This window comes from Solea senegalensis, linkage group LG14, assembly GCF_019176455.1.
Source record: "Solea senegalensis isolate Sse05_10M linkage group LG14, IFAPA_SoseM_1, whole genome shotgun sequence".
Taxonomy (NCBI): Eukaryota; Metazoa; Chordata; class Actinopteri; order Pleuronectiformes; family Soleidae; genus Solea; species Solea senegalensis.
The window spans coordinates 24,931,169-25,003,257 of NC_058034.1; the positions used below are offsets into that span (position 1 = coordinate 24,931,169).

The 72,089-nt window shown below is 41.8% G+C and overlaps 2 long non-coding RNA genes and 1 other non-coding gene across 3 annotated transcripts; 2 read left to right on the forward strand and 1 right to left on the reverse strand.

Annotated features, from left to right (window-relative positions):
• The first annotated feature begins 22,374 nt into the window (after positions 1-22,374).
• Positions 22,375-22,446, forward strand: trnag-ucc. Its single transcript has one exon. It is a non-coding gene; the product is annotated as a tRNA-Gly (tRNA).
• A 959-nt stretch (positions 22,447-23,405) lies between these two features.
• On the forward strand, positions 23,406-23,897 carry LOC122780579. The gene is made up of 3 exons (XR_006361710.1): positions 23,406-23,468; positions 23,580-23,678; positions 23,825-23,897. It is a non-coding gene; the product is annotated as an uncharacterized LOC122780579 (long non-coding RNA).
• A 28,648-nt stretch (positions 23,898-52,545) lies between these two features.
• LOC122780578 lies at positions 52,546-54,855 on the reverse strand. Its single transcript, XR_006361709.1, has 4 exons — positions 54,555-54,855; positions 53,451-53,482; positions 53,159-53,251; positions 52,546-52,929 (listed from the first exon to the last, which is right to left on the reverse strand). It is a non-coding gene; the product is annotated as an uncharacterized LOC122780578 (long non-coding RNA).
• Positions 54,856-72,089: the final 17,234 nt, after the last annotated feature.

Sequence of the window (72,089 nt, forward strand, 5' to 3'; positions counted from 1 at the left end):
ATTGATGTAGTTTTTATAGAAACAAAGCAGTGGGCTGTGGCTCTGCTCCTCTGCTCCTCTGCTCCTCCTGCTCCTCCTGCTCCTCCTGCTCAGATGCCATTCTTTCTTCAGATGGTTCATCCGTTCACAGCTTCAGTATGAAATGGTCAGTTCAGGGCGACGCTGGCAGGCAGAGCCGGGGGTTAACGACTACAGGGGGACCTGCACACTCTGCAAACAGTAATGACAGACGTGTTTATGCACTTGGAACTTGTCAAAAGCAGCAGAGCCGCACTCAAAGAAACCAGGAACCTTTGAAACTTGTTTACACAGAAGCAGAGTCACAGAGACGAGGGGCTGCTGAGCAGAGGGTGTTGTCTTTGGAGCTAACGGACTGTCTGTGTGTCATCAGGCCTTCAGGGGCGGTGCAGGCATGCAAGAGAGACAGAAGTGTTTGTTATTATTATCATTATTATTATTGTTAGTAGTACAGATTACTTTTTTATTATCAATAGAATATGAGCTGAAATTCATACATGTATTTATTTATTCACTGTACTCTTCCACATGTAAAAGTACAATTGGCATTGGTGTTAAATTTAACTCAAATTTAACTTAAACATTAATATTGTTTTGAAATGTAATATTTTACCTTTAAATTAAATCGGTTGCTGCAGACGGTGAAGTTCTGAAAAGCTTCGAGGTTTATCAGTAAATTATTCTCCCAAATCATCAAGACTGGCCTTTAGTTTCAACATTATCAAACTGATCCATCGCATGAACAATCCTGAGGCCAAGTAACTGACGCTTTGCTGGAAAGAACTAGAGTTTACAGCTGCTTCTGTTTCTGCTCTGGAAGTTTCTCCAGAAGCTCCTCTAGGAAAAAGGTGGATAACAGAAATCCTTGCTGTTCATTTTCATCCATGCTTCTACTTTTACTCAAAACCCGAGCCTGGCAAACCAGACCTACATCGAGATGTTAGGTCTGGGCACACAATTGGCAGGGCTCAATCTGAGGGGCGGGATAAACGGTTGTCTCTCAAATTCCCTTTGCACGCAAAAGGACAGCGCTACAACCAATCAGAGCGCTGAAGAAGGCGATGTAGTCAGAGTGACGGGAAAGTGTTCCGCGTAGGGTGTGTTGTGGAAAAGTTGGTTGGAGGGTTCCTGTAAGCCAACAAATACTTTTTAATGACTGCATGTTGGAGTGTGGCACTGGTGGAGGAAACTCCGGCAAACGTCAAACAGAATTTGTCAGCGGTGTCTCACCCTTTTATCGAGACTTGAACGCGACTTTGCCGGTGTACCGGAGACGGGTGCAGGATGAAAAGAACGAGGAAGCCTCCACAGTAGAAACCGCCACAGGTCGTGCAGATAAACGAGACTCCGCCGAAGACATCCAAGGCCATCCAAGGCCTTGAAAAAGTTCTGCAAGTCCTGGAAGATGGCTATCAGAACCCTGTTTTCAAATGACAATGCAGTCTACGTCGACAAAGACATGGATTAACATGAGGTTAAGGCACAAAAAGCACCCGGTTAGAGCAAAGAAGACGGCACATTGCAATACACCAGCAACAACCTCTTTGGTGAAATGTAGAAATTTCAAACATTTCTGTACACACTGTACAAATGCATTGTTTCTCAGAAACTGCTTGATCATGTAAATGAGTAGAAACTACAGTATTTATTTTACAGTTTTCCTTTATCTAAGGAGCTCCTGCATCTGAATACTTATTTTTCTCTTTCATGCACCTTTGGGGACAGAGCCGTGGCCTCTGTGCAGGATCAGAGACAGCGATCACAAACAGGCCTCATGCCTCAGACCCAAAAATAAGGCCAGCGGTGAGTGAGACACGTCTGCATGTACCTGCAGATTTACTGTAACCAGTTTACGCCTGTGCTCGGGAAACACACCCAAACTAATGGTTTATTCTCAGAGGAAAATGTGTTGGTTCAGTCCGGTGCAAAAAATAAAAGACTCCTGTGTCAGCAGTCATGTGTCGGGCAGCAGTGACGCGTCCTTTTTCCTCTGCATCATCCTCTGGAAAAACCCATGTGAAATCTTTCAGCATGAACTTGTCACAGTCTTCACAAAAAAAATGATTAAAGGGATAGTTCAGTTTTTTTAAAAAGTAGTTGTATGACACTTGGAAACAACCTGAGGAGTTGTTGGTTCCCTGCTCTATCCAATATTACATTTAAATGTGTATTTTTTGAGTTAAAAAGTGTTTTGTCTTCTGTTAAAATGATGTGTAACTGCATCATTTAAATATAAACACATGTCTGTTACATTCAGCTCCACATGACCCTCTGTGTTTCTATAGTATGACACAGGAAGTGAATCCTTTTAAATCAATCGTTATTACATTAGTGATAATTGTTTGTGTTTAGAAAAGCTGATGAAGCACGGAACACTTACTGTGTGTGTGTGTGTGTGTGTGTGTGTGTGTTACGTTCAGTCATTACTGCAGATGAACCAAAAACATCAGATCTCATGTAAGAATAACAGTGTAATGCTAAAATCAGCCTTGGCCTGTAATTATGTCATGGCTTACAGTAGACTATGTTGTATCAGCAGTTGCTATTTTAAGCCTCTGTACACACATGTGTATTACGTGTGTGTGTGTGTGTGTGTGTGTGTGTGATATTTGACTAAGGCGAGTGTGTAAGCAAACGACAGGACGTGCGGTCAGTCATGTTCACAGAATCTGCTTAGTAATGATGATAAAGATAGAGTGAACCTCATGGTCACCGTCGATGGCCTCCCTGTTAACCACTGTGAGGGACATTACGCAGAATCACCGCGTGTAATCACTACAATAATTATTACACACAGTAGTGATATATACATATATATGTGTATATAAAAGCATTTCACTTGTACAAAGGAAAGTGTTTTTTAGTTGTGTATGGAAGCACATGTATAGAACATGTGTGTAGTGTGAATGATCCTGGGTTATAAATCAGAATGTAGTAATGTCTCTACATTCTGCTCAGAAACCACCGTCTGTGTGTCTCTCACACACACACACTCACACACACACACACACACACACTTTAACACATCTGAATGAAGACCAGTGTGCTGCAGGGTTGGGGGCGGGGCTGTTGTACCAGAGTAAGCACTTTTAAATGTACCAGTCATTTAGGGTTTTTCACCACAGTCTGATTATCATACGCTGACACACAGTGTTTAAATGGAAACCATGTCCTGGTGGAATCTTTATCTATCAGGTTGTATTTCTGACATTAACACCTCGCTCTGAGAACCTGTGATATACAGAAATAAACTATCCTGAGCACGCACCCAGACAGGATTAGAACTCTTGAACATCAACATGAGTCGATGTTTAAGCTTCTTACAGCTCTCTGTGCTTCTCAGTACAGCAGTGATGTGGTTTGTGTTTCTGTGTCTGTGCTGACATTCAATTTACGTAGTAAGGCAGAAGGTTTACAATATTATAGAGAGAGAAGAAGAAAAGGGACCCAACACAATGAGCAAGATGGACCTGGATCCTGCAGCTCTTTTTTTCAGGTTTGTGGTGGAGAGAGAAAGACGATTAAGCGACACCTGCGGTGTTTATAAAAGGGGGAGGAGTCTGGGACAATGACCCGCATGCTGATTAGACAAGAGGGGGATGAAAGCTTGTACCAGTGAATCAAAAGTGGACTAAGATCACTGACAACATTTTTAATGCAGTAGCTGGTGTTTGACCATGAGGGGGCAGTAGATACACTGATTTTTATCAACATGTATCATTTTAATACTAAACAGTGAAGATTTACACCGAGATCAACAAATAACATTAACTAGATACACATAGACACTGGTTTACACCTGAAAACCAGTGGTTTAGAGGTTTGGTTTCACCTTCAGTCATATACCGTGTATACTTTGATATAAAAAGTTGTTCTAGTTTATCAGATGAAGGGAAAAAAAATGTCCATTCAAAATTCAGCACCAATTTCTAAAGATTTCCAGCCATAGAAAATCCCCATCACTTGACCTGTAATTTTAATAAAACACCTGAACAATGAAACTGAACATATTGACATTCCACTGTTGTGGAAGAGTTGAATCTCACTGCTAAAAATGTACTTAAGTGGATTATTTTCAGGGTCAACCTTTTCTGAAAGACAGAAGAAGAGCAAGGACACGATAAAGTGGGTAAAACACCAAACACAGAACTTAAGAGCAAGATTCCAAACTAAGAAAGTCTCAGAAAGTAAAGTTCACTCAAAATAAGATAATCATATAAGTGCAAACGTACAAAACAAAAACCACAGCTGTGAGATTGGATTAAGAAAAGAGTTTGGCTTAAATTGGAGGTGACAGCTATTCCATTTCAGAGAGTAACTCAATGTTATGGCCTTAGGTGGAGAGGAGAGGGAAGGGGAGGGGAGGGAGGGGAGAGGAGAGGAAAGGGAGAAGAAATGAAATGAAAGGAGGGTGAGAAGAAAAGGATGGAAATGAAGAAATGGAATACTAAATATAGACAAGTCACATAAACAGATGATGGTAATGTACTGGAAATAGAAAACACGGGTGGAAGAAGTGAGTGAATGTATTCGTCAGGTGACTCCTTCTCCCCGCCTCCTTCCTTTTCTAATTTAACATATATTTTGTTCCCCCGCACTAAACCTTTTCTTGACGTGAGGCCTCACAGACTTCACTGATGGATTAAAAAGAAGTGTGTGTGTGTGTGTGTGTGTGTGTGTGTGTGTAAGACAAAGTCATGGCACTTTCATGCAGCCGTGCAGTGATGACTCCGCCCATGTTGAGTAGGAACTATTTTTGTAGTGGAAAACCAAGATAAACCGTGCCGTGCCGTGACAAGGCCAGCTGAGACCATAGTGGAAAAGGGCCATTGGACATAATCTGCATTAGTGTGGACACGACCTCGGTGTGAGAGTGTGTGAACACAGGGATTGAGACTGAGCTGTGAGGGTTTGATGAGTGTGGAGACCGAAGGAGATCAGAAACATGATGGATCAGTGGTGTTAATGCAGTGATCACAGTTTACTTCAAAACCCGCCAAAGGTTCAAACGTCGTTGATGACATCACTGGGGGCTAGCGCCAGACACATCGCTGGGCCTGGGGCGTTCTGTCACTATGATATCACATTTTGATTGGCTGATTGGCTGGCCCTGACAGTTCACCACTGCTCTTTGTTCAGTACTGTCTCCATGAGCGGAGCACAGACTCCGTCTGACACAGTCACTGCACTGAAACACAGCGGCAGAGTTTGTGATGTCACTAAATACACCAGACTCCTCTGTTAAATACTGACATTGTAGACTTTTCCCTGGTAATTGTTGGAGATGAACCCACGATTTTTGGATTGTTAAAGGAATACTTCACCGATTAGCATTTAGCTTAGTATTACTAGAATAGGGCTAATATGATTGTAAAATTGTGATTCCCAACCTCAGTTTCCCCTGAGTCGAGAAAGATCTTTTCTTATCTAAATATCTTATACCAGTGACACTTGGTCCGAGCCTTGAAACTAAATCTGCACTTTTTAGACCCACTCGTCGGGGGTCAGGACTTCATTCCCATAATGTAAACAGTGTCGCCAACTTTGCTAATAGTTACGCTAACAGGACCAAGTGTCACTGGTGAGCATGTAGCAAAGAAAAGAATGAAGATATTTCTCAACTCAGGGGAAACTGAGGTTAGGAGTCACAATTTTTCAAAAACAAGGACAAGTGAACCTTTCACACACCAAGCCTTTGTGTAGAGCACATGTGTCAAACTTAAGGCCTGCGGGCCACATCCTGCACGCCATACAATTATATTCACCATGTGATGGACGGCCTGCAGTTTGGGACCAACGCTATCTTTTGGGATGATAAGGTACAAAAAGTTTAATTGTTGTTTTCCACTGACTAAAACTAGACTTTTACACGTTAGTCTGAGTAAATTGTGCTAACAGTTCAAAGTGGGACTAGAAATAAGCCAAATATTCTTAAAATGATTCAAATGTTCTTCTTTGAAGAAAAATAATCTGCTAACTAAGCAAATAAGCACATTTTGATGGCTAGAATTCTTAAAACTAGCTTGTAAATCTAAGCAATTTCAGGCTGTAATGCACCTAAAATAAGGCCAAACAGGCTTCAAGTAAGCTGTCGCATCCGATTAAGACAAAGTTTATTCTAGTGCAAAACTTTCTCGCCAAGATTATTTTTCTTTTTAGGCTAAAAATAAGAACAATTTCCCAGAAACAAGAAACTCGCCGTAATTTATTCCCATTTCCCATAAAGTTTCCATATAGTAGAGTTTTGACATAAATGTGACAGCATACAGAGCGCGCTCTCTCTCTCAGTGCATGGTAGTTTGACATCTAAATAATATATATTATTATTTAGAATATAGGTTCCTAACCCTTTCTGTGGAGCCTTACCATGTGAGACACGTAGTTGACAGTAAATTGTGATTTATTCTGCTGGACCATGTACAGCACTTGTGTCCTCTCTGTCTTCCCATCAGGCTGGAAACAGTTGACATAGTACAGTCCTGCCTGCTGCCCATTTTCCCCTTTTAAAGTAGCTGTGCAGCTGTGGCTGGCATCAGCTGAGACTCACATGGTCCCTGTCTGAGCCCAACACTGACACGGACACTGACAGTCACTCAAAACAAACTGTCAGTGTCTGCTGGGGGAACAGGAGGAGTCAGCTGAGAGTCAGCTGAGAGTCAGCTGAGAGTCATTAGTGGTACTGGGCAGTCCCACCTCTCCTGCCGGGACTGTGAAATAACAGAGAGAGTCCTCAGGTATGTGTGTGTCATGAGCAGAGACAGAAAAGGGTCCTTAAATGCACCACAACACACTTTCTACTAACAATCCAACAGTGTTGTAGGAAGGCGAGGGAGGGATTTCACCTGCGCCACAGCATAGGAAGTAGATGAGCACTAAGAGAGCACAGACCAAGTTTTAGACACTCATATAAACATGTGTCTGACATACAAGCACCTCATTTATTTTACCTTTTAATCCACTGAAGAATCATAGAATTGAATCTGCTAATAGATATTACCACCTTACATAGACGTGACAAAACACACACCTGGATTATGCATGTTTTTAAGCTGTGTTTTCATTCCCCCTTCTACCCTCCCACAACTGTGTATATTGGTTTAACAACTAAAAATGAGCCCAAACATACACAGAAAGGCTCTGAGTCACAACAGGGATATGCCAGCATGTGGCTGTATTACACACAATAATCCTGTTAAATTGAGCTCAGCTTCATGTCTACAGGACTGTCTGTGATGTCTGTCACTTTTGTTTGACCTCTGCTGAGGAGGTGCTGTTTTCATGGGCGTGGCTTTATCTGTAAGTCAGCAACTTCCTGTCTGCAGTTTTGGGCGGATTATTCAAATAGTTTTTTAAATCAAGTATGTACCCAGTACATTTTGGAAGCCCACTGATGACGTCACAGAAAAATATCAAATATGTAAGAAATCACTATCTCTGAACTACAAAAAAAAAAGATTGGATTCAAACAGAATATGGATTGTTTGTGCATAATCCGATACTCAACCATTAGACTAAACTTGATCCGGTCTGATCCAGATTATAGATGTGTACATCTGAGCGACATGAAAGATAATAATCGCTCTGAGCAGGTAAAGTTCTGAGATCCAGTGGATCAAGCGGTTCACGTGTGTTCAGGTGACAAAGTGTTGACGCGCTGGTGGAGGTCTGTGCTCTGTGAGTGACCTCCTCCTCCCCCGTCTCCCTTTCACTGTTGGACTACTGTACAGGGAGTAAGTCATCCTGTCATAAGTCTCAGCGACTGCACACTGATCCCCCGGCGTTTCATTTTCAACATGCTGGAAATGAGGTCAGGTCATCATAAATACCACAACTAAATCCTGGTCTAGTGCTTAGAGTTTTTATTTAACACTGTGGAGGAGTGTGTTCACACACACACACACACACACACACACACACACACAGGTGTTTTACTTCCTCCTCACTGACATGTTTACCAGAAACCGTAGAGAGTGCAGATCTGTTGGCAGGTGTGAAACAGACACGAGCCAGAAAGACCGAGGCCTCCTCGTGTTTATGTTACGGAAACAGAAGAGAGGTGTAGAGGAGGAGGAGGAGGAGGAGGAGGAGGAGCAGGAGTAGTGCTGGTGGCTGAGAAGAAATGAAGAAGAGTAAGAAACCAGAGTACAAACTCTGACAGTCAAATTAGATGAAGAAGTGTTTTCTCTTTTCCTCTCAGTCAGTACAGAACTTTTTTCTGGTCAACAAATGAACAAAGAATGATATTTGACTCACTGTAATTAACCCTTAGTGCTCATGCGGCACAGATCTGTGAGAACTCCTTATATGGACCTCCTGGGGGGGGTGTGTGTTTATAGGTCACATATTCAGGCTTTAAAAAATGTCTGTTTTTGTTGTTGAGTCAAAGTTTATAGTTAAGTTTATAAGTTTATATCACATGTTTAGTAGTGATATAAAATAGCAATACTTGAGCAGAAGTCACAAAATAGACTGTTTTTCTTTTCTTTTTCTTCATACAAAACAAGCCAAGTGACCTTTGAACTGTGACGTATTTCCAAATGTTACAAATTCAGTCCGATTTTAAACATTGTGAGAACTTTTTGCTCAGGTGTGTTTATATAGTTGGTGAAAATGCTGCGGTTGTGCTGAATAAGAGCATATAAGACACTCGATGTTGCACATTCTTATAGAGTCTCTATATACTGTACATTTTAACATTGTATGGAAAAAAGCAGCACAAATGCTCACACTCAACACCCAACACTGAACTGGAGTGGGCGTGGCTGAGAGTGTGGTCAGGGTGAGTGTTATTCAAACTTTTCTGACTAATTCTATCCTCTATCCTTTTTACTGCTTGGTGGTTTTTTTTGTTGATATTTAATTTTTCTTTTGTGATCACTGATTTTGAGTTGTTTCGAGTTTCTAGTTTTAGAGTTATTTGTGTTTGCGCTGCAGCACTCCTGCAGGTAATGGCAGCACCTGGAGTCTCCGGGCTGGAGAAGCTGACTCGCCGACACGCCGTTAGACTGTGTCCAGGTGTCGGCGTGTCAGTGGAGGCGTGGCCTCGCTGTGGGTGCAGTCGTGGGCTACAGCAGAGTTAAATCCGCCTCAAGGATGAACAGTGCTGTGGTTATTTTTGTGGACATCACTGATAAAGTAAATGAACTGGTTGAGAGCGGTGTGGACGGTTCACTGGTGCAGGTGTTACCTCTGGTGACTCCTGATAAAAAGATCATTATTTCAGTCAGTCAGGTCTCTGATGAAGAACAAAGGAGACCTCGGTCATCCTGCTTTTATTGAAACAGAGGTCTTTCGGCTGAAGAAAATTTTAAGAAAAGTTGGATTCCAGCTAGAGAAGGAAAATGATGGATGAGTGTGTTCACTGCTGTGTATTCTGTGCAATGACAATAAAAGGAAGTCTAAGTCTAAGTCTAAGTCCTCCTTCTACCAGGATCTCTACAAGACAGAGCTCCTGGAGGATCCGGAGGTGGAGCTGTCTTTTCTAGAGGACTTGCCCAAAGTGTTCGAAGGAGACAAGGAGCAGCTGGAGGCACAGTTCTCTGCACAAGAACTACAGGAGGCACTGCAGAGTCTGCAGAGCGGGAAGGGCGCCGGCATAGACTCCCTGCAGAATTCTATAAGACTTTCTGGACTATCATCAGGGAGGACGTACTGTGTGTCCTGCAGGACAGCCTGGATAACGGATGGCTGCCTCTGAGCTGCAGGAGGGCTGTCCTCACCCTCCTCCCAAAGAAAGGAGACCTGCAGGAAGTGAAGAAGTGGCGTCCTGTGTCACTGCTGTGTGCCGACTACAAGCTGCTCTCAAAAGTCCTGGCAACGAGGCTCCGGAGAGTGATGGACCAGGTCATTCACGTAGACCAGACCTACTGTGTGCCCGGCAGGTTGATATCTGATAATATCACCTGATGTTCTGGACCTCTCTGGTTCATTAGGCTCAAAGCTTGGTCTGATGTCTCTAGACCAAGAAAAAGCTTTTGACAGAGTTGAACACCTTTACCTGTGGCAGACGCTGCAGACTTTTGGCTTCGTAGTAAAAGACGTGTTGTGTTGTGTGAGTGATGGACAATTATGTTTCTGCAACAGTCTGAGTTAGAGTTTTTTTTCTTTTCTTTCGTATGTTTACTTTTATTTCTCCATGGTTTTAGTTTAAGTGCAGAACACAACTAGTTTTTGTTATTGTTCATGTTTTTGAGCAAATAAAGAAGTTTAAAAATCAAAATCTCTCTCTCTCTGAGTGAATGTTGGAAGTGGGCGTGGCTGAGAGCGTGGTTAGGGTGAGTGTTTTTTCAAACTTTTCTGACTTATTCTATCCTCTTCTTTTTTGCTGCTTGGTGTTTTTTTCTTGATATTTAATTTTTCTATTGTGACCACTGATTTTGAGTTGTTTATAGTTTATAGTTTTAAAGTTATTTGTGTTTGACGGTGCTGCAGCCAGGCAGGTAATGGAAGCACCTGCAGTCTCCGGGCTGGGGAAACTGACTCATTGTCAGTGGAGGCGTGTGGCCTTGCTGTGGGTGCAGTCGTGGGCTACAACAGAGTTAAATCCACTTCAAGGATGAACAGTGCTGTCGTCGTTTTTTTGGACAGCACTGAAAAAGTTAACAAACTGGTTGAGAGTGGTGTGGTGGTGGACGGTTCACTGGTGCAAAAAAGATTATTATTTCAAATGTTCCGCCGTTTCTGAGTAACGAGTCTCTAATGAAGAAACTGTCGCGGCACGGGAAACTCGTGTCCGCGATAAAGATGATTCCACTGGGCTGTAAATCTGCACTCCTGAAGCACGTCGTGTCTTTCAGGGGACAGGTCTTCATGATACTCAACGACAACAGATCCGAGTTAAATCTGGCTCTGAAGTTCAGAGTAGATGATTACGATTACATAGTTCACGTCACGTCAGACTCCCTCAAATGTTTCGGTTGCGGGGCAGAGGGACACTTGGTCCGCTCATGCCCGGGAAGAGCAGGTGACCACCGGCCTGACGCTGCCGTGGAGCCGCAGACACACACACCACAGACACCACACACACACAGACACACACACCACAGACACCACACACACACAGACACACAGACACCGCACACACACACACCACAGACACACACGGAGGCACAGAGTGACGCAGCACACACACAGACAGTGGACAGACAGTGACCAGAGTAGCAGAGGCTGCTCTGGACCATAACGATGACATTATTGACGATTCAATGGGTGAAATGATGAAATGTTCAATCAAATGGAAAAACACTGAAACCAAAGTAACCACCACAAAAAACAAGAAAATGTCAAAAGATAACTCATCTGAGGGGTCAGAGGACAACACACAGGAAGACACATTGGGTGACACACAGGAAGACACACTGGAGGACACACTGGGAGACACACAGTGATTACTCTTTCTCTCATGTAAGAAAGTTTTTAGCTGACACAAAAGGAGAGAAGGGAGTGAACATTGAGGAGTTCTTCCCTGATCTGCGTCTCTTCACTCAGTCAGTCAGGTCTCTGATGAAGGACAAAGGAGACCTCGGTCATCCTGCTTTTATTGAAACAGAGATCTTTACCGCTGAAGAAAATTTCAGCAAAAGTTGGATTCCAGCTAGAGAAGGAAAACGATGGATGAGTGTGTTTATTTTTTCTTTCTTTAGTTTGGTGAGTGTGTTTTTGTTTGTTTGCGGCTCTTTTTTTAATCATGTGTGAAACTGGGCTCTTTAAACATTAACATGCTCGTCAGGAAACAGAGAGCTGCACTTTTTAATTTGATCCAAACTAAACAACTGAATGTCACTTTTATTCAGGAGACACACAGCACCTCTGACAATGAGTGTGACTGGAGAAGGGAGTGGAATGGGGAGCTGGTTTTAAGTCACAGGGACAGTAACAGTGGGAGGGTCGGGATTCTCTTCTCCAGAGAATTCACACCTTTTAACTTCACTGTCGACGAGGTCGTTCCAGGCCGACTTTTAAAAGTGACTGCTGAGTTTGAGAAGATGAAACTGGTCTTTATAAATGTATATGCTCCAGTTATTGCTCTGGAGAGACTGGTTTTTATAGACACACTGAACCAAACACTTCACAAGTGTTGCAGTGAGGAGGTCTTGTTTTTAACTGCACAGAGAACCCTGTCTTAGACAGGAACCACGGGGAACCTCACACTGCTTCAAAAAACGCCATCAGCAAAATGATGGAAACCTTTGAGTTGTGTGATGTTTGGAGATGTTTCCACAGGAGCCAGCGTCAGTACACCTGGCTTCACTCTAGAGGCAACACACTGTCTTTAGCAAGCCTTGATAGGTTTTATTGTTATGAGCATCATTTTAATGTTTTTAAGAGCAGTGTGATCAGTCCTGTCGGGTTCTCCGATCACTCCCTGGTGCAGTGTGTGGTTTTTAAAAGAATGTGAAATGTAGAAGTGTGTACTGGCACTTTAACACCACACTGTTGACTGTTGACCGGTCACGCTTCCAGAACGTCGCTGAGATGGATGCGCCTTCCCATTTTTTCTTTGGGATGGAGCGGAAGAGTGGACAGAAGAGACTCATGCACTCGCTGAGGTCTGACAGTGGACTACTACTGCAGGAGGACGCAGACATTCGGTGTGCTGTGGGTTTTTATCACGAACTGTACACAGCAGGGCTTCGGGAGGAACCAGAGGTGGCGCTGTCATTCCTTGACGGGCTGCCGCAAGTGACCAAGGACCACAGAGTGGCTCTTGAGGCACAACTTTTCGCCCAGGAGCTACAGGAGGCGCTACAGACTCTACAGAGCGGCATAGACGGTCTCCCTGCGGAGTTTTATAGAGCCTTCTGGACGGTCATGGGGGACGGTCTTCTGTGTGTCCTGCAGGACAGTCTGAACAAGGGACGGCTGCCCCTGAACTGCAGGAGGGCTGTCCTCACCCTCCTCCCAAAGAAAGGAGACCTGCAGGAGCTTAAGAACTGGCATTCTGTGTCTCTGCTATGTACCGACTATAAACTGCTCTCTAAGGTGCTGGCCATGAGACTCAGGAAGGTGATGGACCAGGTCATTCATGTGGACCAGACCTACTGTGTGCCCGGCAGGTTGATATCTGACAACATTACTCTGATTCAGGACATTTTGGACCTCTCTAGTTCATTAGGCTCAGAGTTTGGTCTGATTTCTGTAGATCAAGAAAAAGCTTTTGACAGAGTTGAACACCATTACCTGTGGCAGACGCTGCAGGCTTTTGGCTTCAGCTCAGGTTTCATAGCTAAGATCAGGGTCCTGTACAGTGACATTGAGAGTGTGCTGAAAGTCAATGGTAGATTAAACGCTCCTTTTAAGGTCCAGAGAGGTGTTAGACAGGGCTGCTCAATGTCGGGCATGCTCTACTCTCTGGCCCTGGAGCCTTTTCTCCAGAAGCTGAGGTCTCGTCTGTCTGGTCTGTCCTTTCCTGGCCTTGAGGGCTCACTGTAAAAAGGGATTGGCTCAATAAGCCATAATGACTTATTGCAATAATTTACTTCCACTTAATATAATAAGTTATGCCTTTTCAACTGAATTTTGTGAGTTGTAAGTATTAAAACGCAGGTTTGCAAGTCAGTTCAGTTTAATTTAAATTTCAGAACTTAATTATATATAACTCAACTTAACACAGTGAGTTATAATACGAGAACCGGATCTCTTTAATTTAATATTAAAGTAGGCGCTCCCCTCCGCTGCTTTTCCCCATTAACAGAAGGAGAAACGTTGACTGAGCAGGTTGATATCAACAGAAAAGACAAGTGGCGGATGACTACTTTTGTCATCGAGACCATTTGAAATCTGTTCACTAACTTCAACTGGCGGGGACAACTGCGGTGTACTTCGATTGGGACACAGGTGAAACAAGGTGAGTAATTGCATTTATTAAACTTTTAAGCAAACCCACTTTGTAAATTATAAATTGCTATTACTATAAGGTCTGTAAACGATAGTTCAACGCAGCATGTTAATGCAAGTGGTGGATGCTAAGCTAAAGTTACAGTGTTGTAAGTATTTTTGCTTTGATTAAGAATAAAATACTAGCAGTATAACTCATTAACCTCTCCTAAAGCACATTGATGGGGGTTGGTAAAGGTTTTGTGTGAGAAGTTACTGTGCTATTTGTAGCCGTGTTAGCGCTATGAAAGAGTATAAGTTATTAGCCGTGGCCCGTTCAATGTGCATGTGTGGCGTCGTGTTAGCAACTAGCCATGGCCCATGCTGTATCGCTCGCCAGCTTCGCTGAAATGGAGGATTTGAGGGTGTTTAATCTCTTATTACCAAAAACCAAAACAATTTTTATTGGCATTAGTGTAACATGTTGAGTGAATTTTGTGACTTTGGAGAGGTTGAGAATAATCACATTTTATTCTATATTGTCACTGTCATGATGAATTAAGAATATCTATATTGTATGAAATGTCTATTAAAATTCCAACAATGTTGGTGGTGTGTTGATGATATCAAGGTGGAATCCACTGTTAAATTATAATGCTTATAAATTGGCTACCTACATTTCTAAAGCTTTTTTTGTTGAGTATCAATGATGTTACTCTGTTTCTGATCAATTCCCTTCTTTCCCTTTTCTAATAAGGTAGTAACTAATTAATGTCTTTGGGCTGGGCACATAATATGTGTATGAGAGGGTAATAAAATTCAACCATCATATACCATGTATTTGCATATATGTGTGTGTTGACTTTGTTGTGTGAATAAGTTTGCGGTGGTGCTGGGTGTGGTCAGTATCTCTGTATTAAGATATGTATTTTCTGTGTTTCAGGTGTAGATGGTCCATTTGGCTACAACTGTTGATGAAGTGGACTTGTAAATTTTGTAGTTTTGCTACTTAAAGTGAAAAAACAATAGTTCATTATCATTACAAAGACAGTCATGGACGTGGAAGACGGGGCTTGAGCTGCATTTACCAAAACTGTCTTTGAGTCCTTCGATCCCATGTGGAACTTGGGTAGCACATAAAGGAGCACAAGAAAGGATCAAATCCAATAGCAAAGGTACGGTGTGAACTTTGTACTTTTTCAGTACCAACGAACATCAAACAGTATTTTCTTCATTTAAAGAGACTTGAGAACTCGAGAGACTGCGAATTGCCCTATTCTGGGTTGTTTTTTTAAGTCCAGGGTATTTTCAACTTTTACTGGCCACAAAAGTCGGTATCATCATGCTTCTACATTTGATGATTTTAGATCTGACCTTGTAGTTAGGTGTCACAGTCAAGCCTTTGTAAATGATGAACAGGATGACTTGGATAATTTAGTGTCACCAGATTTATTGTTGCCTGAACCCGATTCTCAGTGTGCTTAACTCCATTCAAAGGCGAATTGCATCCCTTTTACTTCGGTTGCAAACAGTCCTTCATGTGTCACAGTCAGTCAAGATGTAAGTGGAGAAGCTGATGTCCACAAAATTAGGCACTGTTTATTAAAATATTTCCATCGTACTGCAGCTTTGTCTTGTAGGACACAAATGAGAGGAGAAGGACTGCAGCTCTGCTTGGTCTGCCATGCTACATATCAGGTGAAGATCCATCAGACATCATCAGGATGTGTGATGTAAGACTATCACTTTCTTTGTAATGCAATTACCTTTAGCAATTTACATTTTAAGGGTTGACATGTTGACAATTAATTAATATTTTGCTGTATATTGGTTCATTTTAGTTGTCAAGGACTGTACTTGTCAACTAAAATCGTCTCACCATGTTATTTCTGCTTTTCAAGGCTCATGGTGAGACTCTTGATGAAGCCATGAAGGGGATGCAAATCGGCCTACTGATCAGCTATGAAGGTGCTGAACGGGATGCTGTTGTAATTGAGGAGACCATTGTGCTTCACAACATTAAAGATGTGCCATTCAGCTTTGCCATGCTTATGGGAATCATCTATTGTGTGAATCTCGAGGATCCAGAGGCCATGAAGTATTCGTTTGAGTTTCTTCAGAGAGTGGTGATGAAAATCAAACCAGACCAAGCCTCTCGGGTTAAGAAACCGCATCCTGAGGTACAAACTGTAACATGTCATTTTCTAACTTAGCTTCTCATATGGAAAGAGTTCCATGTCATGCGTGTTGCTTATTGTTCTTTTATGGTGCAATGTGCAATTTAACACATTGCACGTTTAAGGAATGTTAAATGCCTTTATACAAATGTTTAGCACAGGACTTGAAGCACTGTTACTGACGCAGTTCATTTTGACTTCATTAGAGCTGTTCTCAGGCAGATGATTTTCTTGCATACATTGAAATGTTTTTCTTTGTTAAATACACTGGTGCAAACAGTCTCAGGATTTAAAGTGGTTATTGTTTATGGACCACTTGTAGTAAGAGTTGATGGGGTCAACTTTTCTTCAGGTAATAACCGTTTAAAATGTGTTGTCTCAGTCATCTGCCAAAAGTGTACTCAAAGGAGATGGAAGCTGCAAGTTGAGACAATTGTTCAAATAAATATTCTTTGAACAGAGGAGTTGTTTTTTAAGGAAACTGGTGAACTTGTCATTTTTAGTTGAGGAAAGGGTTAAACATGAAAAACTAAATTCAATTAGTCTACTTCATTTGAAAAGGCAAGTTCAATTGCTGCCTTAAAAACATGAATTGACATCACTTACGAAGTTAACTGGTATGAATGTAGTTAATTATCTGGACTTGAAAATGTGAGTTGACATGGTGTGGAGTTGTATGTTTATTTGACAAGAGAAAGTAAGTTTTCTTCAATGGATAATGCAACATAATTAGTTGTCTTAACTCAAAGTAACACATTTAAACAATACATGAACATTAATTGAACAACTTGCCATACTTTGGTTTGTGAGTTGAAACAAAACTTATCTTGAAGTTGAGTTTACTCACTTTTTTACGGCAGCAATTGAACTTAGGTTTCTAAGTTAAACCACCTTGAAATTTATTACAGTGCTGTTTTAAATTGTCAGCATACGCTGATGACGTCATTCTGTCTGTGAGGACTCAGGATGAGTCGATAATCTCACCCAAACTGCCGCTGACTTCGGGAAACTCTCCTCTGAGAGAATTAACTGGGAGAAAAGTGAAGCTGTGGCAGTGGGGGAGGGGCTAGAAGCTGGTTCTACCCGGGGGCTTAGTGTGGAGAAGGGGAGGACTTAAGTATCTAGGTGTCCATCTTGGAGATGCAGCCTCCACCTCCCAGAGGTCCACCACACGGCGCCATACTGGCAGACTCTCTGTTTTTAATGGATTTACATGGACTTAACTTGGATAATTTCCCCATCTTTTATAGAGGACTCTTATAGGGACTCTTCTGTAAGAGGGCACTGAGACTCTCTTGTCTGGCTCCTGAAAGAACCAGTGACTCACGGGACACGGCTCCACTGCGTCGCAGGACCGTCCCTGGTTCAGGTGTGTGGACCTCGCCTGGACAATGCTGCTGCTCTGGCCCAGTGTCTGGGGACCAGGTCGGTCAGGGTGAGTGGTCTCCGGCTGAAAGACAGCTGAAACAGCAGCTGACTGACTCTGACACTAGTGTGACGGCTCAGCTCAGCCTGATCCCACTGACTCTTTCCCCAACATGAACATCACTCCTGTTTTTGAAAGTGACTCTGGTTTTTATTTGAAAGTGAATGATTTTATTGATTATGGTTTATGGGACATGACGGGGAGGACGATGTATTACTTGGTTTTAAAAGCACTACTGCAGAGCAAGCTCAGGGACAGAGTGGACACACCTTGGAGGACTCACCTGTCCCTCACAACAGGTCAGAAGCCTGAGTGCCTCTGTTTCACTTTCTGTTTCAGGTTTTTTCTTTGTTTAACGAAACGTTTTCTCACTCTGTTTTTATTCTTGTTTACAAATATGACAGGAAAAAGAAAACTCACTGTCAGTTATTTAATTTTTGAATCGGCCAGTCAAAGATGGCCGTTTATTTAACCAGGAGAAATAGAGTGGAGAACAGTGTGGACGTGGATGCAAAACTGATGTTTGTACGAATGCTGAAGACCAGACTGAAAACGGATTTTACTTTTTATCAGTTAACAAATAATTTGGTGGATTTTTTGTGTGTGTGTGGAGTGTGGGGGGAGAAGGGAGTTTTATGTTCTGTGAAAGATGATTTAGTTTTCGGTCAAATCCTGAGTTTATTATTTTTATGTTTGTTGAATTTCTTCCTCTGTTTTTTTTTCTCCTCCAGAGCCAAAAATGTATATAACAGAGACTTAAAAATGTCTCTCTCTCTCTCTCTCACTCTCTGTCTCTCTCTCTCTGTCTCCCTCCCTCCCTCCCTCTCTCTCCCTCTCTCTCTCTCTCTCTTTGAAAGAACAAATGATGCACAGATTCAGATCGATGAGCATTCATGTTAATTGATTATACCTGCGTGCTAACTTGCATGGGCCAGCACCCTGCAGTGGTCTCATTCACGGAGCAGGTACTTTTGAATTAGCTTCTTCATGGTGGACAGATGCCAGACAGAGTCCCTTCACTTATTGATATTCTGCTGCCTGAGCTCTGAGTGGATCTGTGGCAGAGTAAGAAGCCACTGTCAGATGGAGGGATTACCGAGTTGGACCAAGCCACTGACAGGGATTTAACGTAATCATCCCATTTCATTGTGTTGCACCTCGGGGAAAGGTGTGGTTATAAGTGTACGTGAAGTGTGTGTTTGTCTAAGAGTCAAAGAAGACAAAAGAGGTGAGGAGGGGAAGTGATGTGTGATTGATGGAAGACTAAGACCTCTTCCCCTCCCCTGAATCTTAAGACCAAGAGGATGAGAAGCTCTTGGGTCTAAGTTCTCACCTGGAACAACACATAAAAGCTGCATTCACTCCTCAAATTAGAGTAAATGCACATTTACTCATTTATTTTTATTTATTTTTTTGTTTTAGTTTTTTGCATCTTCAGTTTCATTTAATATACGAGTTAAGCTTGGTTTCCATATATTTCTTTCTCTCTAGGGGTCGCCACAGGGAGAGTTCAGGTTGTTTGAAGTGTGGTTAAATGAGATACTCACACATATTTAATGCTGACTGCACTGTGTGTGCACCCCTGTTGTCGAGAACTTAAAATATATTATATTCCATGTGCCCCTTTTCCCACATCTCCCTTTTTACTCCCAGTGGACTGAGTAATTGCTATAGAGCTCCAGTAGCTGAGGTTAAGGCCTCTGGCAGGAAACGATGCTGTTCAACTCTGTAGACATACTGTATATACTAGACAACACATAACCCCCCCAACCGTCAATGAAATCGACTGATCTCATTATAAAGAGAAAACTATCTGTGGCACTTCTATGCTTCCGTAGATTTGTCAGTCTAACAAACGCTCAATCATGAAGAGTTTTGTGTTGTTTAAGGGAAATCATTGGGAGTTACATGAAGAGGACATCAATTAACAAGAGAGAAATAAAAATAACCATCAGGTTTGGCCAAATAATTTGCTACATTTCATTTGAGCATAAAATGAATTGATCATACCTTCAAGCTTACTGAGTGTCCACCCGACAGTGGTCATCACGGTGGACACATGCCTCCTGAATCCCTTCATTTATTGATGTCAGACTTTTCATCATGAAAGTGAAGACGGTGGAGAGATGTTGTGCCAGAACAGTCAGAGACATTTTACGGTATCCTCAGAGATCCAGAGAAACGGTTGAGGTGAATCACTGCTATGAAACCTTTCTTACAGTGAGCAGAAGAAGCAACAGATTTTGTGGTTAACCCTTGCTAAATCATGGACTCAAACTAGATTTACCAAGTGCTCGTCTGCACAACAACATTAACACAGCAATTATTTACATTTTACTGTCCCAGAGCCAATGAAAGCACAGGAAGCTCTGCTTCCTCGAAATGTTGTAAAGTAAATGGTCAAATGTATTATTATTATTATTATTATTATACCGTTGCTTTTACATTTCATCAACTTTTACTTTTACTCCGCTACATTTCCCTTAACCGTCTTCATTACTCGTTACTACAAAATAAAAGTTGAGTTGGTGACCTAATGCCTGTTTGTTGTTGATAGTTATTTTTAGCGGCACCAGCTGTTTTTGGCTCCAAGTGGACTTAAAACACACCAGTGGCTCGATGTTTACCATGTCCGACATTCAGGCTCTGGTCTCCGGGTTTCTGGTCTCCTGTCTCGGGGTTTCTGTCGTACACTCCTGACGCCGGGTTTGAGCTTTCGGCTGAACGGCCAACCATTACATTACATTACATGTCATTTAGCAGACGCTTTTATCCAAAGCGACTTATAATTGAATTGAGTACAATCAGCCAGGGGTGGAATCGAACTTGCGACCATTGCGACTATGATGTCTTTCGCACACAGGGTACCGGTCTTAACCACTGAGCCACTCCACCCCAACCAGTGAGCGAGCAAGCTCTCCAGGTTGAATTAAAACACACTGTGACATCAAGAAGCTCCACAGACTCCAAAAGTTTCCAAAAGTTTCAAAAACACACGCAGACACAGGGAGATTGAGAGAGAGTTTGTCACCATTCATGACAGAAGGTTCATTTTAATGTTGTTTAAATACTTTTACTTCTAAAACTCAAGTACATTTTATATCAGAAAATTACTTTTGATACTTAAGTACAGTAAATATACACTGTAAGAAGTCTTTCAGTGGTATTGTCCATTTTACTTTATTTTTCAAAGTATATTTATTCCAATAAATCAATTTATTTTTCTGTTTTAGTTTTTTGAGTTATCTATAAGTAACTCACTTTTTTTATGTGATAAAATTAATTTTATCGGACTTCAACATAAATTGATTTATCAAAACTCAGTTTAAACGTTTATATCAGACGTAAAACGTCATGACCCGCCCACCTGCAAAAGGCACGTTTTTTCACGGAGACTAAGGAAAACACTTTACCGAACTCATGTAAGTAACAATTTATATTGTTAAAAGTCAGATTTTGCCAGAATTGATAAGTTTGCAATTTGCAAAAGCATGGCTCCGTTTCCTAACGTTATAACCTGTCGCTAGCCGCCATTTCAAATGTTCTCTTTACTCTAATAGCTCATTAACTTCAACCAAACACTGTTTATTCCTGTGCAGTTTATAATTCGCGTTTTCTTTGCGTGGTAGTTTAATATGTTAAAGATATAGTGACTTGTACAAAAAACTATTGGCGCTTCAACGTCGTATTTGGCAGTGTATGCTGCCACACACACATACACGAAGGTACTGGCAGGAGAGGGATAATCGTTTGGTGGAGCTGAATGTGGTGTTTTTCTTCAGTCCTTTCTGCCATTGTCCTTGTTAAGGGGGTTATTTACTGCAGTGTGCGCGTGGAGGATAATTAGAACATACTCGACTTTATTTCACGGTGAAGTGCGGACCGATGTGCCGCCTTCTCATCAGCATAGCTAACACAGAACAACAACTCGTGCTCACTCGGAGCGTGGTGACGTCATGTACGTACCGTAACCCTTTCACAATAAAGCAGTACAGCATATCAGTCTACTGTAATACAGGGAGTTACAACCATAGATATATATAAAGGCCAGATGTCTTACGGTGGAGTGTCGAACGTCCGCACAGGGCGGCCATTTTGCCACAGTCAGCTCTCTCACCCATAACATGTGTTGTAGTGGTACATGGACTTTTTAAATAACCATAACTTGCTCAATTTTCTATTGATTTTCAAATGGTTTGGTTTATTATAAACATCAGCGATGTAGTTATTATGACACTGCAACATAAATACCTTGTGTGTGTGTATGTATTCATTGCACCTTTCTGTTCTGTTTAATGTTATTTGAAGCCCATGGTTATAATTATTCATAAATATGTGCCGTGTCATAATAACTACATCAGCGACACAGTCACCTATCAGGGAACGAGGTACTCAAAAGGCATGATTGTGGCCTATGGTTCTACTGCAGGTCTTCCTGATTTTGCAGAGATTGTTCAGATTGCACTTGTTGGGGAAAGAGTGCATTTTATTGTGAGAACACAGAAAGCCTGGTATGATGAACACTATCGTGGATTTTATCTGGAGAAGATGAACCAGATAACTCTTGTTGAGCAACAAAGCCTAAGTGATGTTTGTCCACTGTCAGCCTATATTGTTGCAGGAAAGCAAATGGTGACATTAAAGCGCCACATCTGTCTCCAGTGTTGAGTATGATTATATTATACCTCTCCATCTTCTGTCTTCCTAGAAATGGAGCAAACTGTGAGATTCCGGGTCCTGATTGATCATGAAGTCAAGAAACTAACTCTCAGCACTGGAGTACCTTCAACTGTGGACGAGTTGGTTACAGCTGTCAAAGAAAGTTTTTCCATCGCCACAGATATAAGTCTTCAATACAAAGATGAATAATTTGATGGCTTCTTCACCCTGACCTCTACAAATGGACTGAAAGATAAAGACACACTTAAGGTTGTTGCAGCGTTGGTGGTATAGTGGTTAGCATAGCTGCCTTCCAAGCAGTTGACCCGGGTTCGATTCCCGGCCAACGCATGTATTTTGGGCAGCCCTTGGCCAAGTGGAAAGGGAACTTGACTTGAAACCAGCTCTGGGGACTCACTAGATACTGTGATTCTGAGTCCCTCCCCCTCTGAAAGGCAGAGCCCATGGCCTGCTGTGTTTCCCATTCCAACTTTCTCACACAACACTGAACTTGCGTTGAAACAAGGAAATGAGATGGCACCCCAATGACATCACCACGTGTCAAATCAGACATCCTAGAGCACCTGGCAGAGGCCATGTTTTCCTACACAGCTTACCCAAATGATGCCCAGAGATTTGAGGTGGCACAGGCACTGGTAGAGAAGCATCCCTGCTTGAAGGAGCCTGGATCTTTTAATGGAACTTATGGGTGGCAGCAAAGCCTAAAGTACAAATGTGGAAACAATCGGACAAAACGGAAAGCACTGGGAAGCCCTGAACTCCTGGTAAAGTCACTGAGTCACAAGTCAGAGGATGAGTGAAGACCTGCTAAAAATGTCAAGAAACCAGAGGGCAGCGGTGAATTACCTGCCCTCACACCCACATGGTGAAACAGATGACAGCCTTGAGAATCTGAGACTTGAACTAATTGCAGCCTGTCAGAGAAAGGACTGTGCCAGTAGCATAAATGATATGATGGCCAGAACATACAGTTGGAGAAGACAGGAAGTGGTTGCCAAGTCTCCTGGAGTGGCAGAATGTAAGGAAAGATGGCCTGCCCTCTTCGAACCATTCCAGGTAAGTGATTTATCATTCTATTTTGCCTGACCAAGTTTCCAGTGTGACTTGGACATGACATACTAGACTTACTTTTTGCCTGACAACATATACTAAAGCCCTTAATATCTTAAGTAACAGTCAACATTTGCTGTCTTACTGATTAATGAAGAGTTCCGAAGGTGCACTGCTATTCCACTGGAATCAACATTTTGTCCCAGCTGGACAGGTACACTCCAAAGCTCCTGGAGCTCTTCAGTGCAAAAGGAGGAGTGACTGGTCAGCGCTTTAAGAACTTGTTGATGGAACTGATACAGGTAGGTTAAAAGTGGTTTAAACGGTTAAAACTGACTAATCATGCCCTAAAGGAATAATGGTATCACAGATTTGAAGTCAAATTTCAATTATTTTTCTATTATTAACTCTAGGACCCAAGTGCCTCTGCAGTGAAGAAGAGAGATGTGACTCTGAGAGGCCTCATAGAGTACATGGGAGAGAGTGGACAGGAGCTAATCTCTGACTACTGTGTAAGTATTGTTTAAAAGCAGGTTTGGATCAGTCTCAAAAGTTTTCAAAATGGTCTTCACAAAAGTAATCATCTGAAGTAAATCACACAACTTGTATTAAATATAAAATGAGATTGTTTTTTAATTACTGTTTTTGTATCTCAAAGGGAACTGCATAGACCACTGTTCATGAGGACCTGAAAATGAAGAATATGAGCATCTACATCTGTCATGAGCCAAATGCAGTAGGAATCATCATTGAAGGAATACCAGTCCTTATTCATCTTGGAAACCTGGTGTCATGGCCCTTGGCTGTGACGCCCTGCCACCAGTGTTTGTCATGTGATAGTATGCAGAAGACGTGTGCCAGCCCTTGCTCCTGATTGGTGGCCCTGGTTCCTGCCTGGTCTTCCTCCACCAATTCACCTGCCTGCCTCGGCCTGCCTGTTCCCCTGCACTGTGATTGGGTCACCCGGCTCCAGCTTCACCTAACCAATCCTGCCTCAGCTCGTTCACCATCGCACCTGTTAAGAATGAAAATGTAAAAATTTCCATTTTGCAAGCCTATGAGCTGGTTCCCGAGGCTTACCGCCAAAGGTTTCGACAAAAAAGGAAAATAGTCTCCCAGACTTATGTTGAGTTTGCACGGGAGAAATCTACCTTATTAGATGTGGTGTACAGCCTGTAAAGCAGATGCATTTGCTTCGTTACGTGAGCTCCTTCTGTTGGAAGAGTTTAAAAACTGTCTACCTGAACGCATTGTGGTGTACCTAAATGAACAAAAAGTAACATCACTCACCTCAGCAGCTCTTCTAGCTGATGAATATGTGTTAATCCACAAAACATCTTCCACTGCAGCCGGTGAGAGACCCAAAGCTGTATCAGCTGAGCCTCGGTTTACTGTTAAAAACTCCGGTCTCCAGAAGGAAAGTAGAGAGTGTTTTTATTGTCACCGCACTGGACATGTCATTGCAGACTGTTTGACCCTGAAGCGTGAAAAACAAGGGAAAGTTCTGCTCCACCAAAAGGGAGTGGTTTAATAAAGTCAGAGACCCGTCGCCATGTCCTCGCTCCCTGCACCGTTGAAAAACCTGATCTGTGCTTCAACCCTTTTATTTTTAAAGGGAATGTTTCCCTGACAGGAGAGTCCACTGACAAGAGCCAAATATCCATCTTGCGTGACACCGGTGCTTCAGTCGGTGATTTTGGCCAGTGCGTTGGCGTTCTCAGAGCAATCCTCGTGTGGATACAGTATTGCATTGCGTGGCATAGAAATGGGTTATATCCCTAGGCCAATGCATCGTGTATACATATATATAGAGTCACCTTTGATAACAGGTACCTTTCCTGTTGCTGTTTGTCCTGCTTTGCCCATAAAAGGCATTATCATGTTAATGGGAAATGATATGGCTGGTGGTAAAGTGACCCCTGCCTTGGAGGTGCTAGATATCCCTAACCTAGTCGAGCAGCCAACTTCATCCTCTGGTCTGTATCCCGCTTGTGTAATCACTCGTGCACAATCGAAAAAATGTCCTGAAATTTCTCTAAATGACACTGTGATGATGTCCGCTTTTTCAGATGACACCCAGATGACTCAACAGGTGGATGTTGACGCACCTCACGCTCTGCAGGCAGAAGCGTTAAAGCCCCCTGCTCCGCAACCTCCACCTGCTGATGTTACTGCTTTCCCTGTCACCCGTGATCGGTTGGGTGCTGCGCAGAAGACTGACCCAACATTGTGGAAGGGTTTTTATAGTGTGGTAAGTACGGAGCAGGTTAACCGGGATAAAGTAGCTTATTTTATGGATCAAGGCATACTAATGCGTAGGTGGTCACCTACCAGTGATGATACTTCAGACGAACTCCGTAAACCAAATCGTAATTCCAGTTTGTTACCGACAGCAAGTCTTGTCATTGGCACACGAGAGCCAGTGGTCCGGACACCTTGGCGTTACAAAAACCTATCGGCTCCTGTTACGACTGTGGTGTCACGAGGTATGGGAAAATGCCTGTTTAAGGCAGCATCGAGAAGTTTTAATTTATTGCCAGACAACGCCACCCTGGGAATTTCACCCAGGGATTTCTTTTAAGTGGAGTAACCCCAAATAAAGGAAGGCACTGAGGTTCGTTATGCAACGAGACAAAGACGGCAGTTCAATAATACAAAAACCACTTATTTACACCAATTTCAATTTTAAAAATAATATAAAAAAATGACTCACGTAAGGGGACATATAAGGGGAACCAATCAGTGCTGAGACCTACAGCGAAAACCGTATCCAAAAGAAAAGGGGATCCCAGGAACACCACACGTGAAGCAAATCAAAGTAAACAAAACAAAGAAGCTACAAAGTGCTAACACAACAAAAAGGGGACACTGTGACCAGGACACCAATCCACCACCGAAGGCTCAGCACCTGAATGGGGGCGACCAGAAAGCAACCAATTAGAAAATAACAAATAATGAAACAAAACAATAACTAATAACAAAAGAGAAATCAAAGAATTAAATGTACAGGAATTATAATAATTAAACCCAATAACATATAAACAAAATTCTATATAACAGCAATTGAAAAGCAATCCATAATAACCCAAAACTAACAATAATTGTAATCATGGGTTACAGCAAAACAAATTACAAATGAAATTAAAGAAATTACCACAAAAGAACCAAATCAAATATATATATATATTATATATCCTCTCATGCGAGTACACACACACACACACACACGCGCACACACACACACAAGACGTGGCTGCCCACAATCGGAGACAGCATTACCAAGTGACCTGGCGGAGCGGCGAATGCCGACGCAAGCGAGGCGATCAGTTCCGCAAACACACAGCTCCAATCAGGCACAGCAACCAGACCCAACAACCTCTTCAACTGAGGGAAAGAAGTGGAAACAGAGCAGAAGCAAAGCAGCAGCGGTTCTAGGAGGGGATTAGTCGGCGCTGCGCCGTTACGGTCAGTCGTCCGATCAGGCGATCCCGGCCAACACATCGTGGAACGGAAGGATCAGCGCTCCCGAGAGCGACCAGCGGCAGACAATGAGCGGCACACAGAGGGGCGAACAGTGCGCAGCGACACCCAGGTAACCACACGAACGCGGAAATGAAGAAAGCACAGGAGTGACGCGACCCAGCCTCCAGCAAGCAAAGGGCTGACAGGTGCTTTACGCCCGCCTTTATGTGGCAGTCTCCCACGGTGATTGGGTGGAACTGCAGCACACCTGACAGTTACCAGGACAATGAACGACGTATTGCCACACAACATTTCTTCTGGCCAGGATTAAAACAGGATGTCTCTCGCTTCTGCCGTAGTTGACACATCTGTCAAGTCACCGGGAAACCTAATCAGACTATACCACCTGCCCCACTGCATCCTATTCCCATAACCGAACCCTTTGACCGCGTCATCGTTGACTGTGTTGGCCCTCTCCCTAAGTCAAAATCTGGTAATCAATATTTGTTAACCATCATGTGTGCTGCAACCAGATTTCCCGAAGCTGTTCCATTGCGCCAAATAACCACTAACCATGTTATCAAGGCACTAAGTTTTTTTCTACTTTAGTCATTCAAACTGATCAGGGCACAAATTTTCAATCGCGGCTTTTTAAAGAGGTGGTTAAAACATTAAGTCTCAGGGCGCACTGGAGCGGTGGCATCAGACATTAAAGTCCATGCTGCTTAAGTATTGTTTAGAGAAATGGAAGAGCTGGGATGAGGGTGTCCCGTTTATGCTATTCACTGCCAGAGAGGCTGTGCAGGAATCACTCGGTTTTAGTCCGGCTGAGCTCGTTTTCGGTCACACTCCGCGTGGACCGCTCAGAGCATTAAAGGAGCGATTCCTGTTGCTGACTGCAGAGTCGGTGGATAGAATGGTGGCACAGTATGTCAGTCATTTCCGTGAACGTTTGCTTCGAGCTAATGCTGTTGCCAAACAATGTCTGACTCGTTCTCAAGTGGGCATGAAAAAACGCTATGATCAGACTGCCACGAAGCGAGAGTTTCGAATCGGGGATAAGGTCCTCGTTTTACTCCCGGTATTAGGTTCAGCTCTCTCAGCAAAGTTTTCAGGTCCCTAAGATGTCCTCAAGCGTCTTAACGAATATGACTGTCATCGGCACACCTGACAGACGGCGTAAATCCCAAGTCTGTCACATTAACATGCTAAAACTGTACCATTTCCGAGAGACTGCACCATTTGAGTCCGTTAAACTGCCACCTCCACTTGTTTTCTGTGCACCAGCGGTAGTGAGAAGCCCAACAGAATCTGATGACGCCCCCGTTAATGAGGATGGGTTGCGTCCACCTCACCCCGCTGCGCAAAGTGCGCGACTGCCCAACACAGAAATGTTAGAAGTCTTGCCAACAAAACTCTCCCACCTGTCTCTCGACCAGCAGAATGATGTAGTTAACTTAGTGACAGAGTTCCGATGTCTGCTTAGTAATGTTCCCACACAGACCACTCTCATACGGCATGACATAGATGTGAAGGATGCAAAACCCATAAAGCAGCACCCATAGCGCGTGGAGCTCACCCTGCCTGTTAGAGGCTAAATCTGATGGTTCATCTCGCTTTGTAACAGATTTTCGCAAAGTAAATTCTGTGACCGTCCCCGACTCATATCCTTTACCTAGGATGGAGGACTGTGTGGATAATGTGGGGAATGCGAATTATGTTAGTAAGTTGGATTTATTGAAAGGGTATTGGCAAGTCCCTCTCACCAAACGCACTTCGGAAATATCTGCTTTTGTGACACCTGATCAGTTCTTACAATACAATGTCATGGCATTTGGCCTATGTAATGCTCCAGCCACCTTCCAGCGCCTAGTAAACCAGGTCCTGAGTGACATCCCTAACTGCTGTGCATATTTAGATGATCTCGGTGTGTACACTTCCACTTGGGATGAACACATGAAAATATTAAGACAAGTATTTACACGTCTGGCACAAGCTTCTCTCACCCTCAATCTGGCAAAGTGCGAGTTTGGGAAAGCTACAGTGATTTATTCAGGACATCAAGTGGGTCAGGGCCAGGTACGACCTGTGGATGCCAAGGTAGAAGCCATCACTCGTTACCCCGTTCCCACCACCAGGCGTGAGCTGCGCAGATTTTTAGGAATGGTGGGTTAATACTGAAATTGCGGCAGAAATTTCGGTATTAACCCACCATTCCTAAAATTCTGCGCAGTGTGTGTCAAAAATGCTTTTGAGTGTCAAAATGTTCTCGCCGCTCCTGATCTCTCTCGACCTTTTAAACTAGAAGTTGACGCCAGCGCGGTCGGGGCCGGTGCTGTGCTGCTCCAGGAAGATGCGCAAGGAATAGATCCCCCTGTCAGCTATTATCCGCGTAAGTTCAATAAATACCAAGCTAACTATTCCACCATCGAAAAAGAAACCCTCGCTTTGCTACTCGCGCTGCAACACTTCAAGGTATATGTTGGGTCCAGTCCTTCGGCAGTTCTCGTCTACACCGAACATAACCACTTGTGTTTTTGTCGCGCATGTATAATCATAATCACACTCTAATAAATGATGTGCTGGCTCAACGTAAAAAAATTATGTAACAATTTGCATGGATATTTTTGAGTTATTTCAACTTAGTTAGTATTGAGTACATGCCACAAAACTTCTCTAGTTAGGCCAACTCAATTACTTTAGTACAAGCAACATGATTTGCCTCTTCCTCTACAAGCCTATTTAACTTGAACCAACTTAATTTTAATTGTGTTAAAATTACTCCTTTTAGTTATTCTAACTTATTTCTTTTTCTTTCATTCTACTCAGAAATCTCCATGCACATTAGTACCTTAATTTTTTTTAGTACAATAACTTATTTATCTAAGTCAGAATAAATCACACACTGAAATTCCAGTTTTATGATCCAACTGTTTATTCAAACACTTAACAGTAACAGGACTGAGTACATTTTAAACATAAATGTAGCCTACATAAAATAAATCAAGAAACTTACAACATAAAATGGCCCTGTGAAACTGTCTCAGAAAGATTGAACCAATTTTACAATCATGCTCTTGACACTGAAGTTTTTTTTGTGTAAAAGTACATTACTTTTAACTGGGTGTAGTTAATAAACTCTTAACAGTACACCTACACATTATGTAACACATTGCAAATAACAAATGCAACATTTCCTCTTTAATTTGAGGACAGCTTAAATGTCTCTTTAACTCCTCACATTTGTTTTAGCACAGCAGTTTATTTTTTAGCAGCATTACCTTAGGACTTGCTTTCAGATCATCCAACTCGAGGAATATCTTTTGAAACACTTCAAAAGTATTTTTCAGTTCTTTTGGGTAGCTGAGGTTGAGTGTGTATATCAGCCCCATTAGCAAGGCACAGGCTCTTGGAACGTCCACATCTGTTAAGACCTCTGTTCCCTACAGGACGATCTTTGCATGGGCTGCAGGTATACCAACTTGTGTTGTGACAATCTTCATCAGTTCACCCGTAATATCCCCATCACCATCCTGGTAGGTCAGAATTAATATAAATGTTTTAAGGGTTTGTAGTGGGAAAACTCCACATAGACGCACAGTTTTTATGTAATCACGTCCCTGGTGTTTTTTGTTTAATTGTAGAACACATTACACAGCACCTCAAGTTATCTACTAAAAACATTCACATTTATGTCCATAGATTGCACCACTGTGGGTCCACTAGGGGAGAGTAGCTGCCCTGCTCTGCTCATATGCAGCTCTGTAATAAACACACTCTGTCTCTGTGAACCCAAAGTACAGTGGTATCTGATTTACCTCCTCTTTGAAGAGGTCATCCTCCTTTTCCCTAAGGTACACCATCAAGCCACAGATGGCAACCTCCCTCCTTGCCTCCACAGAATTGTCCTGTGCATATGAAAAAAGAATGTTAAACAGGAAGAAGTGTTTTTGATAATTGCATAAAAATGAACTTTATGAGCCCTAAAGTATACCATCTCACCTTTTAAATTAGTTTTTATATTTAGTTTTTTATATTTAATTTAGTTATATTTTTTCCTTAGGCAAAGCCATAAACAATGATCTGAAATGATATTCCCCTTTATGAATTAGACTTGTAAACATCTAGAAGACAATAAACAATCTTACAATTTATGTTAAATTGCATTTCTGGTCACTTGTACAATTATGTTCAAAAATCTAACAACACCTATTTGGAAGTAACTTTAATTAATTTATTCACACCTGTAGGAGGATGTTCTGTAAGTGCTGAATCTTCACTTTTGCTGCCCCCCCTCTTGAGGACAGCAAAGACATAATTTTCGAGGAGTAGTGGTCCAGCTTTGCTATGAATGTTGTCTCCAGGCTGACAGTGGTGATCTGTCTGAATTCCTGGTTTATCTGAATAAAAAATAAAGGCACAAATAGGCACATGTTAATTTATACAATTTACTCTAAAATAACATATTCTGTGAATTGTCTTAGGGGGAAATATTTACCTGAGCTGCATCAAAAAGAGCAGGCCATCTTTCTTTCAGGTCACTGACTGATGGTTCCTGATTGACAACTTCCTGCCTGCGAATGGAGAATGTCTTTGCCATTTTTTTACCAATGATCTGCCAGTTGTTCTTCTTCTTCACTTCATTAAGGAGCACGAGTCTTTCACCTTCCAAACTTTGCTCTGTTTCTCCTTGAGGATGAGGGGGTAAATAGTTAACTTCTGACTTTTTCGGCTTTTTGACATTCTTTGCAGTCACATGGTCTCTTCTTTCTGAGAGAGTTGACATCGAGTTCAGGGCAACCTAGCCCTCTGAGTTTGGTTCTGTAGTTCCCCATTTTATATTTCAGTCGCTGTTGCCATCCATAGCATCCATTGTAGGATCCTGCTTCTTTTAGGCAAGGATGCTTCAGAATCAACGCCTCAGCAACATCTGCAAACTGTGAGCTTGATGGATAGGATACATACTGAAAGATGCTTTCAGCCAGTCTTTCAAGGACGTCAGTAAGGATTGAGGTGAAGTTGAGCGGAATACTATTGTTCTTGTAAGCCTCATTCCCTGAGGTGAGCATCAGCTCTGTGTCATACGCAAAGCGAGGTACAGGAAATTCAGTTGGCCACCGCTCTGATCGCTGAATCCCATGTTCAGGTGATGATAGAATCAGTGTATCCTGGGATCTGGAAGAGCAACTGCTGTGAACAGTGGTCACTGAAGTACTCTCTGCTTCACTTGGGATGGAGATTTCTGATTCACTTTCAAAGGAAGCGTTCACTTCAGTTAAGTTCAGAGTAAATGTGGGAGGTTCAACAATGTTAACCACCTTTATTGTGTCTTTGTTCTTGATGTCACTTGTTGAGACAAGACTAAAATATTCCTCTCCAAAATCAGCATCCTTGTAATGCAAAGTAAAGTTATCTTGAAGCTCAAATGTTTCTCTAACAATCGACTGAAGTTCACCCACAGTCCCAGGGATGCCATGAGGTAAGTCAAGTTTGCGAATTTCATGGTCCTGAAGAATGACCCTAAGTTTGGCTGGATGAGACATTGGGGTATCTGTAAGAGAAAATACATCATTTTAGTTTGACTTACAGAATAAATTCTGCTTAACATTATGTATCAGAGGGGAATATTGACATTGATAATTACCAGTGATATGGTCCAGACTTTTCATCAACTTTGCAATATTAACTTGCATGGAATAAGGAATTGCACTGGTTATTTTGTCTCTAATCATCAGCTTTCACATTACACATTGCATACATTGTATTTCTTCTTTTTGTCAAAACTGGACACCTGCAAATCTGAGCATCCACACATCTTCTTTTAGTTTGACTAAATGTTTGAATCCTTTATTTCTATGGCAAATAAATGTAATATAAAATACATTTTTCTTAAGGTTTCCCATTGAAACATAATGTAATAGGGCAAATCTACAAATATCAAAAAATTACATGATAACAGAATACCATTGCTTATTGTGCATTTTCCAGAATTTCCTTGAAGGTTAAGTCAAACAAATGATATGGTGTTAACCACTACATATCAACATAAATGTAGCGCTTCTGGGTAACCATACGCTTCCCAGCCACAGTGTATGCTGCCATTGGGAAGATGTCAGACAACTCATTTGGCTCAATCACCTTAACACTTCCTGTGTTTTCGAGTTCAAAGGTTCTAAGATGTTCAATGTACCATGCATTTAAACATTTAACAATGAACCCAACCTTCCCATTAACAACAGCAATCTGAATCAACTCCACAAAATCTGGAAGACAACCTGTTGAACCGAGTGCCAAGATCATTCCAGTGGAGTAACTTGTGCCACTGCAACACACTGTGGTTAATATCTGGACAAACGACACGCCGGGGAATTTCATTTGTAGTGCTTTTTTTATGTCTTCCCTCAGCACAGTCAAATCCACCATTGACAGTTTATTGGCCTGGAGAGACGGTGGAACAACTGCACCACCATGTAGATGGTGTGCAACCATTAACTGATGCTTTACTGCAAGAGACAACAGAATGTTTCGGAAGCTATGGGTATGCCTGACCACACGCTTAAAAAAGCTGTGTTTTGCTTCAAAACGCATTGTCCAAAGTGACACAAGTGGACCAAAAGCCTTTATCAGCTGCGGGTAATGCTCTAGAAAATGATGCTTTGGAATAAGTCTTTCCTGAGGGAAAGTCTCCATGAATCTATGTCGGTGCTCAGAAATCTTGCTTTCAAGGTAACAAAGAGTTACGTCTGTATGAGTAGGAGAAAGGACAAGTTCAACTATGTCCTTAAGGTTCAGAAGGACCAGCCATGAGGGTTCACTCTCTGGTATTCTTTCTCCAATTATCAGGGGAAGCAGGCGAAGCAAAGCCCAATTTTCATGGGCATTCCCACCAACAGATTTTCTTGCAGCAAAAGTCAATGGAACTGCTTGTGGTGCATTAGATTTATCTGCCCATCTGTATGGAAACTGCTTGATCAATTTATTAAGTTCATCAAGTGTGAAATATTTACTTTTGATCAAGGCATTCAGGCACAGTGCTAGCTCATAAGGTACAATACCTTCAAAGAGGTCATGGAGTAAATCAGGTGGGTAGCCAGATAAAACATCAAAATGTTTTAGTTTTTCAGTCAGTGGGCACTGTCTCTTTACTCCATAACAATGAGACCCACTCATATGTGCTGTCTGAACATGACCCATGTGCTCTTGTACTGTCCTAGGATAAAATGCACCAGCTCTAACTTCACTTACTTGGAACTGGGATCTTTCTCCAAGACAGAACCTGCAGACGTGTGTTCCTGAGAAGCTCTCCACAAATCCTCCAATGGAGTGGGCACCAAGGTTATCTGCAACAACACAATAGACAGTACCTTTAACTTGAATGCCTAATGAAGGAATGTGAAGTCCCTCTTCTTCAAGGCTGGCAAGATCTTTTAACAATGGTTCTAACACAGCACTATAGCCAAACTTTTTGATATCATAAGCCTTCCAGGGAATTGCAAGGTATATTGATGTCAGTGATGATCTGAGCAGTGGTGGCACATTTGCTAAAACCCAATACACAGCAGTAATTTTGTGTTTTTTTCTTGAGGTGCCAAGTGGATTACACACTTCAAAATCATCCACATACAGAATGAGAGAAATAGCTGGATTATTTTCTGACAGCAATGTATTGTTTTTAAAATGTGTGCCATCCTGAAATGAATTGTATCGACTTTCAGAACTGCTATCTGTTTCACAGTTGTGTGTGAGCCAATCCAGGATTTCTTTTTTTTTTCAAAACGTCATGCAAGGAGTTCAAAATAGGCACATACTGGAAACTTCTCTGCTCTCTGGCACTGAGCATATACTCAATGGGCTCTACCACAGAAAAATGCTCCCTGAAATACTCCCTTCTTTTGTAGGAGGTGGAAAGAGGACCATTACTTCTTAAGGCTAATGTAATTGGGTTGCACTCACATAGGTTTGTCATCATCTCTGAGATGACCACATCATCAACCTCACAATTATGCTTCTTTAAGCATGCCTGTAAAATGTCTTTTAAAATAGGACCTGAAGCTGATGAAGAAATAAAGTGTAGTTCTTCAACTAACTCATCAATACACCGTTGTGGTACATTGAATATGCTTTCCAATTTAAGCAGCAGGTGGGCTACATGTTTTTCTATTAAATTAGGCAATTTTCTCATTTCATTATCTTCAGCATCTTCACTCAGTGTGACCCTCGTCCACAGGATTGTCCCCTGCATTTAGGGGATTGGCATACCTCTTCAAAAGCTCAGGCTTGAAGTCATCAATAGTATGAGGAGTGTGTTTCCGGCTCCTATGAGAAGCAAATGTTCCATAAATGTTTGTTTTGAAAAGACAATTTTCAAAAACACAACACACAGTTTCCTGTTTCTTTAAATGATGGCCAATATGCTCAAAGTATTCTCTTTCTGTAGAGATAGTGTTTAAGGGGCAACATGGACATTGAAATGACAGTACAGTGGACAATGTCACTGTCTCACGGGTGGAGTGACTTCTTGACAGGTGGGTTCGCAGGCTGCCCCATGTTTTAAATGAGCAATAGCACTCCCAATAAAGACAAGGGAGAGATTCTCCACCATGACCATGTCTAAGTCTATAATGCTTTAACAGATCTGTCTTTCTTGGTGTTTCAAATTTGCACATTTTACAGGCCCACTTCATTTTAAAAACTAGTGGTTCTGTTTAAATTACTTGAATTTAAGTAATTTAGAAGGCTATGGTGCCTAAAACTTGTGCGACTTAAGTACAGTAGAACTATTTTTGACTATTCAAATGAAAAGCAAGAGATAATGCATGCAAAGTACTGCAAATAAATGGGCAGTGGGCAATTGCACACTTGTGCTGTTATAACAACTAGCTAAATAATGGTATGACCAATGCTGTGGTGTCTCAACAATATTCGTTTCCTCGACAGGGTTTTTTTAGACTGCACTTGCTGCTCCAATGGCTGACTAACAAACCAAATGTGTGCTCAGTCACCTTCAACGGCCGAGCCATGAAGCTATTGCTGCTCAGACCTTCAACACTACAACAAATTTTAAAGAAACAAAGTTAAACTACTGAGAACCAGTGCCAATTAAAACCTGCCACCATAAAACCATGTCAGACTGAATTATTAGCATTACTGCTAGCTTACACATTACCACTGATGACCGAGAAAAAGCATCTTGTGTTGTGTAAAACGATTTCTTGAACTGTCTGCTGATGCAGTTATTAGCTGTTGTGAATAAAACAAGTCAAAATTGTACTCACCAAGCCGTAAAGTTCGCAAGCCGTGTTTCTCCGGTGGTCAGCAGGTCAGCCTTGTACTCAGCTTTTTAACAAACTTGGACACGGATTTTAAAGTTGTGCTAACTCAATACACCTCTATGTTAAGTTAAGGCAAAAATATCTGTTGAAAATTCATGTTTTATTGAGTTAAAACTATTTTATTTATTTTCCTCGTACAAGATTTCCCCTTAAATATACAGCATAAGAAAGGATCTGAAAACATGTTTGCCGATGCCCTGTCCAGAGTGTAAATATCTTGTATGTATGTCATATTTTGGTTAGTGTTGACAAACTTGCTAGTTTGAGTTTAAGGGGGGGCCCTTGGCTGTGACGCTGTGACGCCCTGCCACCAGTGCCCTGCCACCAGTGTTTGTAATGTGTTAGTATGCAGAAGACGTGTGCCAGCCCTTGCTCCTGATTGGTGGCCCTGGTTCCTGCCTGGTCTTCCTCCACCAATTCATCTGCCTGCCTTGGCCTGCCTGTTCCCCTGCACTGTGATTGGGTCACCCGGCTCCAGCTTCACCTAACCAATCCTGCCTCAGCTCGTTCACCATCGCACCTGTTAAGAACCAGCAGCAGAGAGTCACTCGTGGGCACTGTGCTTTCAAGTGAACGGTTGACCCCTTTGTTGCTCTGGTTTTGTAACTGCTCCTGAGTATTCACTTTGATATTTGTGAGTTTTGACTGTTGTGAATACTAGTTTGTTTGTTAGCCACTTTGGCTCGGCCTGCGCGCCAGATTTTGAGTTAAGATATTCCTTTTGGTTTTAAGTGTGCGTGCTCTAAGTTGACGGCCCTGAGCCTGTGTTTTGTTTAGTACTAAACCCTGTCCCTGTTAAATCGGACTTAGGGGTGCTATTCCCAGTTTGGTGTTTTGATTTTGATGTGATTTTTGTTTTGGGAATAGCCCCCTCCTCCTTTGGTTTATTGTGATTGATTTATGTTAAGTTTACCCTCTGTATTAATAAAACAAACTAATTTTTGCTAAACCAATTCCATCTGGTTTTTTATGTTATTTCCCCTTCCCCAACGAGTTAGGGTTGTAACACCTGGCCTAAGCATGCTGCCTACTCCTGGGGTTGACATATACACTTATTTTTGAGTATCCATCCAAACTTTCCAAAACATTTCAGGTGTTTCAAAGACTTTTTGTGGGACTCGACACACTGCGCCCAAAACCAACCCCCAAATTCATGACTCTCAAAAACAAGCTTCTAGTCTAGGCAGTCAGCCATGACTGTCAGTTTGCACTTATGTGTCTTTTCAAGATCATTATACATTGTACATTGAGTGGAATTCTTCAGAATGTTCAGAACGGTTTGTGCTTTTCAGGTGTTATACAAAGTTCATAGTTTCTGGTGTGTAAGTTGTTCAGTTTTTTTTAGATTTTTTTTTTTGTTTTATACACACTAAATTGCCCCACTGTGAAGCTGCAACTGGTCAGAAGCTGGAATCTGTGAGTTGTTTCAGTTAAGATGCTTTAATATGATACACAGTAAAAACTACTCTGAATGTTCTACTAAGAACATTCAGAGTGTTCTACTAAGGTGCAGCTCATTGCCACTGTTTGGACTGTTTGGATATGGCTTGTGAATATGTTTTTATATTATGTATACTGTTTAAAAAAGAAAACTGTACTGTGAAGGTGTTCTACGTAGCACTTTAAAAAGTTGAGGTCATGCATTCTATGCACTATGTTGACTGTTCATACTGTCAAGCTCATTGCCACTGTTTTGATATGGTAATGAATTAATAAAGGTTGGAATTTGATATGTCTTCATTTTATTATTATTATTATTATGCTAACTATTTTAAGCAGTTTCTATTTTCAATACAAAAAAAGGATGAATTGGTCTAAATAAATAAAATGGAGTAAAAAATATTTTTTCATTTATGTTAAATGTCTTATTTCAATTAAGTCTTGTGTGTTTAATATGCTAACATTTTTTACATTGGTTTTACTCAATTTCTTGGCTTTTGCTGTAAATGCAACTTAATCTTTTTGCATACATCGAAATACATATTAAGTTCTCCTTACTCAAAATACCAATTAGTTGACTAAACTTTCAAAAAGTGGTTGGAAAATGTTGCCTTATTTTCATTGAGTTAGATCTAGGCAACAGTTTTTACAGTGCACAGTACTTTAAGACTTTTTCTCAAGTAATATTCTAAAAGGTGAATTTAACTTCTGCCAAAGTAATTTTTTGGTAAGATACTTGTACTTTGACTCAAGTATCGCTTTCAAGTACTTTATACAAGACTGCGTGCAGACCAATAGTGGGCGGGCGCCGACGGTGGGCTGATGCATGGTGATTGGAGGAATTGTTGATTGACAGCAGTGTAGAAGTATATGAAAGACTCATGTGAGTGAAGTCTATGCAGATAATGGTGTGGTGGTGAGTTTATATCAAACTGAGTCACTTAAACACAGGGTCAGTAGAGACTTTACCTGCTCTTCACTATATATTTAATTCTCCTGAAAAAGAAACTTCCACAGCAGGCAAAGCAGCAAAGACTTCATCTATAGAGTGCACAGAAGAGTGGATGTGCTCTTACAGCTGCTCTACTTATTTCCTGTGTTCTTCTTTTCTTTTTTTTCTTTTACATTATGCTCATTTTCCAGAGCTATGTTTACTGTGGGGAAACTAAACTCCCATGTGTAATTATTCTGAGAATGTAGCAGGGGAAACTGAAAATGCAAAGGGAAAACAAAACTTGACATAACACACATGCGCACACACAAGGTTACTGTTGTTTGGTTTGCCATTCTGTCCATGGACGGGCCTTAGGAAGCTGCCTGTTGATTGGCTACTGAGTTTTGAAACGACAGCTCAGTCAAGTTCTTAATCACCACCCCCCCCAACAATAAATGCCTCACAGACCATCCATGCTAACATTAAACATCACCTGAATACAGGATGCAGACTGTGGAGGTAAGAGGTTATTGTTCTCACACTGCAGCAGGTTTACCATGTTTGGTCAGTGAGGGCAGTATCAGTCGTATCTAATGTTTATAATCTGACAAACGTTAAATACTAACAATTATTTTGTGTGATGTCTATGGGGAAAACTTGGGCTACAGCTACAGTCACTCCAAAACTCAGTAACCAATCAGCAGGCAGCTTCCTAAGGCCTGCCCATGGTTAGAATCCCAAACTAAAAAACATGGTGCAAAGAACAAAGAAGGAGTGAACACAAACACAAGAGAGTCAGAGTAAACAAAAGTGTTGTTTGAAAATGTTGACACAAATCTAATTCTATAATAGAAGAGATAGACGTATTTACTTGCTTGTGCTCGTCTGTTTCTCACATCATTTTTAATGTCTGTCCATGTTCGGTGCTTTAGTGCTGTTTCGTTTTGTAGACAAACCACAGCGTCACGTTTACCAGGAACGGTGAAGGTTCTGATGAAGTTCATGAGGTGTTTCTCCACAGCTTTAATTTCTTCTCCTTCCCATCTTTCTGCTGGTTCTGTGGAGAATAAATACAGCTTCATATATGTAAAACATGCATATAAAGCATCATCATTAACCTGTTAAGAGCCCCCAGCCATTTTGACGTTTTTTTTTATCAAGTTTTATATCACTGATATTCATAATATATATGTTTTGCCATTTTTGTCTGGAGTTCAACCCTAACCCCCCCTGCTGTTTTGCTGCGTTTTTAACTACAATGTTTTTCATTTCAAATGCTGCTTTCAGTAGATATTGTTGTATATTGTATAAACTGTTTAGGAAATCAATATGTCTATTCTATATAAATGTTAAGTTCTGTTTGGAGATTACTTTCGTAGCATCATTCATGACCTTGCCCTTCTTTAAGACTAATGTAGAGAGGGTCCAGTATCCTGAATAAAAAGGACACAATGAATCATCATTCTCTTTGTGCCACATGATATAAGTTTTAACCTTGTGTAGGAGGAGTGGCAGCAGGTGGTGGTCCTGAAGATGTAGATGTGTCCATGTCAGTGCTGGTGAACTCATCCTCATCCTTATCTGAAGGGTCACTTGAAGCCTCCTCTTCATTGGAGTCTGGCATTTTCTCTGAGTAATAAAAGGGTAAAAAAATAATATCTTACTTATAAAATATAAAACCAAAATAATACTACTGATATTATTTCTCAAATAAAAACATCTAAAAACCTTCAGGGTCAATTTCGATGTCATCCAGTGTCATCCCTTTGAATTTCGACACAGTCCCCCTCTCCATAGCCAGTAGCACTTTGCTCATTCTAGCAAGCTGCAGAGGTTCAAGACCTGTGACATAGTTGCGATGAGTTTTCGAAGCTTTGTGGAAGTCAGTGCTTCAGGGTGTTTGGCACCGCACAGTTTGGCATATTTCTGAAGGCACTCTCCCCCTCTGTAGGCCGACAAGGCTTCAGGTCTTGCAAACACGAATAAATTCTCACTGGGTACACCACAGCTTTCTCGCACCTCAGCCAGAAGCTCCATAGCAGTCACCATTGCTGGTTTTAACAGGACAGGGACCATCCTCCCACGTTTCCCTCGGATCTCCACCCTTGTGAGGAACTCACACATCTTCCTCTCAAATGAAGTCAATGAGATAGCCACGTCGTCATGCAACACTGACTTGTTCCGGGATCTAAAAGCACTCAGTAACATCCGTGACACCTCGCCTGCCCTTCTTCTATTGAATGTAATGGCTAAAGCAAGTGTTACCTTAGTCAGGGCAGCATAGTTTTCTGGAGTGGGGGAGATTCTTAGCATTCTTTCTGAAATGCATTCCTGCTTTTCCATGTGAAGGTTCAAGAGCTTCACATCTTGGGTAAATGGTAGCACCTGTGGCATATTCCACTTGGCCTCCTTCAGAGTGTTTAGGGCACCAGAGGAGATGAACTCTCTGCCCTGTATCACTTGGCATATTCTGCTGTGATATGATCACCAACCATCAAAGCATTGCTCTCAACAATACTAGATATTTTCTTTAGACTGTGGCCAAGCTTGAGTGCTAAAGAAGGGGTTTGATATGTATTGGTTTTGGGCTCATATCCTGCTGCTGCCTTCACTGCAGATATAACATATGGGAAGTTCTGAGGAATGAAGAAATCCTCCACTTTCTTCAGTGGTGTTATCTTTTTAGCTTCAAGGACCATTCTTCCAACTTCTCTTATCTTCTGTCGTATGTAGTCATCATTATTGTTCCCTCTGTTCTTCAGTTTGTTGAACATATATTGTCCCAGTTGCAGGATACATTTGTCATTCTGAACAACGTGGAACACTTCATCATAGATCATGTGGGTAAGAATTTTCTTTAGGCCTTCATCAATATCAAGACCAACAGGTGTGCTAAGAGCACACAGGGATCGAACTGTTTTTCTTCCAACTTGGGGGCATCATCTCTTGCCTGCTCTTGACAGATTTTGATATGTTTCCACAATGTTTTTTTACAGTAAAGACCTTGACAGTGCAGACAATGAATGAAATCTTTACCCTGTCTGATCTCCTTTGTTCGATAACGTGCAACAAGATGTCCAGAGCCTTTTCTCACCACATCTGTATTGTGGGTAAAGTTTCCTCTGTTCCTTAGAATGGACAAACAAACTCGCCTTTCTTCAGAATCTTTTGGATAATAGAGTGCTTTTGCAACCTCTGGTTTATTGTGATGAACAGTTTGAAGGTGTCGTGAGATCTTTGACGTTGGCTTGGAGCAATAAAGACAATAGTTCCTTTTGTCATACACCCGACGCTCTTCAGTATTTGCGGTACACAATACTTCAACTGAACATTCTTCTGTCTCTGAGCTGATAATCGAGCTACTGTCTTTCTCTGGGATAACTGTCAAACCACTTTCTTTTTCTGGGCAGAGTGGTGTGCTGTTCTTTTTTTGAGTTCTGTCCATTTCTTCTTTTTTCCTGGGCTGAATGCCAGTCTCTCCTTTACTGTATGGTCTTTCTCTGTGCTACTTTCTTTGTCTGGGCTGTTCGCGGTCACTGGAATTAATTTGGGAAACCGTGCCTTCTGTGGTGGTTGTATAGGGGTCAAAGATAGGTCATCACAGTCACTTCCCTCAGTGTCAGGTATGTAATCAACATCGCTGTAGTCAGTATGACTGCTCTCATCTGTTGATTCATCTGAGGCTTCATTCATGTGCTGAAAAAATAAGATTATGGAATAAATGGATTATTTGCAACCGTTGACAGTACTGAATAATACCCTACTGAAAATGGTGCATACATTCCCTTCATGTATGAGGGGCAATGAATTTTTTTCTAAATTATTATTTTTTCCTAATGAGAATGACCAGAAAAGAAGAGAATTACCCGTCTTTTTCCTGATTTTAGTTTTGGGTTACACTCATGGGTAGTAGATGGTAGAGGAGCAGATACCTGCTGAATGAAACATGCACAAGCACAAATACATATAATTTAAATACTTGAATTGAGAAATAAAAAAAAAAAGTTTCACCACTTCAAACCAAATCCACTACATCGGACTGAAAGAAGTACCTATTGTGTACCAATAATTTGATTTATTAGAACTACATATATTTTAAAATTGTCTGACACTGATTTTGATGATGACAAATTGGTTCAATATTTTATTATATGTGCAACACTATATGAAGTTGTTGTTAATGCATGAGTAAAAAGTTGTACATGTAGATTGTATGATGTAAAAAGTAATAAAAACCTAAAAGTCTTGTGACATACATGTCACATACATACTGTATTATACTTACATTAGTCAACTCTGCAGGCTGTTGATCAACAAGCATACGTTGATGTAAAAGGAAAGTATGCTGTCCTTCTATTGCATTGCGTTCTTCCTTTGAGGTCATATAGCGTTCAGTGCATTTGTCATGGTGCTGTTTCAATTTAGTGATCCTGGACTGAAATGCCTGGAATGAAAGTAGGTTGAAGAACAAGAGAGTCACTTTAATATAGAGACTTTCTTCTCATTTCAAGTAGTAGTTGTTACCAAATTATTGAAACCTACAACAATCTAAAACTACTACCAGTATAAAATCAGCTGAACTCGGTTCATCTTTGTTGCTGCAACGTTACATACCTTATTTACATTGGAGGACAATGGTTCCACAGCATCGTCAGAACTCAGGGACTGACGGCTGTCATTTAAGTCTTCATCCACTGATGGTGTGGTCACAGGAGAAGTGGAAATCTGCAGTTCAACAAAAGGATAGAATTAACTCACACTCCTACCTCAAACCAGCATTGAAATACAAATAATTAAAGCCCCAATGATCAGTTTAGTACAGTAGGATGTTGGATGTCTAGTAAATGAAGATAGTGTAAGATGAATACATACTTTAAGGTACAAACATGAGAAGAAATGATGCATTTAAATGTGAACACTGTTTGTGTAGCACACATTAATGATGGCTGACACATTTCTCTAAAGTTAAACCTGCTGTGACACAAATATATAAGCTTATCTATACAACTGGGGACACTGTTACACACACACACACACTATCTGAACCAAACCGGGGACAACCACCTATTTGGACTCCTTCATTGCCAATACATAAGCCTATGCATACAACTGGGGACAATCATACACACATCACATGTGAACCAATCTGGGGACAACCATAAGCCTAATACCATCCAACTCTGTGTCCCCCCAGTTTGGTTGAGGTTTAACGTGTGTGTGTGTGTGTGTGTCCAGTTGGGAACACTGTTACATATAAGTCAGATCAATATGAAACAAATACATCTGTTCCTTTCATTTCTACCTTATACATTAGTATCAGTCTGAATCCCCATAGTTGTATGTAATTTCTTCCCCTGGCACAATGTCTCTAATTACAAATAGACAGAGGCGCGACATGCCGTCCACTTCAATCGGCCGCATTTTGCAGTTTTACTCATCAAAAAATGTGTAAAAACTTTTCATTCCATTGAAAATCAAAGAGAAATGTTGCTTCAGTCTCACTACAGGTCTCAATGACAGGAGGCCTGTCTGCAGTAAAAAGTTTCCCTTTGTACTCAAAAATCTCCTTTGGTGAAAGGTATTGAAGCAAAAACGCCTCGTCCTTTAAGAGAAAATGAAAAACAAGTATGTTAACCAGTGGTCCATCTTTTACACTGAAGCTCACATTTAAGCAAATCTTATAAATGTATGAAAAGAATATGGGGCAGCTGAAGACTGACCTTTGCAGGAGTTCACAAATACCTCTCTAAGACCCGCCTTGTCAGTTTTCAGTTTTATGTGGGTTTCCGCATCTTGTTGTGGTTTGATCCGCAGCCTCCTTCTGGAAGGATTCTTTAAACTGCAGCCGCCATCAGACATTGTTTCACTTGTTTAGATAATAACAGTTTTATGTTTTAAAATAATAAACATAATAAACAAACTAAATATAAATCTACTGACTGAACATGGGAAACATAGGATCGTTAAGTGACATATTTGGTTTTAATAAATAAAATAGAATCACTGCTGTACTAATGGAAAGCCAAGTTCTGATAGTAAATGTCCACAAAAAAACATTTTCATATGTTAGGCTTAACAGAAGCAGTAATTCTCATATTGAAACTCTACATTTTTTAACAACAGTGTGTAAAAGGGTAAAATTTGTTTTTGAGCACATTTTATTTTCAAATCATCATATCATTAACATTAATTCACAGTGTTCCCACATCAATTGTGAAGCTGTGATATTCAGCACTTACTTTATTGTAAATATTTGATATACAAAATTTGTGTCTACTGACAAACTGTGAACAAGCTTATTTGGAGACATTCATTACCAGTATTTAGTCAGTTTGATATTCAAAATAAACTGTTATGCACTTAAACCATTTCATTGAATTATGTCAAACCACTTGTGCAACGTAAAGACTAATATCCCTCATGTATTGCAAGGCTTGTTTTTGAATTAGGGATGTCACAAGAACCTATAAAAAAATAAACAAACTTAAGGAGAATATTTGAAACAAACATTGTATAACTGAGGTGGGGTTTATCATTAACCTGCTGCAGAACTAACCATTGTTGGCCTTCCTCCAGCAACGAGGTGTGCAACCTTTATGATCAGAAGAGCTTTATGATCATTTTGTTTGCTCTTTCACCAAATATCAAAACATATTTGTAGTTTTTGTATGTTGGAGTTATATTTGAAATATCACAAGCTGCTTTGTTATCAGTCTGTTGCAACAGCAATAAAGAAAACTGCAGACATTTTATTTCTTTTTTTTAAAACACTTGTGACAAAGACAAAATGCCACTTGTGAGGAAGAGAAAATACATTTGTCAAATACAGAAATATTAAGGCTTATTGAAGTCCTCTCCATATTTGAGGAAAATTAACAAAATAAAAATCAGTTTAGCTTTCTGTTCAGTATGGTATAGCTTAGCTATATATTATAATATACTATATAGCTAAGCTATACCAAACTGAACTCCCAGAAGGTGTAAATCTTTGAGGCTAAAATTCTCCCTAAAGCACTTTGATTGCCTACATTCAAATGGCCACATCTTCAAATATTTCAGACTTCAGATTTCCAGATTTTTCGTGTTAGATATTGTTGGAAAGCTTAGAAATCACACTTTCAGAATCTGTAAGTAACTCAAAATGTCCCTCAGCCTACTTGTTCCTGGTTTTTCCATGGCTGGTCACATAATTATAGCAGCAGCATACACTGTAAGAAAAGATACACTATATCTACTCAATAAAAATGAGGCAACAGATTACAAGCAATATTATAAATTAAACTCAATACCAATGTTTGGTATTGAGTAAATTTTAATTAAATAAGACCCTTAATAGTTACCCATTTAATATGAGTAGATCCGAATAGAAAATAGTACAGAATTAATTAAAACCTAAACAAAAATATGGAGTTGATTTGAAAAAGATAAACTCCCTAATGTGTAAATTGTAGTAATGAAATATAATTGAGTAATAATCAACTACATTTATCTGTGCATTGATTTGAATTTATTCAATGCAATGAATTAAATCTAAATTCTTTTTCCAGTTCCAAGAAAAGTTTCTGGAATACTTCAAAAGTGTACTTCAGCTGTCTGGGATAATTCAAATTCAATGCGTAGGTCAAGCCAAGGAGGACAGAGCAAGCCCTCCCAATATCGCCAAGTTCTGTGATGACTTCCACACCCTCTATGACACATATGTCAGAGTCAAGGCCCGCGGGCCGGATCCGGCCCGTGAAGGAGTTATCTCTGGCCCGCGGGATGATATTTAATTACTATTAAAATCGGCCCGCAGTATTATGTGCCCGCAGCACCACAATACTACAAATCCCAAGATGCACTGCAAGTGCATTGGTGTGTCCCGAGTGCCCGCAAGCGGGCGCGATCCCGCGTCTTCTCTTCATGAGCAGCAGCACAGTCACAGTGTCCGTGAGCGCTGCTGAGTTTGCATGTTTCATCCCCGACACAATGCCTGAGCTGCGCACCCAAGTTGCTCGTACGCTGTCTATGTTTGGCAGCACATACCTGTGTGAACAACTGTTTTCATTGATGAAACTAAACAAAACATCACATAGGAGTCGTCTTACTGATGAACACCTGAACTCAATCCTGAGGATTTCCTCAGCTCAGAGCCTGACGCCAAACATTAATGAGCTCAGCCTCAGACAAGTGAGCAGAAAGGACTTGCACTTGATATTTCTTTGAAGGGAATTATTTTCTTTAATTTTTTATTAATTATTAAGTTTGCACTAACCTTTCTAATTTTATTATAAAAGACAGACATTGGTGAGGATCAGAGCAGCACACTGATTTGTATTTAATGCTGTTTCATTTTTGCATTTATCTTGCCATTGAGCTTTGAAGGAAAATGACATTTTGCTGTTTACCTGTTAAAAAAAAGAAGAAGAAAAAACGTTATCAATTTGTTACTGAAAGAGCCTTGAGAAAATATTGCAACTGATTTTATTTATGTTTTGCTTAATTTAATCTAATTTAATGATTAATGTTAAGTGCAATATAGGCTGTGTTATTGGTATTGGTTCAATATGTGCAATAATTGCGAGTTTTAATAAACATTGAACCAGCCCGGCCCTCCACTTGTACCATTTTTTTTTTATTTTGGCCCCCCGTGTATTTGACTTTGACATGACTGCTCTATGAAAATTCCAATTTCCTTTGTGCTGTTGCTATTAGACGCTCCAGGCTTTGGGGTCACAGTAATTGCCATTATGAACGGTTCCTCCAAGTTCTCAGTGTCCTGCAACATGAAATTATAAGTGTCTTAGTATAAAACTGGCAGAAATATATTGCAAGCATATGGCATTACTAGACAATACATTCATTATTGTTTTCATATAGCTTATAAATCTATTTCATAAAATTGTATTTTCTCGCAGGCCTTGGTCTCAAATTGTTCTTTGTTTCTTCTCTATTTTGATGTTTTTATATTCTACAATTGTTCTTCCATTGTAACGAGGGCTTTATGCTGTTCTACTATTATATCCATCTTTATTTACAGTATCTCTGGAAGAATAGTGTTCATCCCTAATAGTGTTCATTCAGAGATTTGGAGAATCTATGACAAGGAGAACTGAAGATGTGAAAAAAGATATTACAAAAAACAAAAGAACACAGATCTATTTGACAACACCACCTACTGGAGGAATTAAGGAAATGTGGTCCTTGAAATAACCTACGTTGACTTCTTTGATTAGATCGCTCCCTCGTTCTCCAAGGTATTCTATAAGAGATCAAAGGACAACCTCTCTGGTCCTCTCAACTGAGTACACTGAGTCCTGGAGAGGATTCACCAAAAAAATAAAAAATAAAATTAAAATAAAATCACTGATGTTTCTGTTATTTAGAAATGTAAACACTTATGGGAAAATCTGTTTTTGTACAACCTGGATCCCATTTTTGTTGTTTTGGTCATCATGCCTATCAATTCTGATCGTACTTTACATGCCTGCTTTATTTAATGTGGAAAGCTTTGTCAGACCAAAAGGCACAGCTTCATAATGTCTTCAAAGTACACAATGTACCATATACAATCTTATGATTATCCATTAGCCCCTTTTACACATGCACTGCAAACCTGCAATTATAAAGGCATCACCTGGAGGAGCTGAATGTGGGAGCACAGATGTTTGAATCTGACATTAAATGGATTTAACTCTGACAGCTCTATAGTACAAAGTCAGTGTCATGTCTGAATGATTCATGTTCTCTAGAGGATTCACAGTGAGGGACGATGGATAAGAAAAGCACAGCAGGGCAGCTAAACTGCACTGTTTTGAGTAGAACTGAACGCTCTGAAGCTAGCGTTAATGGGAGAGGACTTTCTGCATTTTCTAGTAAAATAAAAGCCGTTTTATCTCTGGTGAAAAGTTAAATCACAGGGTACTCATAGTCATAGTTTCTGGAAATAATGTAAACAACATTCTTATTCTTATTTTATTGTTAATATTTCTATTTTCCCTTTTAAAATTGTTATTCATATATTTGTATTTTGCACCAAGGGAGTGGCACCCAAATTTCGTTGTCCACAAAATAACGACAATAAAGGCTATTCTGATTCTGATTCTGATACTTTTTGGATCATTTCCTATCTCCTGTACGCTCTACCCAGGCACCACCCCGCACCTAAACCAGAGTATTTCCAGTGGGTGTGAACGCATCTGACACAGATAGTCTCCTAATGTGTGCCACATTTGTAAAAGGATAACTCAAGACTACGGACCTCATTCTCCTCACATTGTCAGAAGTTCATATATGAAAACTGCTTGTGACTTTTCATCTATGAGCTAGCAACCTATAACAGTAAACAGAAGGGACATCGACCCTTTATGCATGCAAGCATGAATACAGCAAGTATCCAGGCTAGTTTCTCAATCCCTACACAGTACAGCCAAGATTAGGAATATCCTCTTTCAGAGGGATGCTGAGAAAGTCTTAAAACCTTCCTGTATGACAGAGCTTTAAGTTAAGGCTGGTTTAGGTAGCCCTGAACCATTATAGCTACGCTGCTATAGGCTAGACTGCTGGGGGACACATCTGGCTACATGGAGCCAGCTCCTCTCCTCTCCTCTCCTTCACTAGCAGATTTTGAATTGTTATGTCTTGTAGTTTGGCTTTGGTGTCTCTGTTTCCACAGATCCATTCCTCTGCATCAACCACCGCTTGGATTGCCTTCTTCTCCCTGCTGTTAAACCGACCTGCATTCCCTGTCCATGAACCAGTCTGCCATCCAATACTCCCGTTAAGATGGCCTGCTCTCCCTGCCCCCCTCCCACCAGAAGCTGCCTTCATTAACTATTTGCATGTTTTCCCATATTCAATGTTAATTGTTTTGTTGTCTGTATGCAAAATCTTTTGTACATCTCCCCGTCCTGGGTAACGGATCCATGCTCTGTTTCTCACCCTGAGGTTTCTCCTGTTTTTTACCTGTTAAAAAGGCTTTTCCTCAGTTGATGTGAGGGTCTAAGGGCAGAGGATGTTGTCATGATGCTATGTAAAGCCCTTTAAGACAAACTGTTTTTAAAAAGTGGCTATACAAATGAAATTGTCTTGCCACTGCTCAATTAGTAAAAAGAAATACAGTATCTTAAAGGCATGAACTGTTACTAGTTTTTCCTTTTCATGTATTAAATAATGCTCCACTGAATAGTTATTCAGTAATTTCAGTAATCTAATTTCTGGAGGACAATTGTCTATCATTCAGTTTGATGTCCTTATTCATATCATTTTGAAATCTTATGGAATAAAGCTACTACAAATTTAAAAAGTATTGTACCTCCAGCGGTTCCATTATGATCTCCAGTCTTCTTCCAAGTGCTCCACCTTTGGCACGAAAAAGTGTCAGTAGCTTGGGAGTGTGATGGTCTAATGCAGACATAAATTTCGGCTCCATATGTACAGTAGTTGTTCTTTGGAATTCTGCATTGATCTGAAACACAAAGGCAACAAAAGAGACAATGGTGTCACATCAGGTCTTAGCCTCTTAAATTTCTTTTGTATAAATTATCTAGCATTCAATAATTTTTGCCACAGTCAGAGTACTTGAAGGCCCCTCCACAATATTTGATAGTTATACCTTCTGGAATTTTTAATGAGGGAGAATTAGTAGATGTAATTTTAAGGATTTTAATGATATAACTGAACATCTTTGGTGGAAAAATCATGTTAGACAAATTATTATTCAAAGAGTATTATTTCTACATCTTAAAGTCAATTTGACAAAATTATTTGGAATCAATCGCTTACATAGTTTTGACATTTACATTATCTCTCAAGAGGAATTACAAATTCCAACTTACTTGAGAAGGGTCAAACGGGGCAGGCCATTGGTCCGTCATGGCTCGAACAGTTGGACACTGATTGATGATTTCATGTCGTCTGAGGGCAAATGCTTTGCTTATTTTTTCTTTGACTATCTTTTTATTGTTCTTCTTTTTTGACTCAGTGACAAGCTCTTCCCTTACTTTCTCCAAGCTCTGCTCGTTTTCACCAGCTGGGTAGGGTGGCAGATAATTGGTCCTCCGCTCTTTTCGCCTTTTTCACATTTTTTGCAGACTTCCTGTCAGCAGGGAGTTTATGTTTTAGAGCATTGCATGTAACATCTAGAATTCCAAGGCCTCTTAACTTTGCTCTGTAGTTAGCCATCTTGTGTTTAATGCTATTCTGCCATCCAATGATGGCCGAAGAGCTCCCCGGATCCTTCAGACATGGGTGTGCCTTGATAAGTGCTTCAGCGACAGAAAGACGATTCTGGAGTGATGGATAGGGGTGTATGTATAAATCGACTGAGCTAGCTTTTCAAGTATATCTGACTTGATGTTTGGGGTAGTCAGCGGTGTGCCCTCTTTTCTGTAAACTTCATTGTCTCTTTCAAGAATAATTTCGGTTTCAACAGAGAATTGTGGAATAATGAATTCAGTTGGCCATGGTTTCTTTTGTAGGCTGCTGCTTGCTGACATCATGGCTGAGCTTGCAGGTGATGACTCACATGAGTCATAGGAGTCTTGTGCAGTGGAACTTGTGGAGGCAGGATCATGTGATTGCTCTGAGGTGAAACTTTCATCGAAACTTTCAGTGTGTGGTACTGGATACAAATTGAGAACCACTGGTTCGATTGTCACAACCTTAATTGTGGCTTTGTGTGTAATTTCAGCAGTGGAGTTGAGAGTGAAAAAGTCCTCAAAATCTGGATCTAAATACTGCAGGCTGAAGTCGTCGGGGATACTTAATGTCTGCTTGACAGCCAAGTTCAGCTCCTCCATAGACTCTGGTATTCCGGATGGAAGAGTCAGTTTCTCTTTTCTGTGACCAAAGATGACCCGGAGCATTGCTGGATCCATGTGAGGTGGCCTAGTAGTGAGAAGAAAATAATCTTTAAAAAAGTAAAGGTTATACCTCCATTAAGAACCCAAAGTACTCAAACCCTCTGAAAACAAGTGTGGGCAGCTGTTTTTTGAAAATGGGCTAATTCACAAAATCACCAACAATCTACAGTTTATGTTTTTTTTAAAACATACAACAAATGTAACGTTTCAGTGTAACCACATGCATTCCTGCAAGTCTGTAAGCTGCAAGTCGATAGACATCTTGAAGGCTGAGATGATGACTTACAGCCTTCAAGATATCACTTCCTTACAGCTTTCCAACAGAAAAGATCTGAGGTGCTCCAGGTACCAAGCATTGAACTCCTTAACAATGAAGTATAGACTGCTTTCCAAGATCAACATCTGTATCATCTATACAAAGTCTGGGAGCCCTCCTGTAGGACCATACGTCACGATCATCCCAGCTGAATACCTTGTTCCATGGTATGTCACAGCACTGAAAGAAAAAATCTGTTGAATTTACATGAAAAAAGTATGGACATCGGTTGCACACAAAAAAATCATGTTATGCCAACATGAATATTGCACATAATAAAATCATGTTACACCATAATGAATATTTCCTTTTTACTACACCTAAGAATTTTACATTAGACAAATATGATTTCATCATGCAATTATCCCCAATTTGTTCACATTTAACAAACAATAAAATTACATTTTAGTAGCACAATTATTTCATATCATTATTACGTGATTGCAATTGCATTTTTATTATGCAATTTGTGTCATTTTTTTATGTTTATTATACTATATTTCAATTAGAATTTACCAAACATACATTAAAATTAAATGTACATAATTTAGTATGATGTACATTGTTTAGTTGCCAACTGATCAATTAGTCATTGATATGAAAAGCAACGCAAAATTCATCAAACACAGGACACTTAACACAAATTTGCACTTCAACCCTTTTATTAATTCAACTAAAAAAATATATCTTTAGAACAGTGCAAAAAGTTGATAAAGTTGAATTTCATCAACTTGAACGGTCATTAACTATTAACTGAGCATTGACAAAATCTAACATTTCGGTGTCTTATATCAGCAACTTTTCAAAGATGCTCTAAGCCTTTTAAAGTGCTCTCCAAGACGCCCTAAAACAAGACCTAAAATCAGTGGCTATCTATTTTGGGACTTTTTTTGGGAAACAGAAATGTCAAACAGAGCAAGGTACCGCATAAACCCACTCTCAAAAAAAAGAGGAAAACAAAGGAACCCGACTTTACAAGGTTATTATTGCAGTCCCAGGCAATCTCTGTATGCTGCTCTTTAAAAAAATGACAAAACAAAGGCAACGCGAGAGACTTAGGCGCTCTCATAAACATATATAACAAAATTTGCAAAACAGAAAACTATGACGTTTTCTAAGATACCATCTGTATTCAAAGAGTTGGATTTTCAGGGCCTGAGCCCTTTTTGACAGCACTTTGCCTTCCAACTCCATTACAACTTTCTGTACCACCTCAAAGGTGTATCTGAGTTGAGGAGAGTAGTCCAGGTTTAAGTTGTAAATAGGGCCAAACAGCATGGCAACCGCCACTCCAACACTTGGTAGGTCGACCAATATGGCCTGGCCTTCAAGGACCACAAGGATGTCCTCTACCTCACTACCGCCATTTTGCCTTATGAGGAAAATTCCCACCGTGGTGTCCCCGATTCCGTCCTGGATTGCAGCATGGTCTTCACTCTACAGGACAGACAATAATTTCAATTAAGTTTTATAGGAGCAAAATATGACCAATCACCACCTGAAGGGGAAGTAGAAAGGTTTCAAAGCATTGTTACACACACATTCACAACAAGCATTGTTACACACACAGCCGGGACTCAAATTATCAACTCAAATAATCAACAAAACACTTGTCCTTGTAAAGTAATCTAAATTCTGCTGTCAATGATACATTAGTTGGACTCACCTCATATTCCATGAACAGGTGTGCTGGGTCCTCGTGAAGATATACGCACAGTCCCTTTATGATTAGTTCTCTTACAACCTCAGTGTCCTCACTCTGGAAAGAGACAGTTACTTTATTAACAGGTTTATGCAGATTTTCCAAATCAATTTGACTCAACGAGGCCAAGGATCAAACCTATTAGGTTTCTTTATGACAGTATGGAGTGTCAAATCACAGGTACGTGTGTAAAGTGAAGTATTCACAATATATGTTGTGAAGTTTAAATAAAATGTGTGTAGATTACACTACTCACTGTAATCTGGCGGACACTGGAAGGAAAGGAGTCTGGAGTACATAGGAGAGGCAATTATGAGAATTCACATGCAAACTTCAGAACAAATATGAATCTTTACTATGTGTTAATTGGCTCACAGATAAATGTTTATGGTTATTGGGTTAACAGAATTATACTGTTTTTAAAACCACATAGACACCTCTGGTCAATTTGACCCAAACCATCTTAAGGATAAACATGTTACCAGGGGTTAACAGAGGTAGTGGGATAACTGTTCAAACTCTATATTATATTACATTTATCATTCTATCATAGTTACTCACACCGTTTACCTGACACCCACGCTTCATTTCTCCACTTTGACTTTCAGAGCACTGGCGATGCTTTGTTTTAATTAAACAGTCGGATTCCACTAGTCCACACCAGTTCTAAGTTAGTTGCTAGACGCTACCTGAGGCGACCCGACGGCAGCGACGCGCGAACGGGGACCTGACGCCGACCGCCGTTACCTGTTCCCCTCGACCGGCTCACCTTCATTCCGGACACCGCCACGCCGAACACCGCGGCCGACCGGTTTACACAATAGTCTCCGGGGCTGCAGCTGGATGCTACTCGGTTTATAGCCCACAGGCTGCAATGTGCCGGGCGCGTGACAAAAATGACGTCATATACTGTGTCGGGCCGGGCGCGTCAGGTCCAAGCTCTGAATTTTTGAAACTTTGTCGGATGCTGCGCGCGCAAACTCGGATGCATGGACGTGGAAAAAGTCTTCTGTACATACAATGTCTGTGCGTGGGGCTTATTTAACAGCAAACACCACAGATTCACTTTTACTATATGTCAAACTCCCATTATAAATGACAAAAAGTAATTGATATACCGCACATTTCACACTACACAAAAACACGGTGTGCACACATTTCAATGAATATCGTGAGAAAGCATATACAGTTCTGTTCCAGGCATTAGCATAGCACTAGCTCACGGTAGCTAACGCTAGCATTAACTTTGACTTGCTCGATGTTAATAGCAGATTAAAACGTCCTGCTTAGTGAAAACAACGATTCTGAAGTGATGTCTCCCACTTCCTAACGATAATTTATTAGAGTGAATTAAATTTACCTTAAGCAGATGACTCGTTGGTGCTTGCAGCATCAGTGGTGAAATGGCAGACCCCAAAATATTCCCTCGTTGAAAGTTTCTCGATAGATGGGGTTTCCTTCCACTGCTCCAAGGGGGCGGAGGAAAACCATAACTATTTCATTTGGTATTAACATGATTTAGATATGTAGATGTAACACCGCTGAAAATTAAGTGTGATCTTCAAGATTGGCATATGTTTTGAAGGGAAACAGAAAGATTTCATGTTATTTATACAAGCTTAATATTTGTAAATTGAACAACTCCACTTTTCCCCTTTTTTCAGTGAGTGTTTGACAACTGTACACTTGTTAGCTGAGGGAACAGTTTCTTCACAGACTCCTGGATGTCGATATGCAGTACCTCCAAAGGCAAAGATGACACTTTGCTGAGTACCAGGGCAGGCTTAGCCATATTTGCCATAATTGAAAGCCATCATCAGCTGATGTTTTGTTGAAAGTGAAAGCAGCATTTCATTCTTGAAATTGCTTGAGAACCTCACAACACGCTTGAAGAACTTATGTTTTGGCCTCAAAGCGCATAGTCCACAGTCCAACTACAACTATTACTTACTGAGCACTTCAGGAAATACTTGGAACCATCTTCGCTGAGGTACACAGGCAGGCCTCTCAGTGCTGCTGTTTTCCGGTGGGACACAATGTTTGCTGTCTAAAAGTATCCAGTGAAAAACATGAGTATTTCAATTAGTATAGGACTATAATTTGGTCATTCCTAATAAGAAAGTATATTCATGGTCCTCTAACACTGCCAGGCAAAGGAGCACTTCACTGACCTGGTCATCGAGTTGATCAAGGAGGACCACCATCTCCTGACCAAAAAGCTCCTTTCTTTGACCTGTACATTTTCAGCAGGCCAGGCCCAAATTTGTCAAGGGGCGCATTAAAGGTACCCAACAGGTCTTTGCTCGTGATCTGATGAAATTCTTCAATTATCTTAACAAGAAAACCAGAAAAATATTATCAATTTGCAAACCATAATGTCAGAATTTCTCTGTACAGGATGCTCCTGGGTAGCTTGTTCTGAGTCTGCACCATGTTAAATATCTGACCATGTTAACAGCAAAACATAATTCAAAAAAGGGACACTCGTCATGCCCAATATCTAGTGAATATGTGGTTTCCTGTGCACCCTTACATGCAGGAAAGTAGTTAAATTTCGCAGAGGAATGAAAATACCCACCACAACAGCAGTATCAATTTCAGGATGCAACTGTATCATTTTCCATTGTTGCACTGAAATCTGTGACCCATCATATACTGAGGTGCCCCTGCTATCTCACTGCTAGTTCCCCTTCTGCAAGTAAAAGAAAAAAAACATGTCATCGACAAAAAGTAATTCTCAGCTGTTTTTCCCCTGATGAAAATATTTTAAAATTATAATTATGACATTTTAAACTCGCAATTTCAATTAAGCATGGGGAAATGTACTTCCATAGGAGTGAGATGGTAAGAATATTAGGACAGGTCACAGAATAAAATGGATCACACATTTAAATGTAACACTGGCAAGAAAGAACATCATTTGTAAACATGGATTTTGAGGATTGAAAATTCAATAAAAAGGTGACTATGCCACATACATAGCAGTTGCAGAAAGTGATGTACTCCATGGAGGACACAAAAACACATCCTTACCTGATTAAATAAGTTAAATTTGTCTTCTTGTTATTATTATTATTTATTTATTTCTACTGTTCAGACAAGCAAGTAAAAAAGGAACGAAGTCTCAGTCGAAACTGTCAAGGTAACATCCTTTTTACTCACTAGTCTGAACAGTAGAAATACATCCTCAGAAGAAAACAGAGCAGGCCACCTCTCCTGGACCTCAGAAACCATCAGCTGACACTCTACCACCTCTCTCCGCCTGAGGGAACACGTCAGCTCCATCTTCTGCTTTATCAGTGTTGTGTTCCTTTTCTTCTTCTTCATTTCCTCAACCATAGCAACTCTTTCCTCTTCAAGGGTAGAATCATCATGGAATTGTGGGTAATCTGGTACATGATTGACCTCTCCACGTTTGGGCTTTTTCAGGGTGAATGGACTGTCATCTTCACCTCCCCCTTTTCTTTTCTTGTTTACATTTACCTCATTGCATCCTGCCTGACGAAGCTTTGATCTGTAGTTTCCAAGTTTGTACTTGATACTCGTTTTCCATCCCTCGTAGCCTGTGATGCCAAATGGCTCCTTCAGACATGGATACTTGTCTGACTCAAGCTCATCCTTCTCAGGGTAGCTTTTGATTTCAAAAATTGCTTGTGTAATTTTATCCAATATCTCCATCTTCATGTCTGTTGTCTCTTCAAGGACCCACCGCGGGGTTGGGCGCGGCGGGTCCTTGGACCATTGGCCCTGCCTCTACCTGGGGGGTCTGGACCGGCTCGGGAGTCTGCCTCTCTTCTGTCTCTGGGGGCCCCCTTGGCTGGTGGCCCTACGTAGGCCTCCGCCTGTCCCTCCCTGGGCTGGGGGGCGTGCGGTCGGCTTCTGGGGGGCGGTGGGGGTGACGGTGGTGGGTATCTGGCCGTGCCTCCCTGGTGGGCGGTCTGGGGGGGCTCTGCTCCCCCCGGTGGTGGGCTGGCCCTGCCCTTGGGCGCTGGCGGGCTCTGGGTGCGGAGACCCTGGGCCTCTGCGGCCTGCCTGGGTGTGGGGTGGTTCGGCCTCTGTCCGTGGTCTTGTCGCCGCCAGCCCGGGTATACTTGCTCTCCCTCCCACTTGCTCTCCTCTCTCTCTCTCGATCTTTCTCCCTCTCTCTCTCGCTCTCTCTCTCTCTCTCACTCCCCCTCCCTTCCTCCTCCCCGCTCACTCCCCATCCCCTTGTCAGTCCACTCCCTGTCCCCCTGTCCGGTCCGGCTGCCCGCAACACATAATCATAAAACGAATAAATAAAAATACTGCAGTTATGAGTATCCCAGACTCGTCCTGTACATATCAAATCTGTCCGACACCAAAAGGCATGCAGTCAATCATATTACATGCCCTGGGTACTAGACAGGACAGGTTAATAAAAAAAAAAGAAAAAAAAGAAAAGACTTAAAGTGTCCAGATAAAGCTTCTTGATTGAATACAATTTTGTCAAAAAAATCTTTACACCCAGGTAAAGTCTCAAGTACCTTTGTGACAGATATATATACAAAAGAGTTTTTATGGGCTGTGTTGTACAGATATTCTGTGGGTTCGATAACAGGAAAGTGCTCTTTGAAATAAATATTCCTTCTGTGATCTGTAGATAGGGAACCTTTCTCTGATATTGTTAAAAGGAGTGGATTAGTTAGAGCTATAGCACTAGAAATTTCTTGCAAAACACAATCATTTACTTCATTGTTATATTTTGAAAGGATCTCTTTGACATAGTCGAAAGTGTGAATGTTAGAGAAAGACAGCAGGTTATGCAAATGTTCTACAATCTTTTGTGTAGCACTTCGAGAAACATGCAACACAGTTTGCATAGACAAAAAGAGAGAGGCTAATTTGTGCTCAAGTGTCTCACTATCTACATCCTCCACAATATCTTCAACCTCATTTAGTCTCACAATATCATGAGCTGACGTCCCTGCTTCACAATCAGATTGTTCACCAGCATCATCTTCAGTGACAGTTCTTTTTATTGTTCGAAAATCCTTAAGTGTACAATTTTTATGGTTTCGACTTTTGTGAGAACTGATGGTTGGGCGCGTGTTTGTTTTAAATGTACACCTTAGAAAGGGACATTGGACAGTTTCTCTTTTCTTGAAATGATGTCCAAGATGGTTCCAAAAAGTTTTGTTCACTGCAAATCTCTTTAAAATCACACAGTTCACATTGAAATGTTACATTTTCATGGATTTTCACTGTTGAGTGTGATCTTGAGAGGTGTGATCTTAATGATCCAAGTGTTTTAAATACACAAACACAGTTGGTGTGTATGCAAGGCCAGTGTGCACCTTGACCGTGGCGAAGGCAAAGATGTTTTAGGAGGGTTGCTTGACTGGAGCTGGTGAATTCGCAAAGCCGGCACTGCATGGAATCCAACACTGAAACACAAGAGACACAAATAGCATGAAGATAGACTGCCTTTGTAATTTTTAAACATAAAAACACACACACACTATATATATAATGCATTTCATTGAAGCCATGACAACCCCATCCATCCCATCCCCCAACCAAACCGTTTGAAAATCGGTAGAAAAATGAGCAAGTTATGGTAACACTAAGTCCATGTAACACTACAACACATGTTATGGGTGAGCGAGCTGACTGTGGCAAGACGGCCACCAGTGCGGACGTTCGACACCCCAACATCTACCTTTTATATATATGGTCTTCGGTCCGGCGTCCGGCAGAAATAGGCAGCATGTATATTTTTGTTGGATGCCGGTGACAAAGCATTAAATCACGTCGATTAGAGCGCCCCAAACAGGAAACCACACGCACAGAGCATCCGGTAGATTTCAAAATAATTAAGCACAGCAATACACTTTACGATCGTAAATAATAACTTTGTCAATATTAGTTTTCACCCGCTGGCACAATTAACAAATTATCAGTGAGTGTGCAGGAAGCTCGGGTGAAAAAAATATGTTCACTACGCTCTAAATGGCGCACCGTCACAACACTTACTGACCGGAATAGGATAATGGTCCGCCATGTTTACAGGACTTGCGATAGAAAAAAATTAATTCTGAGAACACATGCTACGCCCGGGACCCGGAAAAACCGGGAAGGAGCGGACCGCGCTTGGCTCGCGTTCACATAATAAACGAACACCATTGTTGTTTAACGCCTGGTTTACCAAGTAAAAAAAAACACAATGTTAGCTACAGTTAATATAGTTTCAGAATTACTTACACCACTTTCTTAAAAAAAAAAGATGGCCCACATGTCTGCATATAGCTACACGGCTATGATCCTCCGAGCCCTGTTTACAAGGCGTGTGCGGATTACAAGGCGAAAAACTTAACAGCAGACAATGCCATACAGTCAAAAAAAAAGGTAATTCTTCACTAATTCAGCATGATGAAAGTAAAAACATGCTTGGCTTACCTGCTAGAGCGAAAGTTTTCTCAGCTCCCACCGCGTTTTAGATCCACAAAATGTTGGAGAGGGTACACCTTCAGCACAGAGGTCTTCACGCTGGTTTAAACTGGTTCAGGCTTGCCTGCGCATGCGCACATGAGCAACACATGGCAGTAACCCAACTTAAGTCAAAAATCTGCTCAAAGATTTACAAATTCTTGTTGAGCTGATTTAAAAATAGTAGTTAAGTCAGCAATGGGAGAAATTTGCTGGGCAGACAAGAGTTTATAGATTGCTTATTGCAAAGCCATATTTCTGAGTCAGTTTAATTTATAAATTGTAATGTGATCAACAATTGCTAGTTATCGTTTTTACAGTGCAGAGAGCTCTACAATGTCCTTAAGGGTCATAAGAATTTGCCACGCTGGATCATCAGAGGGTACCCTTGGGCCAATGATTAGTGGAAGTGACCTTATGAGTGCCCAGTTCTCGTGAGCATTTCTTCCTATAGTACCACGACTACCAACATTTACTGGGATGGACTGAGGGCGGTCAAGATTGTCTGTAAACTTAAATGGAAACTGCTTTATAAGGTCATTAAGTTCTGATAATGTGAAGTATTTGTTCTTAATGAAACGGGACAATGCCTTCAAACAGGTCGTGGAGGATGTCAGGAGGGTAACCTCTGACAAAACTGAAGTGACTCAGCTTCTTAGTCAGTGGGCAGGCTTTCTTGACTCCATAGCAATGAGGCAAGGTAGGGTCTTCTTCTATAGTTTTGATATGCAGTTCATGGGTTTCCTTTGTCCGAGGTGGAAATTCCCCACAGCGTACCTGCTTTTGAGAGTATTCAGAGTGACACCCTAAGCAGAACCTGCAAATGTAAGGACCACTGAAGTTTTCAACAAGTCCACCAAGAGAGTGTGCGCCAAGATTGTCTGCTGCCACACAATATACTGTCCCCTTTATGTTCTTTCCAGCACAGGCAACAAAAACTCCTTCTTGTTCCAAAACAGACAGATGTTTCAAGAGAGGCTCCAAAACAATATCATAGCCGAATCTTTCAACATCAACGGCTTTGCAGACAATGGCCAAGTTTATTGCAGAAAGGGTAGAGCGCAGTCCAGGTGGTACATTTGCCAGGATCCAATAAACAGCGGTGATCTTGTGTTTTTTACGTGATGTCCCTAATGGGTTGCAAACCTCAAAATCATCAACATAGAGAATTAACCCTATTCTTGGTTCATTTACAGCAAAAAATGGATTTTGTTTGAAATTGTTCCCGTCTTGAAATGATTTATACTCAGTAGATGAGATTGTTTTTTTTCAAAACCTCATTTGCAATATTCTTATTGGTCAATACATGTTCCAAGGTCTGAAGAAGGGGCACATATTGATAGCTGAGATTATCCTGCGAATCAAGGATGTACTCTACTGGCTGGACAAATTCAAACTGTGTCTTGAAATACTGTCTCATCTTATACACAGAACCAAAGGGCCCATCTTCTCCCAGTGCCTTACTTGTAGGGTGTGATTTGCATAGTTCCTCCACCAATTCGTTAGCAATGTCCTCCACAGCACAATTATACATTGTAGAAGACGAACACTCTCTTCGCATGACTTGTGGCTAAATGATAGCCTGCATTAAAAAAAGGCCCACTTTGACAGGAAGTGCTTTTCATTTTAAATTTGGCTGATTACATTAATTTTAATTCACTCAATATTTTGTCTATTTGGGATTAGGTAAAAATAATGCTTATGTTTTAATTAACTACAATGGGTGGATTTTATTCCAAACATTTTTATTTGAAATTTAATTAAATATTTGCCTCAAAACCAAAAACACAATTATATTGAATATATTTTACCTGATAAATTAATTCAAATCTACATGAGCACAGAATCATTTATTACAGTGTAGGCTGTTTACAGTTTCAGTCTCCCCAGTTCGTCAGTCACGTACTTGAGTTACCTGTAACTTTGATCATCTCTCAACTTCCTGCTTTGACACAATTTGACTGTATTTCAGTCACTGCTGCTTGATATGACAGTGTGAACCCTGCCTTCACCAACTGACTCAGGAGCTTCCTCTGGATGAAAATGGACTTTAAAATAAACACACACCCCCATGTATTTTGTATTCTGATCAGCTGAAGAATGGGTGATAGGCCAACAATTGGCACCACCACAGCAGTTATTGGGCACCTGAGGTTATACCGGGGCAGAGCTGGGTGGAGAGAGAATGTATTCTATATTCTCGTCCACATGTTCCCTGTGATTCCTCCTTTCAGTCTAACATTAGTGAAAAGTATACAGTGTAAAAAGAAGGCGTCTGATTGGGTGGCCACATGAGTGGTATATAGCTAAGCTATGTAATGTGTAATTGGATCATGTTCTGATAGCACTGGACCACATGAAAGTTCAAGTGTAAATCCGCTCGAGACGTTGACATTGAGAACGGATTGTGATCTGATCTGCCAAACCACTTCTGGAGGTGGTCAGGGACTTCATTGCGCCATATTCAACACATTTGTAAATCCAAATGCATCTCTAATCCATATACACAACTAATCTCATAACCTATAATTCTGGTGCAAATCAGCCAGCAACAGCAAAGTGATATGTCACTATTCTTGGCTTTAAATCGTAGTTTTATATTCTTATCACTCAAAAACCCAATTTTTACTTAAGTTAGTTGTGTTGTTTTAAAGTAAAAATATGCCATGTCAGATTTACTTGGCTGTGTAAGTTTGCCCAAAGCAACTCTGTTATGTAAAAATCATGTAAAACGGAATTCTACAGTTGTTTACAGTTGTAGTTACTCCCGCCTTGTGATTTTTCGTCCCACGCGAGGAGAAGCACTGGGATTCACAGCATCATCGAAATACGAGGTAAGTAAACATATTTTCACTGCCATTACTTTATAAATCAATTAGCGTTAGTTGTATACAGTTCTGTACATAGATATATAAAGGGTAGATGTCTTACGGCGGAGTGTCGAACGTCCGCACTGGCGGCCATCTTGCCACGGTCAGCTCGCTTACCCCTAACTGTTGTAGTGGTACATGGACTTATTAATTAACCATAACTTGCTCAATTTTCTACCGATTTTGAAACGGTTGGTTTTCTTATAAACTTCAGTAATGTAGTTATTATGACACTGCATATTTATAAATATTTATAACCATTATATTATTTAATATATAATATTAAACGGTGCCGACCCGGAGCCCGGTCGAGGACGGTCTCCGCCCGTCGCCCTGCAGCGGATGACCGCGGAAGATGACCCGGAGGCATACCTGGACATCTTCGAGGGCACGGCGGAGGCGTGTGGGTGGCCGGAGGAGGAGAGAGCGCTTCGGCTTCTTCCCCTGCTCACTGGTGTGGCGCAGCTGGCCGCGCACAGCCTGCCGGCGGCGGCGCACCACGACTACACACAGCTGAGGAGAGTCATCCTGGACCGGCTGGGCAGTACGTCGGAGGGACACCGGCGGCGGTTCAGGGGGCTCTCCTTTGAAGAAGCCGGGCGCCCCTTTGCATACGCGCAGCAGCTTCTGGACGCAGCGAGGCGCTGGCTCCAGCCGGGGACCCACTCCGCTGAGGACGTCGTTGGACAGGTGGCGCTGGAGCAGTTCATCGCTGGGTTACCATCGTCCACAGCCAATTGGGTCCAGTGCCACCGCCCGGCCAACATCGAGGCAGCGATCGTCCTCGCGGAGGACCATCTCTCTCTTCCCCGGCGGAGCATGAGGGAGGAGACCAGGCCAGCGACGATCCCTGCCAGCCGTCCCACTCCAGCCCCGAGGAGGAGGTTCCCAGCGGCATCGGCTCCTGCACCACACCCACACACACAGCCGGAGCATGTATCGCTCCGGTCGTCTAATTACACTCTGCCGTCTTTCCCTCAGGGCCCAGCCTACGCGTCTGATCACCTGGCACCCCGGGGGGCTCCTCAGACGCCAGGGCAGGTGTGCTGGCGGTGTGGGCAGCCCGGCCACATCAGAGCGGAGTGCCCGCTCATGGAAGTGGGACAAGTGGTTCGGGTTGCCGGGCCGCCGGCCCCCTCCCCCGGTTCGGAAGGGACGTACCGTATACCGGTATGTATACAAGGGGGTACACATCAAGCTCTGCTGGATTCTGGTTGTGAACAGACCATGATCCATCAGCGCTTGGTTCGACCAGGGGCATTGTTAGAGGCATCGTGGGTGAGGGTGAGGTGTGTGCATGGGGATATTCACGATTATCCGGTGGTGGCTCTGGAAATTTATTTTAAAGGGAAAAAACATAGAGTAAAGGCTGGAGTTAGTACTCGCCTCACGCACCCTCTAATTTTGGGAACAAATTGGCCGGGGTTTACGAGCTTAGCAGGGGAAACCATGAGGGTGCGGTCACGTAAGTCAGGGAAATGTGAGTTATGTGCTGTCCTTAGTGGTGAGGCGGAGGTGCCGCATCCCGACGCTGCTGGGGGGGGGCACAGATGGCGCCCATGGAAGATTTTCCCCTAGCACAGTCTCGGGATGAGACCCTCCGCCACGCCTTTGACCAAGTGATGGAAATTGATGGTTGTCCGGTTCACCCTAACGCAGCACTCTCTCACCCCTACTTTGTTGTCGTTAAAGACCGTTTATACAGAGTGAGTCGTGACGCTCGAACAGGGGAAGAGCTCTCCCAGTTGTTAGTCCCAAAAAGCCGCCGAGAAACGATTTTCCAGGCGGCTCACCACAACCCCATGGCGGGTCACCTCGGATATGATAAGACACTGAACCGGATCATGGCCCGATTTTACTGGCCGGGCATTCGGGCGGATGTAAGTCGGTGGTGTGCATCCTGCCGCGAATGTCAATTAGTCAACCCTCCGGCCACCCCAAAAGCGCCCTTGCGCCCATTACCATTAATGGAGGTCCCTTTTGATAGGCTTGCCATGGACCTCATCGGGCCATTAGACCGGAGCGCACGGGGATATCGGTTTGTATTAGTTCTAGTGGACTATGCAACGCGATATCCCGAGGCAGTACCCTTGCGCAACATCTCGGCGAAGAGTGTTGCACAGGCACTGTTTCAGGTCATCTCCCGAGTTGGGATCCCGAAAGAGATCCTGACTGACCAGGGCACATCGTTTATGTCACGTACACTACGCGAGCTATACGAATTACTGGGCGTCCGCTCAATCCGGACTAGTGTGTACCATCCCCAGACTGATGGCCTGGTGGAGCGGTTTAACAAAACGCTAAAGAACATGATTCGTAAGTTCGTACACGAAGATAGTCGTAATTGGGATAAATGGTTGGACCCTCTGTTGTTTGCAGTGCGGGAGGTGCCCCAGGCCTCCACGGGTTTTTCGCCCTTTGAACTCCTGTTCGGCAGGAAACCTCGGGGTGTCTTGGACCTGGTTAAGGAAAACTGGGAGGCGGGTCCAAGCACCAGTAAAAATGAGGTACAGCACGTACTGGACCTGCGAGCAAAACTCCATTCACTGGGTCAGTTATCACGGCAGAATTTGCTCCAGGCCCAGGAACGCCAACAGCGGCTGTACAACAGAGGGGCTAAACTTAGACAGTTTTCACCGGGAGATAAAGTGCTTCTATTGCTACCATCGTCTAGCTCCAAATTACTCGCCAAGTGGCAAGGGCCCTTTGTGGTCACACGGCGAGTGGGGGATGTTGACTATGAGGTTGTGCGTTCTGACAGGGGTGGAGCAACACAGATTTACCACCTTAACCTCCTCAAAGCCTGGAGGGAGGTGGCGTCTGTTTCTCTGGCCACCACGGTGATCGAGAGAGATGAGCTGGGACCGGAGGTGACTAAATTAAACAGGTCGACGCCGGTCCCCGTTGACGATCATCTCTCGCCGGGCCAGAGAGCAGACGTGGCCTCGTTGCAGCGGCAGTTTGCCGACGTGTTCTCTCCCCTGCCGGGACGCACAAACCTCATACACCACCACATAGAAACTTCCCCGGGTGTGACAGTGCGTTCACGACCCTATCGCCTGCCGGAACATAAGAGGAAAACTGTTCAGGCAGAACTTCAGGCTATGTTAGAGATGGGAGTAATAGAAGAGTCCAACAGTGACTGGTGTTGCCCCATTGTTCTTGTTCGCAAGTCTGATGGGTCAATACGGTTCTGTGTGGACTACCGTAGAGTCAACGAGGTGTCCAAATTCGATGCCTATCCAATGCCCCGGGTCGACGAACTCCTGGATCGGCTGGGCACGGCTCGCTTTTTTACGACACTGGATTTGACCAAGGGCTACTGGCAGATTCCCTTGTCGCTGGAGTCCAGGGAAAAAACGGCCTTCTCCACTCCGTATGGTTTGTACCAATTTGTCACGCTTCCATTTGGGTTGTTCGGGGCCCCAGCCACGTTCCAGCGCCTCATGGACCGGGTGCTGCGGCCGCACTCTGCATATGCTGCGGCCTACTTGGATGATGTCATCATTCATAGTGAGACCTGGGAGCAGCATATGCAGCAGGTGGGTGCAGTGCTGGAGTCCCTGAGGAGGGCGGGGCTCACGGCCAATCCAGGGAAGTGTGCAGTTGGACGGAGGGAGGTACGGTATTTGGGGTACCACTTGGGGGGAGGGCAGGTGCGGCCACAGATACAAAAGACCGCAGCGGTTGCAGCCTGCCCAAGACCCAAGACCAAAAAAGAGGTTAGGAGGTTTCTGGGGCTGGCCGGTTACTATAGGAGGTTCATTCCGGCCTTCTTGGAGCTGACCAGCCCCCTAACCGACCTGACCCGAAAAGGTGCCTCAGATCCGGTCCAGTGGACGGAGCCGTGTCAGCTGGCGTTTGAGAGGGTTAAGCAAGCCCTCTGTGGGGAGCCACTTTTATACACACCTAACTTTTCTCTCCCTTTCATCCTGCAGACCGACGCTTCGAACAGCGGGCTGGGGGCCGTTTTGTCCCAGGAGGTGGAGGGGGTCGACCGCCCCGTACTGTACATTAGCCGGAAGCTAGCTCAGCGGGAGGTGAGCTACAGTACGGTGGAGAAAGAGTGCCTCGCCATACGGTGGGCGGTCGGTGCCCTCCGCTACTATCTCCTGGGGCGCCCATTCACCCTCTGGTCGGACCATGCCCCGCTCCAATGGCTCCACCGCATGAAAGATGCCAACGCGCGGATCACTCGCTGGTATCTGGCTTTACAGCCTTTCCGGTTCAAGGTGATCCATAGGCCGGGGAACCGCATGGCCGTGGCCGACTTTCTCTCCCGCTCTGCGGAGGGGGGGGGGAGTGGGCTTGCGGCCGGCGGGGTCCCGGCCTAAGTCGGGCGGTGGGGGTATGTGGCGGTGGGGCTTGGTTAGAGCGACGGCTGCTGGAGGGAAGGAAGGAGTGGCTCAGCCGGTGATCAGACAGCTGGACAGAATCAGGTAATTAGTCAGCTATATAAGCATGTTTGTAACCTGGTTCTGGTCTCTTGCAGTAGGCTGGGTCCTCACGGAGACACAGAGAGAGAGAGACGGAGAGACACACACAGACACACACAGACAGTCAGCGCAGCGCAGCAGAGCGCTGACATCGCAGCCACAGCTGACTCCTTTTGTTTTGTTTGCTTGATTGTTTTCATTGGACAATAAACCGGTACTTTTGCTCCCTCAACGCCGCCTCCTCGTCCTTCCCGAACCCCAGTGAGTGGGAAAAGCTCACAGTTAGCTTTATTTGTAAACCACCAATCCAAAAATATGGTTAATATTCAATGGAATTGTTTTTTAATCATCATGAAAGTACTTAAAGTTGTCATTATATTTCTTGGAAAATAATATATAAAATTTTGTATTTTACAAAATGTTTGATTATTAGAATTCAGTATATCAGTGATTGGAAAAGCATCCAAGAAAACATGATTCATGTAACAACACATATAAACTAATAGCCACTATCTGGTAAGATAGTTGAAGGATCTCTTGTATAGGACCATCTTTTAATTTTTTGACTGTAATGTCACTTTATTTTTTCAACAGATATGAATGTGGTCTTGTAAGGACTGTGGAACAACTGTATCAACAAGAGTCCTTCTACTAAAACACTACAGGTTAGCTCATGGCAATTTCAGCCGCAGACACCCATATCCATGCACGTATTCCGATTGCCTGTGTGTATTCAAAACTTGGAATGCTCTTCATAGTCATTTAAGCAGGTCACATACTAATCGAAGTGACTATATCTAAGACTATAGAACTAAAATTAGGATCTCTTTTACTAAAACTTGAAAACTATTTCCATGTTCCACGCACAGCGATAGATGAACTACTAGCTGAATTGCATTATTTGATAGGATCTGCGTCTGTGCCGTTATCAAACGAAGCAATTCAAGAAACCTTCAGAAATCACAATATCTGTGTGGATCAGATTGTTTTTAAAGAATTGACCTCTGCATTAACTTCACCTAATCCATTGTTAAAAAGCATAGCAAAAGATGGCCCACTAGCTACTGTTCATAAACGCAGCAAGTATTACAAAGAAAATTTTGATATTGTCGATCCAGTAGAGTACGTACTCGATTCAAAAACAAGACAAACCTTCCAGTATATTCCTGTTTTGAAAATATTACAGCAGTTACTCAAACGGAAAGATTTACTTGGTAAAGTTGTTGATAGTCATTCAGACCAGCATTCTGTAAGTGGGGAGTATAGATGTTATCAAGATGGTTGTCACTTTAAAAATAATGAGTTTCTCGCAGGTGAGGAATTAACACTGTCATTGTTCCTTTACATTGATGACTTCGAAATTTGTAATCCTTTAGGGACATCAAGAAAAAAGCATAAACTTTGTGGGGTTTATTGGATTTTAGGGAACTTGCTGCCTGTTTGCCAGTCGTCGCTGAACTCAATTTATCTTGCATTGCTTTGTAAAAGTGAAGACGTGAAAACATTTGGCTATAAAAAAATATTTGAGCCTTTTCTGCATGATCTTGTCACATTAGAGCAACAGGGGGTTTTCATTGATCATCTAGGAACATTCATCAGAGGTACTGTTCAGTGTGTGGTGGCGGACAACCTTGGAGCTCATGCATTAGCTGGATTTGTGCAGAGTTTTTCTGGAGATTTTGTCTGTCGGTTTTGTACTGCTACCCGCAGTGAATTTCAGTCACAGGAGGTCAAAGAGGGTTGCTTCGGTCTCAGAACTAAAGAGCTACATCATGCACATATAGCAAGTGCATGTGAACAAGATAAACATTGTTGTGGAGTCAAAACTACCTGTGTTTTAGCTGAGAGCCTTTCATTTTTTGAGGTTACGGCAGGTTTCCCCCCAGATCTGGCTCATGACTTTTTTGAGGGGATAGTACCCGTTGAACTTGCTGAATGCTTTTCATTGCTGTTAGCCAAGAAGTACTTCACTTTTGATGGTTTAAATGAACTAATTCAGGCATTCCCATACAAGTGGGGGGGATAAAACAAATCGGCCTCATTTATTGCCACGCACATTCCAATGTAAAAAAAATATTGGTGGCAACTCGCACGAGAATTGGTGTTTATTAAGACTAATACCACTAATTGTTGGAAAACTAATTCCAGAAGACGAACCAGTTTGGCAGCTAATATTAGACTTAAAGGATATTGTTGATCTGGTTGTTTGTCCTATACATACCAATGAGTCAATTGCATACCTGGAGACTAAAATATCAGAGCACAGATCCAGGTATTGCACACTTTTGGTCATAATATGTTTTCATCAAGCTGTGAAAAAAACACTCTCGTGGTTGCACAAGTCTCATCAGTCCCTCTTGATGTCCTTAAAGAGGAGGTAGCACTTAGCCTCCGTCAGAAGTACCCTGATCTTACTGTTGTTAATCTAGCACAGAATGTATCTGCTGATGGCATCAACTTCAAAGTGGCATGATAATAGTGCATGGATTTGTTGGTGGACTGCCAGACTTTGCAGAAATTGTGCAGATGTGTGTTTTGAAAGATGGACTTACCTTCATAGTAAAAAAAAAAAAGCTCCTGGTACAGAGAACACTACAGATCATTTGAGTTGGATCCTTCACCACGGGATGTTTCTGTGATTGAACTGAGTCAACTTGTGGATCGTTACCCCCTCTGTGATTACAAAGTTGGCACGTTACGGATGGTTACTTTGAAAAGATACATACATTCTTCAGGTAATATGAAAGGAATCCATGGCCAAAATGCAGTTTTTCTGGCTAACATAACCATATGAGATGTTCAGATATGACTTTCTCCTCTGTATATCCACTGGTTCTTTTGATACTAGTTAGCATTTCATGTAGCTTGGCATAAAGTGATTAAGTCTATTGATGGTAGTAGCATACCTCTGTCAAAGTGAAAAAACAAATTTAAGTTTAAAAGCAGTTATTTTTTTTGTATTGTATTGTATATTATAGTGTATGTATTTAAAATACACGGACAATCGTTTTAGAAGTTAGATAGCTTGTAGGAAGTACAGTCTGACTTGCTCTGTTATATTTTACACTAATATTCTCTCTTTCAGAGTAAGCGTCAAATGTGACGGTGTACACCATGTCTACTCCAGCAAAGCTTTGCATTGTCCTAGGAGAAGATGGCTGTGTGAAGCTTACTTTGCCTTCTGGAATACCAGACTCTGTAGACAGTCTTGGATTTGAGATTAAAAAACTGTGTGGAATTGAAGGAGAGTTCAGACTGCAATACCTGGTCAGTGATTTTGACCAGTTTATAAACCTGACTTCAACAGCAGATATCCAAGACAAAGGAACAGTAAAAGTGATTGTACCAACACAGGCACCGAGCCATACTGCTTATGCATTCTTTCATGGCACTGATGACTCCTCTGCAGACACTGACATACTTTCGTCCCCTGAGTCAACCACCTCTACATCACCTTCGACCTCGTCACTAAGATGTCAAGGCTGGCCACTCAGCTTCCCTCTTCCTCCATTCTCCTATGAAGTAGAGATGCAGCTGTCCAAGGCGAACCAGGAATTCATTGCTGAAGGCAAGCTGCTGAACCCAAGTCCCAAAGTCAGGTCAGACATTTTGCAGGCCTTGGCTTCTAAAATAATGAAATACACATCAGGATACCCTACCTCTACACAATTAGATGATGTTGCAGAAGCTTTAATCCTGAAATATCCATGCTTAAAGGAACAGGGCTCTGTTACTGGATACTATGGTTGGAAAATCAGTCTGAAGTATAAAATGGGCAACTACCGCACTAAGTTTAGGGGTTTGGGATGCCAAGAAATGACCATAAACTACATGAAAAACCGAAAGCCTGGTAACTCCTCCAGTCCTAACCAAGTGAAGAAACCCAGGAGGGCTGAAGTCAATTTCTGCCCCCAGTACCCAGCTGGAGAAGACAAAGAGAGTCTTGAGAAGGAGCGATTGGAACTGCTATCTGAGGTCAAGAAAAGGAACAACCATCAAGTGATAAAAGAGAAAATGGAGAAAACCTTTGCTCATTGGCGTTATGAGGTGGTTCAAGACATGCCCTTCATTGCAGAATTCAAAACTAGATGGCCGGCTCTATTTATGGAACATGAGGCAAGTCTTGAATTTTCAGGTCATAAATAAATTGTCTGCTTCACATTGACTTTCACTTTTTTAAGAAATTTGGTGTTAACCTTCTTCTGTACTTGATGTTTTTGTCTTGTTGAAACATGTACCTAGGTGAGTGCAGAGTTCACCCGCATCACCACCATCCCGCTCATCCCAAAGTTTATGTCGCAGCTCGACCACTACTCTGACAAGTTGGCTAGAGTGCTCCGTAAGAAAGGAGGAGCAGCAGGACGCAAAATCAAAAATATCATGGCTGTTATTGACCAGGTTTGTGTATAATTACTTGCATGCTAATACATACCTGCAAAATAAATCTGACCCCACACCCTTACGGTAACACAATTCACACTCGGTAGCCAACTGCTGCCTTTCACACTTATTTGCTCTGCCCTTGTTGCCAATTGGCATTTGTGAGTGACCTGTCACCTGCATGAAGGCTAGCTGACCAACTGATATCTGTGTCATTTTATGGAATTCATCCATCTTCTAAATGTCAATGACTTATTTATATAGTATATATTCTGTTGTGTTTTGCAGAATGACTCCATCGAAACAACTCCTTGTTTCGAGCTTGTAGCCTCCAAGCAGTAGCTGTGTATCTCAATGAAGGCCCTGAGAAGCTAGTGAAGGAGTATGGAGTAAGTCATCTGTTGTTTTAACGTGCTATTTTCATTCAACATTTAATAGAGTGCTAAATATGTTTTCTTCAATGAGTAAAATTTTTGTTATTGACTCGCCAAGATTCAATGCTTCTGTGAAGGAGAGGTGTTGAGGAGTTTTACCTCCATTTACTTTCATTGCCTACAAATATCGCAGAATATATAATTTGTGCACTTTGATAAACCTATCCAATGTCAGTATTTTTTTTCCCTAGATAGGGTCTGTATATGTTCATGACGCGAACATGTGTTTTATGAGCTTTCAGTTTTTAGAGTGAGAACCCAGATGAAACCCAGATAGATTTGGATCGAACTGTCATCGGCATCTATGTGATTAAACATCCAGGTGCAG